Genomic DNA, 72,089 nt, shown 5'->3' with positions numbered 1-72,089 from the left:
CAAAATTTAACCTAATGAATTTCTAACACATGTCAATATTACAGTAACTGTTGAAGGTCTCAAAGAGCTTCACAACGAGCCAAAAGGAGGTTCAAAACTCTTAAACTAATTCTATACAAATTTAGTATTTCTTATATTCAATTGCCTTTTAAAGCGATTCAACATAGAGGTAGAATTAAGGGAAGGGAAGACTGAAAATATATGAAAGAAGGCCATTAAATTTACCTGTTGTTCGCTGATAGGCGAGGAAAGCCACAGCTACTATCAATGCGTAATTAAATCAAATCAATTTCTGCTTGATGACTGTAAGAGAAAAGTAAGAGGGAGCTTAATGATTGCAAAGACATCCTAGTCTATCAACCTCCCTTGTACTCTTCTTTTCTCTGAACATGGAAGAAACTGTCAAGTAACAACATGATGTGATTATCTGCCCACAATATTATTTTAATTTTGGCTTTTGCTGGGTTGTCCTAGGGATTGTCAAGGATCACAAAATCATTCTACCACAACTGTAAATAAAATTGAATCATACACATTCTGCTTGCAAGAATATTTCCCATCTGTAAATTTCAAAGCTGTGTGACTACTGTGTTCTTTTTCAATAAAAAAGTAACAAAAAGCAATGTCAAGAAAACAAAGTCAATGCAACAACTTTTAATTTTAAGCCTCTTCATCAGAAATTTCTCCAAATCAATATCTACAGAGTCTTATGTTTATTAGGAATTTATGCATGCAAAATAGATTAAAGTGGAGTGAGAAAGTATCTTTTAAGTGGTAACATCTAACATGAAAACTCTGAAGACAAGTAGAGAACATTTTTGTCGTCTTCTGCAGTCAAGAACTCAAGATCTGACGGAATTAGAAGAAAAAAAAAGTAAATAAATGGTGATTCCATATCAAACTCTAAATTTCACATCATTCCAAATTTAATCTATATAACACAACCCAAAACAAATTCAATTCTAAATTTCAAACACAATAACTGGATTACCTTTGTTACTTTAAAAATAAGGAAAAAGACAAGGAGGATTGTAAGGGAGAGATATTGTCTGTAAGAAAGCGGTAGAAAATGGAGGAAGAAGCAGCAGAATTAGGAAAGGGGGGGAGGAGACGCAGTGCTTAACTGATAATGTTCATAACCTGCAATAAATTTCATGATATTTTTTCAATCAATTCACTGTAGTAGTGAACAATATGAGTTAGGCACTTTGAAGGGTTAGAGATGTTTGCAAAAGCCATAGAATCCAAATACCTGTACCCTCATAATTTTCGTTTGGATGTCTGACTCTGAGGTTCTTAAGAGGGTGGAACCGTGGAAGTTTAAGTGTTCAGGTAATTATTTTATCTAAACATGCACTGATAATAAATTTGCAAGTCTGAAGGTCTACCATGCTCAGTGTGTTTCTTATACACTGTTGAAGTGGTATGACAGGGAAATTATCTTCCATTCTATTGTGAAATGGTCTTTTTCTTATTCCCACCTCCATATAAGAGCATTTCTAGATAAGATATGTTGGCTCTTAGGCAGCTTGATTTTCTTCTGATTTTGTGGTTTTCTTTCTGAGCATAATGGGAGAATTTTCTGTAACAAGTGATAAGATTGTGGCTTAATTTGGGTGTTTCACTTTGTTCTCTTGGTTCGAGCCTCCTAGAGTCCTAGGCCTTATCAGGACTATATATGATCATGTCTAGTGCAACGGTCATGCAATAGTGAATTGTGTACATTCCATTTTCTTTTTTTTTTTGGGTGGGTGGTTGTTTGGGGGGGGGGGGGGGGGGTATACTTATTTCATTTTTGGAAGTGTTAATATGTATTAAAAAAGTATGATTATGCACAACTCTCAGGAGATTACAAGCTTAATGTGTATTCATGCATTATATTGAAGGCATCCTAACATTAGCAGTCAGAGTGGGGCTATCTGCTTGGATATCTTGAAAGATCAATGGAGTCCTGCTCTTACTTTAAAGACAGCACTTGTCTCCATACAAGCATTACTTTCTGCACCAGAGCCAGATGACCCTCAGGATGCTGTCGTTGCTCAACAGGTTGCTTTGCTGCTAAGTTGCATGTTTTGTTTTTTTAATTTGATTTTCTCGAGTTTCATCTTTCGAGACCATCTCCTTACTTCCCCTTTTGTGCTTTGGGGAAGGGAATTTGGTGGTTTTACTATTAATCGCCAATAGCTAACCAGTTCATTTCATTAAATATGCATTTCATCATACTTGTTTAATTCATGTGGAGCACCATGCAGTACCTTCGGGATTACCAGACCTTCGTAGGCACTGCTCGTTATTGGACTGAAGCTTTTGCCAAGACATCTTCCCATGGGATTGAGGAGAAGGTAGATAAATCATCCTTCTTAGCAGTGCCTCTAATACCTTTCATTTATTTGATCTCTTGTCAGTATGTCATTGATTGAACCACATATTTGTTCAAATATATGATGTCATAGGGAAGTTGAATATCATGCAGGTACAGAGGCTAGCTGAAATGGGCTTTCCTGAAGCATTGGTGAGGAGTACTTTGGAAGTTGTTGGTGGGGATGAAACTCTTGCCCTTGAAAAGCTTTGCTCGAGCTAGATTCATTGCTGAATTCTCTTTTTTGCTGCAAAAGCACTGTTTGAAGGTCTTGATTAAGCTGTATATGAACTGCTTGTTGGTCATAGTGCTTATATATCTATGCCATCTTTAGTCAAGTCCTTGCTGAAATTTATGTTTTGCTATTTTGTTGCTATTGATGCTAAGCTCCATCTCATGTAAAAGGAGTTACAAAACCTAGTTGTTAAATAGAATTGCTTAATGAATGAATGAGAAAGTCCGTTGGATTCTCCTCATCTCTATTTCTGCCTCTCTTTTATTGTGTTTGTGCACTGTTTCCTTACCTTTATGTGTTTACTACATCTGAATATTAAAATAAGAACTATTGAAGGAGTAAACAAAAAGTAGAGGCAGAGTGAAGAGAATATTAGAGACGGCCTAGTTTACCTTTCACCTGTTCTGCATTTATGAATTATGATAGCTTAAGGAAGGCAAAAGGGGATCTGGTGGTTCTGTATTGTCTCAACCCAACCCCCCCACCCCCCCCCCCCCCCCCCCTCCCTCTCTTTTCTAGAATCTGTATGGTTACATCTCTGTGAAATTGGACTTAAAATACTACGTATATTATTTGAAGATCTATGTCTTTGATTTTGTAATTTTGTTTGGAGTATTGAACTGCTGGGCCAGTTTGGGACAAGATTAATTATATTGTTTGCTTGGACTACATAGTCTACATTTACGTATGGTATGTGGTTATATTTTTTAAGATAGTCTTCAATGGTTTGCGAATCAGTAATTCTTTTTGTTTGGAAAGGGGATTTGGGGTAGTTTGCTTGGGGGTAACGATTGCGTAGAAGACAATATGTTACATCAGCTCAATGGAGAACGCATGTTTGCTATATATTGATATAATATCAAGTTTTTCAAAGTTCTGGTTTGTCGTTGAAGGATAAGAGAGTCATAATATTGGCGGAAATTATACAAGTGCTGGTTATTGTAATACACATGCAAGGGAGATGGAAAGAGGCTTTGAGTGTAAATTGTCGACGTATGGGATGAAGGATAGAAGGTGAGCAGCAGAATTTATAAATTGTGATTGAATTTGTGTTTTGGGTTTTTTTTTTTTTTTTTTTGGGAGGTGAGGGGGGGGGGGGGGGGGGGGGGGTTTAAGTCTGGTAACACATTCAGTGAATAAAAGCAAAGGGAGGACAAGCACATTCTTTAGCATGAAAGACTTCTCTTTGAGGATAATGGCTGTCAGACAACTCAGCTTGGATAATATGTTGAGGATCCACCGTAATTGGAGTTGAGGATCTTTCCAAAGTAAGTATTCAGTTTTTTAATTTTGATTTTACACAGTTTGCTTATTTATTGAAAGTAGATATGGTATCCATTCTTGTTGAGTTCTGGTGTTTATAGTTGTGATGATCTTGGGTTATGTTTAAAGTCAGTGCCATACCTTCCAAGTTCTTGGCTACCATTTTTAATTACTCAAGTCTTTGATTGTGGTTTTCAATTTCTCTGAGTTTGAGGTGTTGTGATTTTTTCCAATCTGACCTGATGTTATGAGCATACTTTTTATTATTACTTTTTTGGTCACGCATATGAGTTTAAAGTAGTTTCTGGAAAAGGGTAATAAGTGTGGTCTGATATATTTTGTAGTCATCTTTAGGTTTGACATGAATTTTAAAGTTCATATTGTATCCTTTGAGATCTAATTTAGGCATCAGTGTCGTCCTTTATTATGCGGCATGTGAAATTGCTTTCCAAATTTTCATGGCACAGTGAAGATTGTTCTGCTGTTTGAGCGACAATGATGTAGTTATGCACTTTAAATAGTTGCTATATCTTGGTTCAGTGGCACGTCTCTTCAGTTAACAAGTGTTTTGTGAAAGTTTAATTCATTTGTGTGACTAATACACTTCCTATTTACAGATGCGTTGGTTCAACTTACAAGCTTTACAAAGTCTCCAGACACCTATCATGGACTTTATTACCAAGTTACCAAAAGATTGTTCAGAGGTAGTCACTAAAAGATTGAAAAATACATCATTTGGATATTGATAGTTCTGGTCCCTTCTTTCTTGCACATTGAGATGTACAACATTGAAGCTAGAGAGGTTTATCCACCTTCCATTTTCTTGTTTCCAATGTAGATTTAGTTGCTACTATCATCCGTATGAGCATTTCGACTAAATTTTTATGTCGTAGAATATTTTCTCTTTGAGTTTTTGTGGCTAAATATGCTTTCGTGGTGCTCGGAATTTCTCTTGATTCTTACCCTGCTTATATTAGCCTCTATGACGTCATTGCATAATATATGTCAATGTTCAGGTAGAGCAACTCTGTGATTGGAATATACTACTTAAATCGCTTGTGATTTTATTTTTCTTTGGCATGTAAGAATTTGTTAGATTGCTATCCAATACTTCTAAAGTATATGTCTTATATTTCTAATATTTTTTTAAAACATACTTCGTTAATGGTATAGGATGTGTATTGGCAAGTGTGAAACTCATATCGCCCATAGCGGAGTAAGAATCTGTTCTCATCGGATTATTTTTGGTTCAGTTCAGCTTAGCTCTTATAAGTTTGGTTCAGTTCAGCTCAGCTCTAATAAGTTAAGTTCAGTTTAGCTCATCTCTAATAAGTTAAGTTAAGTTCAGTTTAGCTCATCTCAGCTCAATATTCAATTTAGTTCAACTCTAATAAGCTCAGTTTAGTTCAGTTTAGCTCATTTCAGTCACTGAGAACAGGTCCTGATATGGTTTGATTAATGATAGAAATTTTGTTGATCTTCCGTGTCAGAATTTGCCATGAATGATGATGGGACTAAAACTTAAATTAGAATTACCTAACTAATTTGACAAGAATCCTATGTCTTTGAATGGTCATTAGATAGAATCTTGGATTTTCTCAGTATAGTCCATGCTGATTCCACCATCATTTGTCCAAGCATCAGAGAGGTCAAGCTGCTTCTTGATTTTCGTGTACACCCCTCTATTTATGGTTTATTAAATTAATTGTTAAATAAAGTACTTCTTAATCATATTTATTAAACAATTTAAGGTTGGTGATTGATTTTGTTGGTACACCTCAAACTAAAGTTGACTTATGGATCAAGCATATGACCAGTCCAAGTCTTAGGCCGGAACCTCTTACAGGTTATCCCAATTTGGGTCTTTAGAGGCTTTTGATCCCACAAGCCTTGCTTGGTTAGTTATGTACTAAATAAGATAATGTCGTGTAAGCATGATTAAATTAGTACACGAGCATTCTCGTGTAGATGTATCTCAAAGATGGAAATGGTATTCCTTTGTAGGATGTGGAAGAAAGCCCAAATGGTAAGAGATGTAAAGAAAGAAGACTGAAGTAGATTTGATTGTACATTAGTGAGTTTTTTTTATCGAAGAATGCTTATACTTTTTATGGTAAAAGGGAACTCTGGTGAAGTAGTGCAGAAAAAGTAGATACATATGGGTGAAATTATGTGGCCAACTAGCAGCAAGCAGTGGTACCATTAGACATTAGTAGTGTAAGTGCCTTTTGAGCTATATTATTAATTCAGAGGTTTGTGAGCTTGCCATTAATTAAAGAAGAGTCAGTACCTTGTGACTTGTGAGCTTCTCTTATGGGTGGTAAGAGGATGTGCTTTGTATTTTACTCAGTTGTGTTTGCTGACAATCTTTTGGGCAATCAAAGAACCCTATATGACCTTTTATTGGTTACGACCTTGGTCTGGTTGTCATATTATTTATATTACGGAGTAATTATTAAGGAGCATCCGTAACTAAGCATATTATCATTTGGACCTTGTTAGATCGATAGATTCATCTTTCCATATACTTTTTAAATCTGAATTTTAATAAATTCTTTAAGTAGAGATGTTACGAAGAAATGAACGGGAATTGTAAGTTTTGATCTAAACTAATCTGAAGTTTTGGTCTAATTTAATTTGATTTTGTCAAGTATAAGTAACAAGTGTGAAATAAGATAGAAAACAAGTCCTAAGTATATTTACAAAATTACAGAACACATAATTTAGTTTGAGAACTTGCTCTCGATTGCACAACTTGCACATGGAGATTAGATCATAACTTTAAACGAAAGAAAGTGAGGAGATTTTCTCTGATTTGTTTTCCGATTCTCGTACTAGTTTCGATTTAGACTTGGATAATTTTTTTTATTTATTTATTATTATTTTTTTTTATATATGTATTTTTAATTTTTGTATTTCAGATTTTCATCTTTCTGGATTTGTTTTACGAGATTGAAGAATGGACAGGATTAAAGGGGAGTTGCATGATCATTGGTAATTCACTATTTTGTTCACTACGTATGACTTGCTACTTGTCATAGAATTTTTTTTAATACTTCCTCCATTTTTTTTTACGGATTTTTCACTAAATACCACTGATTTTTAACATAATTCACCAAATACCACCAACATTTTTCAAATTCACCATATAACATTCAGTTTAATAAAAATGCCAAAACATGCCCTTTCCGTTAACTCAGTTAGTCATTAATATTAATTACGCCACGTGGCAGCTTGTAATTGGTTATTATTAATATTTTTTAATTTGAAACAATTAATAATTTTATTTAATTAATTAACTTTAGAGAAATTATTTTAAAATTTTTTTAAAAAAAAAAGCCACTAACTTAGCCATCGCCGCCACCACCCCAGCCCCGACCTCCACCCCCGGCAGGCCGGCGACCAATCCCCTTCCCGCGCCGGCTACATTTCCGACCCCAGTCACCTCTCCCTCCCGAATTCCCAGCCACCAACTACAAATTCCTAGGGCTGAGCAAAACTACCCGAAAAACCGAAAAATCGAAAAACCGATCCATAACCGTTCCGAAAATTAGGGTACCAGATCCGATAACCATAATGGTTCGGGTACCCGTTTCGATAATTTGTCATCGGATATGGTTATGGGTATCATTTTAAAATTAACGGTTACCCGATCTAATCCGATAAGCATTTTTTTTTTTTTTGCTTTTTTTTCCCTACTTAAATCTATTAGTATAAATCTAAACTTTTACTTTACTTCATAATCACTTTATAATATCAATGATTAGTAATATTATTAATAATTTGGTCAAGATCATATGGTATTGTTGTTAATTAATTGTAAATTATATCATAATAACTACATAATTAAGTTTAATTATCATTATTGGATATCTTATTGGGTACCCAATAACCGATCCGAAAATCCGGGTACCCGAACTTATCGGTTCCGGTTATGGGTATCAATTTTTTAGTGATTTTGTTTATCGGGTACCCGAACCGTTAGTACTGATGGTACGGGTACCTGTTCCCCTCTCCTTGTTGAATTCCCCATACCACCTGCGAACTCCCCTCTCCCTCCTGAAATATCCAGCCACCACCTTCGCCATTAGGCCAAACCCTCTTTCACACGTCGTCGCCGCCCAACTTGCCGAAAACAACCACCCCGAAACCCTAAAACACCAAAATTGAAACCCTAGATTTTGGTTTTAGGGTTTCGACGTACGTGGTGGTTTAGTTAGGATGGAGATGACACCAGGAGGGGCGAAATCAGTTCGCCAACGCGGAAGAGGTGGGTTTGGACGCCGACCAGTGGTTAGGGAGGGTTTTTCGAGGAGATAGGTTGTTTCGCGGCTGGTGGTTCAATTGATTAATTTCGTGGACACCGTGGTTCAAGGGAAAGGGAGTAACGCCAACGGGGGTTCTGGTCGAATTTCGGGCCGATACGAGGGTGCTGGTTGGATTTTGTGCCGGTGTAAGGGTTCTGGTCGGGTTTCGCCGGCCGGTGGTGGCTGGCTGGAGAGACATGGGTGGTTGGGTATTTTTTTTTTTAATTTTTGATAATTAATTAAATAATTGTTTTAAAATTAAATAATTTTAAAAAGGGAACCAATTATATGTTGCCACGTGGCATTATTAACCTTAATGACTAACGGTGTTAACGTATGTTAGTCATTAATGGCATATTGTGACATTTTTTATAAAACTGAAGAGTATATGGTAAATTTGAAAAATGTTGGTGGTATTTGGTGAATTATGTTAAAACTCAATGGTATTTGGTGAAAAATCCGATTTTTTTTTTTTATTATTATTGCACCATACAAGTTGGGCACAATAATTTTGGTAGTGGGAAAAAAGGAAGAGACAAAGGTAAAAATACAAAAGTGTTCATCTGATATAGACCCGAACTAAAGAATAAGTGTGAAAAAGGTAAGAGTATGTTGGGTATTTGAACTATAAACAGAGATAATTTTGTCCTAAAATAAAAATGGTGCAATATTTGTGAAATTTTCTTAGAAGACAAATTATATAATGTTAAAATAACGGAGAATATATACGGTTTTATTTTTTTATTTTTTTTTTTTTTTTTGAAGAACGGAGAATATATACGTAGTACAGTATATATTTTTAATTTCTGTATTATGGATTTTTTATTTATTTATTTGTGATGGTCGGGACTCATGGGAGATGGTGACTTGGTGAGGCTAATAAGTCCAATCCACTGACACCTTTTACATATAGTAGGGCAGCTGCGCGTGATGCGCGCGCGCTATAGTTGGCCATATCTGGAATCTCTTTCGTTTTGGACTTACATTAAAATATTAGTTATTAGCAGCATAGTGAGAGAAAATATATAAAGAAATATATTTAGGGGTATAAATGTCCACACATTATTTTTAATAGATAAATAAAGAGGTAATTATCATTAATGAGTGCAAATAAGTAAACAAACATTTTAGATGTTATAATTGTCAAACACTATTCATTTAAAAAACTTGTACATAATTAATGAGGTTATATATATATGTAAATACACATTTAAAGGACAGAATTAGCAAAACACTATTCATAAAAGTAGTTTTGTACTTTTTATAAGGTAGGGATATGTAAATTTTGGGGGAATTGAACAATATTCAGGCTTTTTATTTTGCCTTAAAATTTCATATGTTTAATTTTTTTATACTTATTAATTAAGGACTTTTTCATGTAATTCCAAACTCCAAGGTGCTTCCACTATGAATTTAAATTTGCATTACTTTGACCGTTTTTTTTTTATTTTTTATTTTATTTTTATTTTTTTTTAAGTTTTATTTCGAGACATAATTTTGACCATTAATATTTTTAATTATCTATTAATAAAATTGTAAATACAAAAAATTAAATTATGAAAATAGACATTATAACTAATCTAATGATCTGTTCAAAAAAAAATCTAATGATATATTTCATAGTAACATCCTTAACATGTATTTATTTTATAATATTTTTAAAAAATTATACTCGGCAATAAAAGTGTAAATAATGTATAAGTGAAAGTAATGCAAATTATTAAAAAATAGAGAGAGTAATAAGATTGTGTATTATATATGGTATCCAGAGCCTAGGTTTAGGTATCCAAAATTTTTTTTTTTCGATTATCAGTAATAGGTGATGACGAAGGATGATGTTCCGCCACCACCACCCCCAGTTGATCTAGAGTATCATCTGGGATCGAGTGATCATCCCGGAATTATTATTACCCCAATTAAGCTCTGTGGTGAGAATTATGACGAGTGGGCTAAGGAAATGTGCCGCGCGTTGATTGCAAAGTGGAAGTATGGGTTTGTGGATGGCTCGATGAAGGAGCCTACTGCCGATTCTCCACAAAGGAAGCACTGGATAGCAGTAAACTCGATGCTTGTCTCTTGGATCAGTAATACGCTAGACGACTCTTTGCGTTCTACCATCGGGGATTATGACTATGTTAGCGAGTTATGAGTACACTTACATCAGCGATATTGTGTTGTTAGTGGTACTAGAGTATGTCAATTGAAGAACTCTTTGGGTGAGTGCAAGCAAACGTCCACGGAGTCGGTGGCGGAATATTTTGGACGTTTATCCAAAATATGGACAGAATTGCTGCAATATTCTCGAGTTCCGAAGTGTTCTTGTGGGCAGTGTACGTGTAGTATTGCCAAGCAAGTAGGTGATATTCGAGATGAAGATTACTTACATTATTTTTTGATTGGCCTAGATGATCCGTATGAGGCAATCCGTGCTCAATTGTTGGCACAAAACCCTCTACCTCATGTGGATAATGCGTATCAAGCGGTGATCAACACCGAGAGACTACGGTCTAAGGATGGAAAGGTGAAGGAGAACGTAATGGTGTTTAAAGTAGACTCGCGTGCTAAGTCCAGTGATAGTGAAAGACCCTTTTGTACCCACTGCAATCGGGAAGGCCATGACAAAGAGGGATGTTACCAATTGATCGGGTTTCCCGAATGGTGGGACGAGAATCGCAAAAAAGGAAGGGGTCGTGGTCGAGGTGCTCGTGGGGGACGAGGTGGTGGTTGAGGTGGTGCTAGTGGGGGGCGTAATAATGCCTCAACGAACACTACACACCGCGCCAATGCTGTACAAGGGGGCGTGAACAATAATAGTGCAGCAGCAAGCAGCAATCAATCTTCCTCTACGCATGGACTAGTGGGTGTGACCTCTGACCAAGCTCAACAAATCATTGAATTATTGAGTAATAAATCTAAGTCTCGCTTAGAAGGTAAGACAAAAGTCCCGTGGATCGTAGATACCGGAGCCTCTAATCATGTAACGAATGACTTGTCAATTATAAGGAACATTAAAACAATTCAAAATTGTCCGGTAGGATTACCGGATGGTCAAACGGTGAACGCGAATCAATTGGGTTCGGTTACACTAGATGGTGGTCTTGTTATCGATAATGTTTTATTTGTACCAAATTTGAATTGTAACTTAATTTCTGTTACTCAATTAAGTGATGAGTCAAGATGTACAATACAATTTACTAACAAAATTTGTGTTATTCAGGACCAGTCGACGAGGATGGTGATTGGCGTGGGTGAACGAGAAAATGGACTTTATTTTTTCCGAGGTGTGCCGCAAGTAAAGGTGCTAGCAGTGGAGTGTGTGGTCGATCTTTGGCATCAACGCATGGGTCATCCGTCGGAAAAAGTTTTGAGGTTACTTCGATCCGCCTGTGAGTACTTCAATTAGAAAGAATAATAATGTGTGTGATGTATGCCCTCGAGCAAAACAATCTAGAGATAGTTTTCCTATTAGTGAAAATAAGGCTAGTAGTTTGTTTGATTTAGTTCATATAGACTTGTGGGGGCCTTAAAAAGTTCCCTCTTCGTGTGGTGCTAAGTATTTTTTGACAATAGTAGATGATTATTCTAGGGGAGTTTGGATTTATTTGATTAGCAATAAAATTGAAGTTGAATTTCATTTTCTAAATTTTGTTGCCTTGATTAAACGTCAATTTAATAAAGATATAAAAGTGGTTCGGAGTGGTAATGGAACCGAATTTAATCATCTAAAGGAATATTTTGTCAAAAATGGGATTATATTTGAGTCCTCTTGTGTGGGTACCCCTCAACAAAATGGGAGAGTGGAGAGAAAACACCAACATATTTTGAATGTGGCATGGGCATTGAGATTTCAAGGTGGATTGCCGATTAAATATTGGGGGGAATGTGCTTTGACAGCTTGTTATTTAATTAATCGTACTCCAAGTCCATGACTTGGAAATAAAACTCCATATGAAATGTTGTTTGGAAAAATTCCTTCTTATGAGTCGATTCGTGTGTTTGGATGTTTGTGTTATGCACATAATCAAAGAAGTCAAGGAGATAAATTTGCCTCTCGGAGTAGAAAATGTGTATTTTTGGGGTATCCGTTTGGAAAAAAAAGGGTGGCAATTGTTTGATTTAGAGACAAGGGAGTACTTTGTGTCAAGGGACGTAAAATTTCATGAGCATTTATTTCCTTTTGTTGAGCATTCGGGTGACAAGTCAGAGTTGAGATTGGGTGAGGAGATGAGTGGTGTAGAAAATGGAGTTGACTTTGATGAATTTGAGCAATGGCAAATGGGTGACATACAAGGAGTGGAAGCCGAAGGAGATGGAGCACCCATTGGGGGTCCATCGGGCGATGGTATAGAACAGCCCCAACAGCACGAACCCACTGCTTTGGGCGCTGGGTTCCCAGCGGGCGCTGGCCGAGAGCAGCCCCAGCAACCCGAGGCAGCAGGTGCTGGTCGTGAGCCACACTAGGCCAGCCCAGCCACAGCAGGCCGAGAGCACAGCCCACCGCAGCACCAGGCTAGCCCAGCACCTGCTGGCTTAGTGCACAGCCCGCAGAAACAGAAAAAGGGGAATGAAATGCGGGGGCAGCAGCAGCTAGAAACAGGGGAGGCAGAACACTTCGCGACTAGGTTGCAGGGCAGTGAGGTATTCAGTTAATTATCATGGTATCAAGAGCAGGTTAAATCTTGGGACCGTTCATAAAAAAATTTCCCCCCCTACCCGGTGGGTTAGAAATTAAACCCACCGGTGGGATGATCCTTTAGCAAAAATTACCAAATTTTTTTTTATTCCGCTGTGCAAGTTAGTGTTGGTGCAGAGTTTGAGTTGATGACTTGATGTATACATTACATCATGCGTGGCTTTTCTAAGCATTGAAATCAAAATAAAGTTGTTGGTGTGTCTTTGGCTCTCAAAGATGAAAAAAAAAAAGAAAAAAAAAATCGGCTCTCTTGTGTCGTGAGACAAGATATATTTGGTTCTCCTTGTGCCGTGAGACGAGGTTTGTGAGTTGATTCGAGCATAATTTTTCTTCTTTGGATTTGAGTGTGGTATACTCTAAAGACCAATAAGAAATTTGAGTGTGGTAAAGACCAATAAGAAATTTGAGTGTGGTTTACTCTGACAAACCAATATTTGATTGGAGCTCGGTTTTGCTCTGGAAAAACCAAAAATTGTTATATTTGCAGGTTCGAAAAGAATGACGTTCTTGTTTGATTGATGATTGATGAGTTCGAAAAGATGAACGTTCTCATCGTTGAAAATAAGAGACAAAAATTGAAGGCGACATCACAAGAGTGTGCATCTCGGCTTCAACAAAGTGAAGAATTTCCAATCGTAACGTTCGTGTTAATGCCGTTACGATTGCGGGAGGGTGTTAGAGATATCGGAAAATATATGTGTAATATATTTTTCGTATATATCATTTAAGAGAATAATATATTTAGGATATTTATGTTAAGATATTATTTTGAGAATATATCATTAGGATATATGATATATCTTTTAGGAAGATTGTTTCCTATCTTATAAGCTTAGGTTTTGTATAAATACTCAACCTATTGATGAATAATAATCAAGTCATTCTATTCTATTTCTCTTCTCTAATTTATCAGAATTATATCCCTAAACAAAATGAGAAAAAGAAAAACACACACTAGTTAATTTGGATTTGGTAGATATTATTCCAAATTACTGTGGGTACAATTTGAACTAATATTAGGAAAATTTGGATGAGTATTGTCAGTTCAAGGCATATATAGGTGATAGGTCTAAAATTTGACTGCGGAAAGGAATAAACGAAGCGTAGACTTCTTCTAATTGCGGAGTAATCGTATTTGATTGTTGATTTTATTGGTGGGAAAAGTTGATATTCTTTGTGCATAGACTTTTTTTGACAACACAAACACAATTATAAAAGAAAACGAACCAACTTTGACTTCAAAATCATCACAAGGTCAAAACTCGTGCTACAATAATTGTTACATCAATGCCTAACATTAGCGTGCTTCTTACTTCAATAATCAAAATTGTTCATCATTTTTGTTAATTGATTGAGGAGTACAATGGTTACTATTCTTATTAGTTTATAATTCTTAGTAATCTTGCACAAATCTATTTGGGGAAATTGACATGACATAGATAGGTAGGGGGTGAAACTACTTTAGTTTAAAACCAAATCGAACCGAACCGAAAACTAAACCGAATTAGAAATATGGTTCGGTTTTTTCCCTTAAGTGGTTTGGTGCGGTTTGCAAAATCAAGAAATCAAAATATCAGGGTTCGTTTGGCATTGCCGTGGTTTTCTGTTTTTTGGTTTTTTGTTTTTTAAAAGTATATGATATATATCACATAATAAATCAAAAATTATTTAAACTTATTAAAATCATGATAGTTTTGAAAACTAACAACAGAAAAGTGAAAACACTTTTTTTTTTTTTTAGTTTTCTAAAAAACAGGAACTGAAAACCAAAAATGATGCCAAACAAGCCCTTATGATTTGGTTTCAGTTTCAAAAATTGAAAAATCGAAAAACCGAAACCAAACCGAATTGTTGGCCCCAACCCCAAATAAACCCTAAACCCAACTCTAATTGTAGCCATAGGAGAAAAAAAAAAAAAAAAAAAAAAAAAAACCCTTAATCTAACTTCCTCACCTTACCTCTCCTTTCCTCTTCTCTTTTGATCTTCTTTGCCCTTTCTCTCCCTGGCTCCTCTTCTCAAGTTCTCGGTTCTCACTCTCTCCTTTCCTCTTCTCTACTCTGTCCTTTCTCTCTCCTCTTCGATCTCTGCTCCGCTTTCGCTCTCCTCTCCTTTTTGACTAGTAGTACTTAGGCAAACGACCAAAGACGACCGCCAATGTTCGCATTCAAAAGGTTTTTCATGTCAAATTCGACCATAAAGACATTAGATCTAGAGTTTATGGTCGAATTTGACCTTTAAAACCCAAATTCGAGGTTTTCGGTGGAATGTGAGGTATGTCCTCTTTTTCTTTCTTTTAATTTGGTTTGAGTTTTTTTTTTCCTACTTTATTTTTATGGTGGTGTGTGATTGAATTGCGGTGGTGGTAGGTAGTTTTGGGTCGATCTAGGGTTAGGGTTTGGGTGGAAGGGATGAAGGGTGGTGAAACAAGGTGGGTTGTGGTGGGTGCGGATCTGGGTTAGGGGTGGTGAAATAAGGTTAAAAGTCGTTTAATTATGTTTGTATGGATTGGTTTGGTTTGGTTTGGTTTGGTTTGGTTTGGATTGGTGTGGTTTAGTTTGGTTTTTTTGCAAAATTTGATGTTTATGATGCTTGATAGGAAAATTCGTTGTGATTTGGGGTTTTTTTTTTTTAGAAACCGAAATTTAGGTGGTTTGGTTTGGTTCGATTTCAAAGCTAAAGTGGTGCGGCGCGATGCGGTTTGTAAATTCCAAAAATCAAAATAAGGTGCAGTGGTTTGGTTCGATTTGGGCAACAAACCAAACCGAAAACCAAACTTTCACCTTGTAGATAGGAGTTATAAACAATTGTAGACTCCCTATAAAATTTAATATGTACTCGTATTTCATTTGTTTAATTATTTTAATTAATAAATCGGAGGTTGTTAAACTCCCTCTCTCACGCACACGCACAAAAACAACCAATATCACTTGATGAGTAATCAAACCTTATTACTCTACCTTCACTATACCAATTAGTACTACTAGTTATAGTTGATATGGAGTAGGAGTTTTACCTCATAATTCAATCTCTATCAACTGTGATTTATGGGTTGGGGATTTCCTTATCCTTATCCTTCACCTTCTCCCCCTCCCCCTATTTCCTAGGTTAAGTATCGACGCATAACGCCTATATGGTTCAGAAACAAATAGGATGACATTATTGTGGATAATTGGGACATGAGAAAAAGCGGTGGAAAATGCGTCCAAGTAACGTAGGAGGAATAGGTGACAGGTATTGTAGGCGTCGCTCGAAGTGCGCCTACGTTAAAGCATGTGGTGAATATGCTTGGCACTCATAGGAAGTGGGAATCGACATATACGATTAGGGACAAAGAAAGTAAGGAGCCGCCAACAAGTTTTTAAGGAACTTGTAAACCGTTCACGGATCATAAAAGGCAACCACGATAAAGGGACAACGATAGGGAACAACGATTGACTCGTGAAGGTTACACCCCATTCATAATCCATGAGATTACTAACTCCATATGGTTCGGAACCACGAAAGGAGGATCGGGGATGATGGTACGAAGTGAGTCATGGAGTCACATTCGCCCGTATTGGCCTCTACTCGATTCTTATAGTGAAAAGCGATTCCTGCAATCTCAAAGGCATACAAAGAGATATTCAATTTGCTCCAAACTATTATTAAGCTAAATTGGTTTAATATTAATGCAACACATAATTCTAAAATATTGTGATCACTTGATTTAATAACAAGATTAAAAAGGAACCTAAACCGGTTGTCATATTCCCTTTAAACATGCAATATGGTGATCATTAAAAAAATAGAATAAACGTTAATATTGGAAGCAATTTAACAATAATTCTAACAATACAAAATCGTTAGAAAAATAATAGAAATAAAAGGAACATAATTCTTACTTTGATTCTGTTTGCTTGCAACTACAAAATAATAAACGAGTTAGTAACTTCAAGGAAATAATAATAAAACAATAATTTAATTAAATTAAATTAAGTAGGATTGATTTGGGGCCAAACCCTCAAACAGTTCTACCTTTCACGCCTTGGCTTAAGGACAGAACCACGAGTAAAGTATGGACTCCTTGGAGTACTTGAAGAGGGAATTTTGAAATAAGAAGGGTAGGCTAGTGTTTAGGCTAGAGCATAGAAGAGAGAAAAAACTAATGAATTAATTGATGCCCCGTACATCAAAAATAAGGGGGTATTTATAGAGAAAATGTGCTGAGGGAACACACGGAACCCTAAAATGATAAAAACCCTAAAAAAGTATCCCGTGACACGGCAAACTGTACCGTGACACGGAAAGCCCCACCGTCAGACGGGAAACATTCCCGTGACACGGTGCAATTTTTGAGTGAGGCGGGAAATATTTAGTAAACGAGAAAGAAAACGCGTTAAGGGTTTACGCGGAAAGGACATGGAAATTCCCGTGTCACGGCAGGTTTCCCGTGTCACGGGAAATCCCACCGTAAGATGGGAAAGATTCCCGCGACACAGTGGACTCCTGCCGTGGCGCGGGAATTTTCAGTCCGCTTTTCCGTCTAAATACATTTTTAACCCTAATTTCGTTCAGCATTTTAAGTGCTGATTGATAATTTCGGCCTTTTTCTTATTTATTATTATTTGGGCTAAAATAAGAAAATAAGCAAATAAAATAAATAAAAGGTTTGGGCCAAAAATAAATAACAAAACAATAAAATAAAAAAGGTTTGGGCTAAAATTAAATAATAAGTTTGGGCTGAAATTAAAACTATGATTTTACCAAACATCAAGACTAATCCATGGACTATTCAAAAATACGAATTTAATCAAATACAATTTTTTAAACACTCTCGGGATTAAATACTGAACCCGACCAATAGTGACGGTGAAAGGTTGTTCATCATCGAGTTTGGTTTTGGGGAGACATTTTTAGGTGTCTACAGGTATTTGGGGGAAAAACATTCAACGACATAGTAATATAAAGAATTGCAAAAAGTATTACTACATGCATAATAATACACAAAAAATACTATTAAGACAACTTATTCTTTAATGGTACATTATACACACATAATTGTACACAAAATGTACCGTTGTATCATTAAGATAGAGAAATATCAAATGAAAAAAATAAATAAAAATCCCATATTGCATTTCAATATGCATACGAAATAAATAGGCGCTATTCCATTTCCTGTGTGTTTGACATGCGTAACTAAGCTAATTTCACTCATGTTATGTCCACCAATTGATTTTTATTTTATGACAGTTCCTTTGCTTTTGAAAAATCAAATAATTTTGTGAATTGTTAAGATACTTTATGGTTGATCTAGGTTGCACGAGAGTAGATAAAGATATGGGAAAACATTAATCCGAAACTAGGAGACACGCACATGGGTACTACAATTCATATACTACCTCCGTTAAGTTTTATTTGCAACTTTGAAGTGCAACACGGATCCCAAGTCAAAATTTCATAATGGTGATTATGGAATGAAAGGGTTTGTGATTAAGGAGGAGAGAGATAAATTAAACATGATTAGTAAACTATCCAAGCCACTCACCATGTGACCAGGCCTCCACCACCAAATTAAAACCACCAAAACCAGCCACCACAACCGTCACCGCCTAAACCAGACTAGCCACCACCACCAACACCCCCCTAAACCCAGACCACCGAAACCACCAAAACTACCAAACCCATACCACCACAACCACAGACACTACCGAAACTCCCAAATCCAGACCACCACAACCACCGACACACCCTAAACCCGACCTACACCATCGATCTACACTAGAAAAACCCCCACTGAAACCCCTGACACCACCTAAATCTAGACCAACCACCAACACCGACACCATCGACACCACCCACAAAACCAACGAAAATCACTTAAACCATCCACAAGACCCACGAAAATCACTAAAACCACCCATAAACCCACCGAAAATCATCCAAACCACCCACAAACCCACCAAAAATCACCGAAACTACCCACAAATCCACTAAAACCCTTAAACCCAGAATACCCACAAACCCACGAAAATCATCCAATACACGAACACATGTGTGTTGCTTCCCTTCTTGCCGCAAAACCACTATAGCCACGATGACGTTGCTACTAGTGCTTGCCGGAGTCGAAATCAATGGAGGTTGTGATTGAGAGGAGAGAGAAAGAGCCAAGTTGGGAGTTGTTAGATCCAAATTAATTTGTTAGTGTAATGTAATTAATCATTTAAGTGAATGTTTAATTTTTAAAATAAGGGCAATATTGACATTTCCAGCAAAAAAAAAAAACTTACTTAAAAGGGAAAGATTTGGGAAAGTTGCAAATAATACTAAGCATCCAAATATAGTAAAAGTTGCAAATAAAACTTAACGGAGGTAGTATTCCCTTTGCCCCTTTTTATAATTCCTATTTGAAATTTTGACACTATTCATAATGTCAGAGAATCTTCTAAATTGTTCTTCATACTCCGTATATAAGACATAACATAGTCATGTTGGGTTATGTTGGGTTTTATTTGATTCGTCTCGATTAATAGATTATTAACATTCAATTGTTATAGGATTTTTTTAACTAATAAACAACTAACGATATTAATTAATGGTCAAAGTGTTGCATTGACAAACGTGAAAGTCAAAATGAGAACTGTAAAAAAGGGCGGAGGAAGTAATATTTTTTCAAAATATTGACAATTTATTCAATAAATACATCACTAAAAACTAAAAAGGATTAGTTATAAACTATCATAAATCCAACTTTGTTTTTTTTTGGAAAATTTAATATCAATAATCCAACCTTTTGCTGGTTCTACCAAAATAATCCAACCTTTGGATTAACCTTGAATAATCTCATCTTTGATACATATTCTCCCATATCGACCCTAAGTGACCGGTTACCTGAAGATTAGGTAATTTATTTATTTTTTTCCCTTTTTTTTTTCCTCCATGACCACTTCTTTCTCTTTGTTCCTCCATGACCACCTCTCTTGCCCCTCCATGAACACCTTTCTTCCTCCTTCCTCCATGAACACAACCTTCATTACCACCTCATTCATCCTTTCTCCGTCACCACGAACCACAATCACCACCATGAAATCGATCGAAATCCCCACCCACCTCTATTTTCGTCCTGGCAACACCTCTTTCAATTCATCTATCCTTCCTCCATCCTCCATGCTCCATCATTACAAACCACAATCACCACCATGAAGGGAGAGAGAAGGAAAACGGGAAAAAGGAGGTTTTGGAAGTATAGGCAAGAGGGGGTGGTTTCTATGGGTTTTGGTGTGGCGGTGGGGGTTTGTGAGTTGGTTGATGGTGGTGCAGAGGTGGGATGGTGGGAAGTGGAGGTTTGTGGGCTGGTTGATTTTCGTCACGGGAAGACAGAAGGTAGCACGGTGGGGGGTTTTGGGTTGATTGATGGTGGTACGGAGGTGGGTTGGTGGTTTGATCGACGAGGTGGGTTGGTGGTTTGATCGGCGGTGGGTTGTGGTGGTGTTGTGGGGCTGTGGCGGTGCGGATGATGGTGGATTGACGGTGGGGTTGATGGTGGGACCGTGGGAAGTTCAGGGTGGGGTTTCTGATTGCTTTTTTCATTTTTTTGGGATTTTTAAATTTTTTTTTTCATTTTTTAGGACTTTTGTTAAAAAAAAATAAGTTTTTAATTAAAAAAAAAAATTCAAACCAATAAGAAGCTACGACGTGGCTTGGCAACCGGTCATAGAGGGTAAAGTGGCCTGCAGGGGGCGATGTAGGAGAATAATAGGTAAAGGTAGGATTATTCAGGTTTAATCCAAAGGTTGGAACATTAATAAGACCTAACTTTGAATAAGAAAAAAAAGATAAACTAGCAAAACAAATTCGATAAATAGGACCCATACTTAGAGCCATAAATCCAAATATTTTAAATTTTACAAACTAAATTATCATAAACTACTTACACAATTTTTTATTTTTTTTAAAAAAATAATAATAAAATTATTACACAATTTATCTCTTGTCATATCGTTTTCTTATCAGATTATCACACATTATCACATTAAATACTTAGTGAAAGTGAGAGATAGCTCATGTGGTTAGAGCTTCCTTCCCAGTTTCAGGAAGGGTGTGTTCAATTCACCTAAATTTATCTGAACTAATCTGAACTTATTAGCCCATATTAGAACTTATTTTAGTTGTAAATTAAACTTGGTAGCCTTGATTAACCCTTATCACAACTTGTCTGAACTTATATTTCCTGAACTTATCTTATTAGCCCTTATCTGAACTTATTAACCCTGAAATAAATAGAAATAAGGCGAACTGAACAGGGCCGAAATCCTGAGATCGATTCTCACTCCCGCTGTAATACCTCGTATTTTTATACGTATTTTAAGCAAAATAAGTATTTTAAGAAGTATTTAATTAAATTGAATTACTTTTTTAAAGTATTTTAATGATTTATTTTTAAATAAGTTTGGAAATATTTTTTAAAAAAGGAAAGTTTATTTAATTAGTTAATTTAATTAAGTTGGGGTTTAATTTAAGGAAAGTTTTAATTTAGTAAAGTTTTATTAGGGATGGGATTAGAAAAATTAAAAGAGGAAAGTTAGGGAAAAAGGGTTTGTAGAGAAGGGGTATAAATATCCCACATATGAGGCAAATCAAACTTTGCCCAGAGTAGAGAAAACCCAAGGTAAACTTCGATCTCTTTTCTCCTTATTTTTCTTTCTCCTTTTTTTCCCTCTTCCCCTTTCTTTTTTTCGGCTGCTCTTCCCCCCCCCCCCCACTGTCGACCACCGACAACAGGTGTCCGCCGTCGCCAGCAGCGTCAGTCGCCTGCAGCAGGCATCCACCGACGCTGGCAGCCGGCGTGGTGGCTGCCGCTGCACCCTCTCCCCCTTTTTTGATTATTTTAAAAAAAAAACTTTATTACTTAAAACTAATTTACTAAATCTAATAGTTAACTATGAATCTTGGGATTTGATTTTGATGTTTGATTATAAGTATTATGTTAATTAATTTTCAGATTATGTATTTAATTAAAAAGCTCCAATTTTTGAAACCCTTGGTTCTTGATTTGTAAATTATTGAAGGGTTATGATGTATAATGCTTTTGATCTTTGATTAAAGTGTTTTAAGGCTTATTTACAGCAAGTTTTAATTAAAATATAGTGCTGGAATTTTTAGTAGAACACTTAAAATCAAGTTTCTTTAAGGAATTTTAATTACCCACTAATTGAGACTAAATTATGATGTTTTAAATATAATTTCAGCATGATATGTTTTAATTAAATTATGAGGGGTTTTATAATAGTATATATTGTTGGAAATTTGTGTAAAGTGGATTTTAATACTCTTCTATAATTTTAAATTGTAGGAGACTTCGAAGTGAGTGATTTTTAATAGTCGTGGCGATTCTAAGATTGTATACAAGGTACGTTCGCGTACTTAGCATAATTATGTGGATAAAATATCATGCTAAATGTGTTTGGTTGATTACAAGTAGTATCATGCTAGGTTTGGATTGGAAATCATGATTTGGATATTATTGGTGATTGGATTGTGAAGCATGATTTAGTTGTGATGAATTATTGAATGGAAAATAATAGTTTGGAATATTAACTATGAACCACATATTTATTTATGGCATGTTAGAGAGCATGTTTAATTAAACTAAATGTTTAATTTGGTTTGGAATATTGAAAAGGAATTTATTTATGGTTCATATAATTTTTATTGATGCTATAAGCATGAGGAAAGAGCTATATAAGTGTCTATGTACATGAAAATAAATTGTATGTTGGTGCCTTAGTGCACTTAAGGTGTTCTTAACACCGAGTGATAGGTTTTGTGGCGCTTTACGCGTTTAAGGTGTCATTGGCACCGAAGTAGAAATAAAAAGGGTTCAACATTAAATATTATGTGGTCACTAATTATTCAAGAATAAAATTGGTATATTTGATTGTTTGAAAAATTATTGTTGGTTGTATACTTGTATGATTATGGTTTGAGAGTCATCATCAAGTTTAATAATCTGTAAATAACGTAAAGTGAAAGAGATTACGCACCAAAACTCTTGGAACATATACACCTTGAGTATGAACATACGGGGGGAGTTATGTGACTTTATATTTGATCATATTGCGCTGTACATTCCTTTTATTATTATAATGCGCAGGAATTCCGCCACTTACGAGTGGTTATTGATGCTGGCACGGTTAGCTCCCGTGTCAGTAACCTCAAATTTATTTGGGGGAGGTTGAGGGGGAAACTCGTTCGATGTGTAGTCAATACTAAATACATTATGTAGTGTCTAGTGAGAACTTTTATTGAATGTTGTATGCTTGAAATACAGGTACAACAAGGTAAGTTGTGTGTTGATAGGAAATTATATGTTAGTGTGTTAATTACGCTTATTTACTCAGCTTTGCTGATTGTGTGTTTGTTGGCCTTGTCTTTACCCTGGCCCTATGATAACCCATTTTTAATGGAGAGTAGTGGAAGCAAGTAGAGGTAAGCTTTTCAGGTGATGAAGCATTCTTATGAATGGGCATGAGTGAGAGCGAATCATGCTAGCTAGTTTCCATAAGTATATGAATGTGTTGCTGCTTTAATCATTTATGACTTTATTTATTTCATGTGACTAACGAAAAGGGTTTTGGATTTCGGTTTTGATTAATAAGGGTCTACAATGGTTCCAAGTTGTAGGTTGATTTTATTTTATTTCATTTGACTTTGGTTTGACTTTACTTTCGCTGTTTGATTTTCAATGTTGACTTGGTTTGAAATGTTTTGAAATTAGTCTTCCGCTGTGTGTCTTTGATAGTTGCCTTAACCGTTATCAAGGTGACGGTAATATCTTCGATATTCCTATTTAAAGTTTTTAAACAGGGCAAAACATGTATTTTAAAAGGAAGAAATTTCTAGGGTGTTATACCCACCCTTGTAGCTCTATAGCTAAACACCAAAATAAATAAATAAATAAATACTTAGTACTTATTTAGTTCACACTTAATAACACTATAACCTTCTTTCTCTTACTTCACTTTATTATTTTTAAAGGTGAAGAAAAGAAGACCTAACTTTATTTCTTTTAATTTAGTTTAATTAATTGGGCACATGTAATTTGTTTATAAGATGACCTAACCTGAATATAATCAACAATAAAAATATTCCTCGAAACTGTTTGTAAGTGCCGTTTGGATATCGTTCAATAATGAAATGTTTTTCTTCTTATCAAAAAATACATTGTCGGATTCGTCATAATGTATACTATCATAATATCAATCTTTGTTATACTTTAATAGGATTTAAATCCATACTTTTGGGCGTTTTGGGTGAACTAAACAACTTTAAAAAAACGGGTAATGCTATATGTAGCCCCAAGGGTCTATATATAAGCATTAAATATACTCTTAAAATATTGTATTATAAAATTAAGAATTCATGACAAAAACACGCGTAAATAAGTGTACTAAATGTATATATTTTTATGATTTCCTAACTTTGCACGAGTTTTTAGTGTGTATTATTTAATGTTTATATGTAGCCCTAAGCTAAGGCTATGTATATCATTTTTCTAAAAAAATATAATGAATTTTCAATCCATGCTTTTGAAGTTCTTATTTTTATACTCCCCTCGTCCCTTTATTACATTCCTGCTTTTCTTTTTGGGTATTTCAAAATTACATTCTTACTTTTCTTTTTTAGTAAGTAAATTTTTGCCAATTATCCCAAATTATCCTTATTTTTCTGTTTTGTAATTATTGTTTTCTCTATTTTTTCACTCTTATCTTCATCATAATCCATGTACATCAATTTAGATGAATATGATTGGTCTTTTTTTTTCCATCAAAAAATATTAGCGGTCCTTTTTCTTTTCAAAGGATTGACGACATGTACAACATTAAATATTATTCTATCTTTGTTTTACTCAAAGACATTAATTAATGTCTTGTAATTCCCATTGTACTTTGTTTTATTGTTCTTTGTTTTATTCGTTCCAAGTTCCGGAGGGAGTACCATTTTATTTCATTTGTTTGAACTAAACGCCCCCTAAATAAATACTCTGTACTTATTATTGACATTTTATACCATAAATAGCGTTTTTTTTGAGGAAATAGTGTTGAGTTTTATTACCTTTGATTTATATATTAGGTATGGTATTTTAAACTATTTATTGAGATTAACCCTATAACAATTAAAAATAACGAAATATTTAAATATTTAGAAATAAAAAAGGTCAAATCTAGTACTACTTCCGTTCTTGAAAGTTCGACTCACTTACTATCTATGTGGTCAAAATAAAATAATTTTAACCATATTTTATGATTTATACAATCAAAATAAATTAACAAGTTTGATCTTATTAGAATCCCCTAATGTATGATTAATTTTTCAAATATCAACTTTTCAAAATTTTTACTTATACTTAGCCGAAGTTATTAATGGTCAAAGATGTTTATTGAAGGCCGTGTAAATGCAAAATGAGTCAAACTTTCAAGAACGAGGGGAGTACTTTGTATTACGTGTGTGTGTGTTTACTTTTATATATATATATATATATATATAATTTTTACTTATACTTAGCCGAAGTTATTAATGGTCAAAGATGTTTATTGAAGGCCGTGTAAATGCAAAATGAGTCAAACTTTCAAGAACGAGGGGAGTACTTTGTATTACGTGTGTGTGTGTTTACTTTTATATATATATATATATATATATATATATATATATATATATATATATATATATATATATATATATATATATATATATATATATATATATATATATATATATATAGGGGACTAATTCAAAGAGCTGTAGGAAGTGTCTACCATCACCTTCAAACATGGAAATATTCTCCAATCTTTTTTTAGGAAGAAATATTCTACAAATATTGGGTTTACTAATCTCCCATGACTTATCAATTCGCTAAAATAAACATAGATTGTTCCAAAAACTTACCAAAACATTATAATATAAATTTTGATTAATTTTTAAAATGAAACATTGGAAAGTTATATATACGTACTCCATAATTCCATATTCTTTTGGAATATATCTTTTTTCTCCAAAGATAGTTATTTTTTTTTTCTCATTCAAACAAATTTGACATCAAAACTGGATAAGGGTTACATGAACTTCAATAATTGGATACCAAGATTGTATTCAAAATTTGTGCATTCAGGAGTGAGGGTAAGGGCATGTTCTGATTTAATGAAAACAATTAAACTGAACTGAACTGATTGAGGCTAAAGTGAACAGAACTTAATAGCGCTGAAATGAATTGTTTATGAGAGAAGGAAATTAGGAATTGAACTGAAGCTGAACAAAACAAACTTTAAATCTATTCTATTAACAACTAATAAAATAGAAGATGCTGATGTTACCACTAAAAATTTTCCTTCCTGGTTGTCATCTCTTGCTCTCTCTCTCTCTCTCTCTCTCTTTTTTTTTTTTTTTTTTTTTTTTTAATTTTTTATTTATTTTATAAAGCTATCCTATTTAACATTTTTAAAATTTAAATATTAGAAGTTTCTACCTTATAACTAAAACCTATCATTTTACTGTAGGAAATTGAAACAATTTTAAATAGCACACTAATAAATGACCTCCTACGTTGAACTATGGATATTTCATAATTTTGATGAAAATAAATGATTTTAAATTACAAAGTGTACGTAATTCTTATTTATATTCATGTATAATAACATTTATTATTAAAATATATAAATTAAAAATATGTTTTATATAAATCGTGCATCGCACGGGTTCTAACCTCGTGGTAAATAAAATGACAAAAACAATTCGTATAGACTAGGGTCATCTTCAATTCACTTGATCTCTTATGCCTTCAAATTTTCCAACCAAATGTGAATAATGCGATCTAATATTATTTATTGGTTGAATTAAATTTCCTAAAAACAATTGTCAATTGAAACTGTCATTGGATTCGTATTGATATACACTTTCCCAATATGATTTTTATTTTTTTTTATTACGATTATAACTTCTTAAACTTATATTTAGAGCTTTTTAGTGATAAATAATTTTTTTTTAAAAAAAAATCTAATCTTATTATTTCTGAAATTAACAAATACATATCAACTTAAATAACTTGAATTGAACCTATCCTAAGCTACATTTTACTGAATCATTATTTAAACTTTAATTTTTTTTCACCTGATTGATCAACAAATTTATGGAGTACTATATTAATTTCAAATTTGATTCTAAATCATTTGAGTGGAGTCAAATTTATCATCATACGGAGTAATTCACAAACCTTTGATCTCAACCAAAAAAGAGGGAAAATTATGACTCCGTGTGAGAACCCGAGGGCCCCAAATTGAAATGTATAAACAAAACTTAAAAATAAACCCCTTTTTCTTCAACTTCAGTCCCTTTCCTCTCGTCAAACTCCCTTTTCTACTCTTCTCAACTACACAATTCCACCCTCCCAAACAAAAAAAAAAAAAAAAAAAAAATCAATAAAAAGTACCCTTTTCTCATATTTCAATTTTCATTTTCTCTCTCCTAAAAAAATAAGTTCTGCCATTGCAAAGCTGCAAAACTTTAGCTCAAACCCTCATAAATTTTCTCTCTCCTCCTTTCCATTGAAATGAAATCCAACCAATCACACAAATTTGCAGTAAATGTATTTGTCCCCTTTTAGATACCCCTCATTTACTCCTACCACCTCACTCCCTCACTCCTACTTCTACTTACACCTCTAACAACAACAATACCAACAACCCACCTCCTCTTTTTTCTCTCTCCTCTCCGACCCGATTCGGCCCGACCCGACCCGTTTACCCGATGCGACGGCGGCGCCGCCTTTAAATGGGTTGTATCATTAGCCGGCGGCGACCCGCCGGACCTCCACCGCCGGCGCCGGAAAACCCAACTCATCGCCGCCGTGCTTCTTCCCTTTCCTTAGGAAGGGACTCTCTTTCTCCTAATACTAGTACTAGTAGTAAACTTCCTCGTTATTCGTCTAACTTCTCTACGACTGAGCTCCGGCGCCACGTCATCGACCCTTATGGAGGTGGGCCCACTACCCATCATGGGTGGCCCACTTGGCTTGCTGACGCTGTTGGTGATGTCATTAATCGGTTCTCCCCTCGCCGTGCTAGTACTTTCCAGAAGCTCGATAAGGTTCGTCTCTGAAAGTCCTTCCTGTTTCGCCTTTTAAAGGAAATACGGAATACCCATTTGATTGATTGTTTGTTTTGTTTTTGTGGATTTTAGATTGGGCAAGGAACGTATAGCAATGTATATAAAGCACGAGATTTGGTAACAGGGAATATAGTGGCATTGAAGAAGGTTAGGTTCGATAATTTAGAGCCTGAAAGTGTAAAGTTTATGGCAAGAGAGATTATAGTATTGAGCAAACTTGATCATCCTAATGTTATTAAGCTTCAAGGTTTAGTTACTTCTCGAATGTCTTCGAGTTTATATTTGGTTTTTGATTACATGGAGCATGATCTTTCTGGCCTTTCTGCTTCACTTGGTGCTGGTAATAAGTTCACTGAGCCACAGGTACTTTAATTTTTCGATATTTTTTTTACTCGTTTCCGAGATTAATTGTCACCTTGATAGTGTAATTTGAACGGAAAAACTAAATCTGGGTGGTGGGTAGTATTTGATTTGTTTGGTTGTTTATTGTTTAATCTGAAGTTTTGTAATTTACTTGATTTGGGGTATTTTTAATTATTATTTGTGCTGCTTGTCATTTAGTTTCTTGGGTTCTTTCTTGATAGTAGTTTTGACAGTAGTAATTTAATGGAGAATCTTGAGCAATGGGGGGCCTCAAGTTCTGCAAAAGTTTTGTATCTAATTACAAATTGTGTGGTTATAAAACTAAATTGAGTTTGTCTTCTTATTACTTGGGAAAGTCTGAGTTATCCTGTCCCCTTTTATGCTGATAGAAAAAGCCAAGCAGCTGAGAGTGCAGGATGTGACTGTTTTACTAAGATTAGATGCCTGAGTTTTTGCAATAGCATTTGGACTGGGAGTTATTGTGGTTCATTGGACATTTATCGGTTTTTATCCGAATTTTTAAGTCCAGAGTACAATACTTGTTTGTCGCCCTTATGTTTGTTTTCCCTTACAAGCTTTGCTTATGTTTGTCTTCTTATTTGGATCTGTGATGCAAAACATTATTTTATCAGCTATAACAACATAGCATGTGCCCTGCTTTAGGTGGGGTTTAGAGAGGTTTAAATTTATGCGGCCTTACTGCTATCCATGTTTAAACTGATAGTGAGACTATGTTTGGTTGCAACACATTTCTGGCCATATAATTTTAAATTGTTGTGTCGGACTTCATCTGGCAATTGATACCCAGGAGCATATCAACCACATTAAATATCATGTTTTAGTGGTCTAGCCCTTGAATCAGAATATAATATTTGGTTGTTGTACTCTTAAATGTTTCTATAGATAAAAAAAATCTCTGGATTTGGCAGTTTTCTTACTAAGTATCTTGAGAAGATTGTCTAAGCTCTTCCAGTCTTCCCCTCTTTTTTGCATGGAGTTGCATCAGAGAGATCTGTGGATGGATTAAGTTCCTAATAGGTCCATCGATTTAGTGTATATTGTATATGCTCTCAGAACTCTGACAAGAAGCTTAAGATTTGTCTAATATCAGACATTCCTGGGAAAAAAAGAAACCTTTAGTTTTTGTAGATGTTTTCAATGAAAGCAAACATTGTTTCTTCCCTGCAAATCTCATCATTGTCTTTGAGCTGAAATTTAAGTAAAGCCAGCATTTTTGGAAATTATATTAGGCTTCAGCTAGATTTAGGGAAAAATACATGTTGATGGTCTGAGGTAGACATATCAGGATTACTTTGGGAGATTCACAGCAGCCCGTGGTTATTCATGAACAATGACATTCTGTCTAAAAAAGTTTAAATGGGTGGTGCTAATATGTGAGAAAGGGTGTGAAAGCCATTTTGGGACTTTGGAGATCCAGAACTAACCATCTTTCTTCATTCTCATGTAAATTATAAAGATACGAGTTCCATCTTTCTTCATCCTGAATGGGTCAATGTGATTTGATGAAGCTTGGAGTATGAAATAAAGAAATTGAAACTTTGGGGCTGTTTGGTTGGCCTCATTGGAAAGAAGGAATTGAGAAAGAGATAAGAAAGCTGGAAAGGAAGTTTACAAAATCCCCCAATGCCCTATGCTGTTTGGTTGAATGAAGAAAGTGACCTGAAACCCTTTGTGACTGTATGTTACACAGATGCATATTCAAGCAGAATCAAACTCTCTTTCTTAACTTCCAGCCATTTCTTCTGACTGCCGGCATTTTACAAATAGTACAATCACCACTGCTCTTCACCAATAACCAAGCCACTGCTGGCAAGTTTGATAATGGGTTACAGTTGGCATGTGGCATCTTCCATTGCAACTGAAGGCACTGCCTTCCACCATTATAGAAGGATATGGATAATATGGTCAATTTGAACATCAAATCTCTAGATCCAGAGCATTCATGGTCAAAATACACCATTTAAATCTTTAATTAGAATGTTGATGTCTGTCTCTCCTTTTCTTTTTCTCTCTAATTTGTTGGTGATCAGGGTGGTTACGACTGTGAGTATGTGGCACATTGTTGGTGAATGTGAATCTTGTGATGGCCATGGGGTTTAGGATGTTAATTATCATGGTCATGCGGTATTAACTTGGTCTTTGAGGTGACTAGTGATGATAAAGTTATGGCGGTGCAAATGGTGGTGGTTGATACTTTGGTAGTGGTCAAGTTATGGAAGTGGCTGGTGGCCTTGGGTCAAACTGGTGGTTGGGTGATGGAGTTAATTGGTCAAAGATGGTCAAGGGGAGTCATGGTGTGGACTGTGGAGGAAGTTGGGGAAATTCTCAACTCCCAAGTTGGGTTGGAGAATCTGTGTAGAGCAATATTTGGAAACGCTGCAAGCAGAAGGGGAGAAAGAAATAAAAAAAATGTCAACTAAACAATCACCAAGGAAAAACAGGGTTAAATTTCCTTTCCCTTACCTTTCTGCCCCACCTTCCCAAGAATCCCTACCATATAGCCACTTAGTGTTTTAGTTATGTACAAATAGATATAGTTTGATGTAGTTCAATCTATATTATACTAACTTTTTTGAGTGTTATAAGTATGAAAATACTCCTAAAACACTTGTAATATTTTTGGGATCTAGGATTTCATCTGAAATTCTAGAATTGGAGCAAATGAAGTGTTTGGCAAACAAATGAATTTGTAATTAGAATTTATCCAGATCCACAACACTTTAACATTCTGTAGATTAGTAATTTTAAATTACTTTAGTAAAGTTGTCATTTCAAATTCTGAGCTACATCATATCGCTAACCTTTCCCCTTTTATTTTTCTATCTTCTATTTGTTGTCTGAATAACAGCCACAGTAGCTATATGAGATGAACCTTTGAATTGTTTATGACAATGGTTACGGATTAATAAACTGATGGGTGTAAATATGGAGCTTGTGGTTTATGAGGAGATAATAATTTCTATGCTTAATCAATAAGGTTCGATCAATATTCCTCTTTCTCTCTTCTCTCTAATATTCATTTTCTCTCTCCTCCATCTGCCTCCTAAATGAAACTTCAAGTACAATATGATTTCAGAATTTCTGGAATTCAAACTTTATGATCCAAACACACAATTTGGATGTAAAATTCATCAATTACAATTCCACAATTGAATTCCAGTATTTGAAATGAATGCTGAGTTCCCAAATGCACTCTTATAGGGATTGCTGAATTCACCCTTTTTTTTTTTTTTTTTTTTTTTTGACAATCAATAAGTAAGAAATAAATTCAACTTATATTTGATACTTTCTCCTTAGGTAACCCAAATAATTTAGGGGTTTAACACTGAATAGGATTTCTGAATGATTAAGTTTTTTATTGTATTCAAGAATTCGAGATGAATGTAAAAACCTTATGATTGGTGCCGGCTTAATATATTACGTTCTGTCGTTTGTTAACTGGTGCAGTATGACACCCCTTTGTGAGGCAGTGAGGCAGTAGATTTGCTGTTGAAATGGTACCTGCAGTTTACGACTTGTGAGAGAATCATTAATAAATGACTGAAGATTTGGTATAATCTGTGACTGGCTGCCTGCACATGCCACTGCAAGCTTATGATAGATAACGAAGTAAAGAATGAAATTAAGGCTGTCACCCTGACCAATGAGGCAAAAGCTTGCTTAAATCTTTCTTTAATAGATTTTTCCTCGGATATTATGTATAGCTGGATGTGTTAATAAAAAGATACTATTTCTTTTTCTTCTACACACTGATCCATTCCGATTCTGTTGTATCTCAATTTAATAACTTCATGCGCTAAATATGTTTTTGCTGCTCTGAGTTTCATTTATTAGCTGCCTGATTCAAATGATTAAGGCTGACTGATTAGTGATCACTGAATGATTTTTTAGGTTAAGTGTTTCATGAAGCAGCTAATATCTGGGCTTGAGCATTGCCACAACAATGGAATTCTGCACCGTGACATTAAGGGCTCCAATCTCTTAATTGACAATGAAGGAGTTCTTAAGATAGCTGATTTTGGATTAGCTACAATTTACAATCCTAGTCAAAAGCAACCTATGACCAGTCGAGTTGTCACCCTGTGGTATCGTCCTCCAGAACTGCTTCTTGGAGCCACAAATTATAGTGTTGGTGTTGACCTTTGGAGTGCTGGCTGCATTCTGGCAGAATTACTAGCTGGAAAGCCAATTATGCCAGGGCGGACCGAGGTGTTGCATTTCTCCAAGATCTCATGATTTGATTGACAATTTTTAAGCTTCATTCTTGCTATATGTCCTTTATCCTTGTCTGGGATATATTTCTCACCGTTGACCATGTTTTTTTCTAGGCTAAATGTTTTGAAGTTTTGTTCTAGACTTGTAATTCACATTTATATCTATTGTGTGGCCAGGTAGAGCAGCTTCACAAGATATTCAAGTTGTGCGGCTCTCCTTCCGAAGAGTACTGGAAAAAATATAAGCTACCAAATGCTACTCTTTTCAAGCCACAGCAGCCCTACAAGCGTTGTATTTCAGAGACCTTTAAAGAATTCCCCCCTTCTTCCCTCCCACTGGTTGATTCACTTCTTTCAATAGATCCTGAAGGACGAGGCACTGCTACTGACGCTTTAAATGGTGAAGTGAGTATTTTATTGGACACTGCATGTTTTGAACTGAAAAATTAAAGGCTCATCTTTGAACTCCTTGTGTCATGTATGATAATTTATATTATTCACTCGTCAACATGTGTCCACCTTCCACAAATAGAACAATCTCAGGCGTAAAAAGAGAAATGGAGATTTGAATAGCAGTTAGACTGCTCAGCTTGATCTTATTGGCTGTTATTGCTTTTTAGTTTGATGATCTGATTCACATACATACATTGGTTGTGCTATTTAGCTATTGCAAGTAAAGATGGTGTCTTCTTTTTACCCCCTCCCCCCTCCCTAAATGAGATGAAAGAAAAGGTTGGTTTGATATGTAAGCTTACATAAATTAATTGGTTGCCTTCATGTATAGTTCTTCTCCTCTGAACCTCATGCTTGTGAGCCGTCTACTTTGCCAAAGTATCCTCCCAGCAAAGAGTTAGATGTAAAGCTACGGGATGAAGCTGCAAGAAGGTTTACACTACCTCCACTTTTATTGCACTTGTTTTATATTATTTCCCAAAAAAAAAAAAAAAAAAAAAAAATTGCACTTGTTTTATATTGTTATACTTTCACTAAATTTGCCAGTTATCTTCATAGTGCTTACTGTCAAATTGCCACCTTCATAATAGGCAAAGGGGCTTAAGTGGAAAATCTAGCATTGCTGATGGTGCCAAGAGAGTTAGAATACGTGACCGGGCTGGCCGTGCAATTCCTGCTCCAGAGGCAAATGCTGAGCTACAAACAAATTTGGATGTATGTTGAACAATCTTTATTTGATGTGTCTGTTTTTTCCCTTTTGCTTTTTCCACTGTTTTTGGTAGCCTTTTTTGGGTTTCTTCACTGCTGCCTTCTACATTGCATGTCTCATCAGTAGTTTCAGGAATGTGCTGCAAATGATATCCAGTTTAAATCAGCTACTTTATATAAGGAAAACACTAAACAGAATTCGTATAATTCAACTTTAATCACTAAAACTTAATTTTGGACTTTTGGTTTGTCAAAATCTTTTCACTGAAATCCAGTTTTAATCAGTTTTAAATTCCATTAAATCAGTGAAATTCAGGTTAAGATAACAATGCCTTTGAAGTTAAACTACTTGCATTGTTTATTATTGTTTAGTTTCAATGCAAAATTTTGATTGATTAATATCTTAAAAATGCTACAAGTTAAAAAGTATGAGAAGTTGATATTCCTGTGCTAGTATTTATAGAGATGAATTTGTTTTCCTTGCGAGAAAAAATACTACAGATATCTGTCTTGTTATGGGATGCAGCAACTAATTATATACCTTTGAGTTTTCCAGAGGATGAGATTTGTGACACAAGCAAATGCAAAGAGCAAAAGTGAAAAGTTCCCTCCGCCCCATCAAGATGGAGCTGTTGGAGTTCCTCTGGATACTGCCAGTAACGGTCCTCTGTCCTTTGGCCCAACTGAGCATTCCTTTGATACATCACATTTGAAGCCTGCATTGTCAAAGTCAAGAAGTGTAACGCCTGCTCAGGGGACTTCAAGGAAGAAGAGAACCAGTAAAGATCAGGACTTGGCTTCGTCGTGGAAATTCTTCCATGCATGGAAACCATCAACCATTGGGCTGTCTATGGATCTAATGTTCAAGGGTAAAGGGTCAATGACACGGGTATCTAGCAGTAGAAAGTAAGCGCGCATCTTCAACTTCTCCCTTACACAAACTGAAGGGACATTCTTCAATCGTAACTGTGGTCATAAAATTTTTAGTTTTTTAAGTTATGGAGGTGTAGAATGGAACGCAACCGTGCTGGAAGTTTTTGTATACTAATACACAAGGTTAGTTGTACAGTTGGTCATAGCTAATGCTACCTATTTTGATGTGTCTGATATTGTCTATATGCTACGAAGTTTCTATTAATGACTCATTCAAAATTAAAATTATTTACCCTTTCGTTTTAAAGCTACTTCAACCATCCAGTTTGCCACTACTAGCTCTTTTGCCTCAACAGATTGAACTTTCTAATCTTACTTACAAATAACATTTTAAGGGAGTTTATGACGATGTATATATTTGATTCAATTCTAGCTAGGTTACGGCCTCATGGGTTCTACCCCCTATTCTTCAAACATTTTTGCTCACATTATTCTCATAGCTAGGTCGCAATACAATTTCAATAACACATTAAAAGATTGAATTAGTGTTCACTTCACCTAAATTTCACTAATGTTTTATATTGTATACACTTGGACCTTAGTCCTTCCCATGAAATTTTTTCCATATTGATAGGATAATCTGTCATTTAAAAAAAAAAAAAAAAACATAATTTTTTACTAATTAATGATTAAAAATATCAATGATCAAACTTATGGATTTTTGAATACGCCCAAAAATGCGATTTTTTTTATTTATTTTTTGTTTATTTTTTTATGAAAGAGGGAGTACAAGTATCATAATCCGTATATGTATGGCCTCATGGCCCTCTGGCCTCATCTAGCCACGCTTACTAATTAAAGAGGGTAGCTGTGTAATTAATTAGACCTTGATTGGATGTATATGTCTACCCAGTACCCACCATTTTGCATGATTATATATTTTTTTCTATCATTTTACTATCTTGGACTTGGATAATACATGCAAACACAAACTTTGAAAGTACTAGAAAATGGATACTGATTTATCCGTAAATGGATACTAAGCTATCCGTAAACATCTCTAATATTATTAAAACTGAAGACCTATTAAAAATTAATGCATGATTGATTTAGGTTTTGAACCATTAAATTTAAAACATTTACCATCAAACTATCAATGTCTAAAATAGATTAAAACTAAACATTGTAGCTTTCTAATTTGACCATAATCTTCTTATTTTACAACTACTCAATATATTATTTCAATTAATAAGCAAATATTTTTTTTTTTTAAAATTTCAACTTTGGTTCTCATTGAAATTTTGTAACTGTTGATCGCCATCAAATATTCCCACTATAATTTCTTAGTTTCCTCCTCTAATGTCTAATCAAATCGACAATTTTTTCAAAAAAAAAAATAAAAATTACTACTTGTATAATCAAAATACAAGCACTGTTTGAGTGAAATTTTTATATACACTCGAATGCTTGATCATCAATACAGAAGATTTGTGGTTTCATTCTAGTAAAAAGATATAAAATAAAAAATACTCGTATACAATAGTATTTTAAAATTATACTGTATGATGATCAATTGAGATTTTACATAATCATAAAAGATAGCTAAAAGAGTTTGTGAATTGCAAATTGACGTCACTGATGACCATTTGAATGAAGATCTTAGTGAATTATTCTTATAATCTGGATTATATGGATAATAACTTTATTTTACTGGATAGCATAAGGATGATAATACAGGCATACAGCTACAAAAAAATAAATTGATAAATAAAAAAAATCAAATTTGATATGATACATTGACAGATTAAGATATTAATCTTTGAGATAAACCCACAATCTCACATGATAGCTATCAAATGACAAAGATATCAAATTAACAAAAAATAATCTTTTATAATTTTCCCTATATAAACCCTTCATCCATTAATCAAAATTCACAAGAATAAAAATAATTTATTATTGTGTGATTAAACCTAAAAAGAGAGAAATTCAGGATATAATGGGGAAAGGAGCAAGTGCTAGTGATGTTGACTCTCTTTCAGAGAACAAGGCTGCTTGGTTATATGGAGTTAATGATCTTCGCATTCTTCCTTTTAACCTCCCTGCTCTCGGTAATTAACTTATACTCGTCTAGATTTAATTGTCACGTTAATAGTGTAATTTAAACTAGTAAAGTATTTGAGCACGTGACAATTTTATATTATTTTATTTTGTTTGTGACAGGACCTCAAGATGTGAGAGTAAGAATGAAGGCTGTTGGGATTTGTGGTAGTGATGTGCACTACTTGAAGGTGTTTTCATATGTTACATATACATTATGCAAATTATTAAATTAAATAATATTTTCATAATTAATTGTAATGCTAATTTGATTGTGTTATGGTTAATTTGATTAGACAATGAGCTGTGGTGACTACCATGTGAAAGAGCCTATGGTGATCGGTCATGAATGTGCCGGGATCATTGAAGAAGTCGGTAGCGAGGTTACCTCACTCGTTCCGGGGGATCGAGTAGCTCTTGAGCCCGGGATTGGTTGCTGGAGGTGTGACCGGTGCAAAGAAGGGTCTTACAATCTCTGCCCTGATATGCGCTTCTTTGCTACCCCTCCCATTCATGGATCTCTTGCTGATCAGGTTTATATCTAATTAATACATATGTTAATTATTGATTATTTATTATTATAAGGTCCACTAATATGGTATATGAAATTTATGAATGTTATGTGTATGTAGATTGTGCATCCTGCAGACTTATGTTTCAAGCTGCCTGAAAATGTCTCATTGGAGGAAGGTGCAATGTGTGAGCCATTGAGTGTTGGTGTGTATGGTTGTCGCCGTGCTAATGTTAGTGCTGAGACTACTGTCTTGATCATTGGTGCTGGACCTATTGGCCTTGTTGCCTTGCTATCAGCTCGTGCTTTTGGCGCGCCTAGGATTGTGGTGGCAGATGTGGATGATCATCGTCTCTCTGTTGCAATGAGCCTTGGTGCTGATGGAATTGTGAAAGTTTCATCAACTAAGGAGGTTTGATAATGCTTTACAAATTACCTTTAAACTACTTGACAACTATTATTTTTGAAACGAATATCTAAAAAAATGTTTTTGTTTTTTTTCTTGCAGTTTGTTTCAGCTGAGGTTGATGAGATTAAGAAAGTGATGGGAAAAGATATTGATGTTACTTTGGATTGTGCTGGTTTTGAGAAAACTGTCTCAACTGCTTTTGGTGCTACTCGTAATGGTGGTAAGGTTTGTTTGATTGGAATGGGTCATTGCAACATGACCGTTCCTCTTACCCCTGCTGCATCAAGGTAAACATAGATTATAAATTTTGATCAATTATGAAACATTGTGATATTAAAGTTATTTTTCAAGAAAGTATATGTATCAATTTTGTTATGTTGTCTATATGACAGGGAGGTGGATGTGTTGGGAGTGTTTCGTTACAAGAATACTTGGCCACAATGCATTGAGTTCATAAGCAGTGGGAAGATTGATGTGAAGCCTCTCATTACTCACCGATTTGGATTCACTCAAGAAGATGTCATGAAGGCTTTCGAAACAAGTGCTAAGGGTGGCAAAGCCATTAAGGTCATGTTCAACCTTTGAAGGGTTGACTATATATACTATATATATACCATAGCATACAATAAGTGTAAAGATCCCTAAGATTGCACATCTATATATAAATGCTATTATGCAATGAATTTCAAATTATAAATCTCTATTTCAAGTATTATAATTTTCGTCCAATCAACAAATTATTAAAGGCTTGAGTATAGATTTTAATCATTGGCTAGCTACTTGCAAGATAATTAACAATTTCATCATCTTAAAACGGTGTTTTCCAATAGGCATTGATCGTTTTGCACTTGTGCAAAGCGAATTTTCCCCTGTAACCTGAAGGTAGGTTTGGGGAGTGGGAATTTTTACTCTAAAATGCATTGGTGCACTATTATTTTATTTAATTTTCTTTGTACAAACTTATCAAAACTTAATTTTTTAGTTTGTGAGTATTATTTTTACTCAATTTTCTTTATCAGAACATAATTTTTGAGTTTGTACAATACAAAAATAAGAAAGGGCCTTCCCAATACCCAGATCTCGAAAAAGAAGAATTAGATGATGTGAGTTGATTTAACATAACTGCTGGCTGCAGCATGAGAACTGAGAAACATATGTACTTGTTCAGTACAAATTGAAGATATGTGGGGTGGGGCTGGTGGTATAGAGTTTAGCCTGGTGATCCGAAAACTTGATAAAATGATGTCGTAGCTATCGTACTGTAGTCATTGCTCTTGAAGGAGGCGCTACAATAGAGAATATCGTACTGTAGTCATTGCTGTTGGAGGCGCTACAACAGAGAATCTGTAAAAAAAAGCGGTTGCATATACAGAAATAAGTAGACTACTTGATATGATATAAGGAATTAGCTACATTAAGTAAACGAAAGTTCCAAATACTTCCAATCTTACCTGAAAGGATTTTAATTTACATCAAATCAGCTTTGCACAAATACAGTTGGTTCTGGCGGGGCAAAAGACTTCTGATAGATTTTAGGATATTCTATATCACATTTGATCAATAAACAAAAGGCTCGCAGGTCATTCAAAATTATGTCATCCACAACTTTACTAGTGTCACAGGACCTAGTCAAGAAGTCACTGCAAATAAAAGGGCAAGGAGTTAATATATTGAGAACAAAAGTTTAGAACCTGAGCATGAGGCAAACTGAAAGAACAGAACGCAGCTTATCGATATGTATGGGAGTAAATAAAGAATCACCGCATCCTGAGACTGATCAACTAGTACCTGAGGGAATAAATATTAAATAGGTGGCAATTTTAGGTAAACTAACCAAAATAAGAAGTATACAAATCACTTTATGCTGTATATCAGATTTAGGCATCTATAAATGCTAGAAGTGGTAGGAAGTACAAGAACAACTCTGGAGTTATACCCTCAAAATCAATCAACTTTGGGGCACACACGATTTATACGAAATGAAAATGTCCAAGCCAGCTGAAAATAACCAAGACAGCAGATGACCATGACAACTAGCTGAGCAATCATGACTCCAAGAAGTTAGATCAAAGATTATTGTATAAGACGAAATTCTGTAAACAAGTCTGCTGTGACTGCTAAAATAATGGCATGTGGTTGATTCAAAAAGAGGATAGATTAGATAGAATTTTGCATTATGTTAAGTTCTAAAATAATTGAAAGGCAAGTTAGTGGATTACAAAACTGAAAACAGAAAGGCAGTAGATTACAATTTTCTTCAAGGTCTGGACAGCAATCGATCACAAGTTTCTGAAGGGAGGTGAGGTTGCGCATTGATTCAGGAAATGACTTGATGGCACTGCATCTTTTAATGGACAGGGATTGAAGGAAGATAAGCTACTTATCTATTCAGGCAGGGCAATGAAATTCTCATAATCATCAAAGGCGAGGCTTCGAAGGGAGGTCAAATACTGCATTCCCTTTGGTAGACTTTTCAGTTTTGAGGTGATCAAAATTCAGACAACGGAGATTCTGATGAAGGTTCCAAGGCATGCCATCATCATTGATGACCTCGTCTTCAGAGAAGCTCAATTGATCATTGGAGTAAAAGTGTAATGACTCCAAGTCAGTGACATACTCCAACCCGCCTCCTCCAACTCTCCAAGTCTCCTCAAATTTGAGCATAAAGAAACTCCTCCAAATTTTTTTTATTCCTTGCTTTTAATATAATACAAGTACATGCTTACTTCGACATGAATGAAGGTTAATTATCATTGTATTAACTTTTATATTAATCTGTCATCTAATACAAATTTTTATACCAATTTGTTACATTTTGCTAATTTTAATAATAATATGTCATCGGTTATAATTTTTATATCAATATGTCGCAAGGGTGTTAATTTTTATACAAATTTACTCCGTAGCTTGTTGTACTTTTGATTTGGGTAATAAACCAAACTTTGGGTCAATTAGTAACTTATAGTCTTACAAACTCATATAGTCCATTAGTAACTTATAGACTCAAGTAGTCAAATGAATAGAAGATACTTTTAATTGTAATCCCCAACAAAAAACGTAACTTATAGACTCAAATAGTCAAGTGAATAGAAGATGCTTTTAAGTTTTAATTGTAATCCCCACAAAAAGGTACTCCATTCGTCCCATAATTATATACTTCCTCCGTTTTCATTTAGTTGACGCGTTGATTTAGGCACACATATTAAAGAGAGGAGAAAGAGTGAGGGAGAATGAAAAAGAAAGTGGGATAGCTTGTAAATATAAAGTAAATTTACCTAAAATAAAATAGGAAAATTTAACAACAACAAACCAATCTTTGCTCCATTCTCCCAAAATGGACCAACCTTTAAATCTTCCCAAAATAGACACAAGTTTGCATTTTTTTCTCCCATATTAGACCAAGTTGACTTATGACCTAAATAACCGGTCACTTCTTTTTTTCATTTATTTATCTTTTTAATTTAAAATATTAACAAAACAAAATAAATAAATAAATAAATAAATAATAAAAAAAAAAACAAACAAACAAACCAAAAACTCTGACCACCGCGAGCCCTCCACCCCCACCACTGCTAGCCCTCCTCCCCCCACCTACTGCGAGCTGAGCATGACGTCTTTCGTGGAACTTTCTTTTTCTAGCCACCCATGACTCATCCTTGTCATCAAGATCAGAATTATAAAACTCAGGTTTGATGGAGTAATCTATTTCATCGTCATCGGAAACTTAGATTCCGGCAGCAATTAATCATAGTTAAATAATTTCCACACCCATTTTATCATCAACATCAATTGCTAAATATCCCTACCACAATCAATTAAGCATAGTTGTGTTTCTTGTGAAAGTTCCACACGATATCACCCTCATAAATTTCTCATAAATAAATTGAGCAAAAAAAAATTCAATTTTTAAAGTATAGTTTGAGTTTGTCGATGGGTATTATGGGTCGATTGTTCCACATGATAATTGATAAGAAGAAGAAGAAGGCGAGGCGGTGATGCGGTGGCGCGCCATTGATGATTTTCTGGGTAGAATGAGATCCGATTAGAGGAGATCGGATCAGAGAAATTAAAGGGGATCGATTTTTATCTTGGTGTCGGATTTGATCTTGGTTGATTGGTTTTTGTGTGTTGAGGTGCTGCTTGCAGTTAAGCGTCGGCCGCCGGTTGGCCGGGGAGAGGTGGCTAGTGGGGAGTGGGGCTGGCAGTGGTGGGGAAAGGGACTAAGGGAGGATGTTTTTTTTTTAATTATTTGATTTTAAAAATTAAAATAAATATTTTTTTATCAATTATCAAAATATTTTTTTAAAAAAATTACTCCGTAACTAATAAGGACTTGACACGTGGATTGCAACCTGGTATAACAAGTCAAGTGACCTGCTTGATCTAATTTGGGAGAAAAAAATACAAACTTGTGTCTATTTTTGAAAGATTTAAAGGTTGGTCCATTTTGGGAGAATGGAGCAAAGGTTGGTTTATTGTTGTTAAATTTTCCAATAAAATACATGTTAAGTAAAAAACAGAAATAATATAAATATTAAAGGACGGAGAGTAGAAAAATTTGGCTCTTTCATACCCAAGATTACCGACTCTTTTGCTTAATTATGAGTTCAATTGCCGATATGAGAATTATGGAGAGGTCGACAGATTGCCGGAGGACATTCATTTGCCGCTGGAATTATTGTTAGAGATGGCTACCTTCAAAAACCCTTTTAAAAATCAGGTCTGTTTGTAGAACTTTCATTGATTCTTCCAATTTCATTCCTTTACATTTTAATCGGTACAACTACAATTCCCAAAAATTTACTCATCATCTGATAGCAATTGAAAGATTTGTGGGCATTGGATGTTTTTTCACAATTCGTAGTAGTGACACATTGTAAGGTTGCACATCTTGTTGAATTGCCTGAACCATATTCAATTACGACCTGAGTTGATTTTGTTGAAATACGGTACAAATGCCGTTCGATTTTGTTGAACCCTTCTATAAGAAAATCATTGTTTCTTCCCCGTTGTCCTATTACGACTCGTTGGACTGTTGGAGTAGAATTCGTCGTTGTTGTGTAACTTATGCTTTAATTTTCCCCTTCTAGTAATGATCATAAGGTGCTTCGTAGGTTTAGTGATGATAAGGTCTATATAGCTGTTTACTCGTGGAAAATTCCATGTGAAACAAAATTTGTTTTTCATGGGGCATTTTCGTGAATAAATCAACAAATTTTATTTTATTATTGTGGGCTTCAAATAAAGTTGTTGGTTTATTTACGAAAATGCCAGAGAAACTGGGCATCCTCTTTACACACTCACTGATCACCTTTGGAGGGTTAAACCCAATCCGGTGAGTGAGTCGGGTTGGGCTATATCGGGGTTTAGGCGTTGTGGAAGGTTAGTTTGTTGTGGAGGGTTGTATATTGGATTGATAATGATTTATACAGAAAACCTAGAGCTATTAGGAAGCTCTACTTGTATGACTTTGATGTCGAAGAATTTAGTGTCATGCAACTGCCCGATTCTGTGTAAGAAAGGACTGATAGGCTTATTTTTGCCCATGGCGAGTTTTTAGCAGTTTTATCGATGTCCTCTGAAAGTATCTGCATATGGGTTTTGAAAAAGGATGGCAGAGAGAATCCATGGAGGCTTTGGTTTTCAGGAGAGCCGAATTTAGGTGCTGTATATGGTAAAAATAGCTATATGTTTTTGTTGAACAACACTCTTGCTACAATGTCTTATGACTTTGCAAGCAACCAAATGCGAACTTTGGAAAAAAAAAAAATCATGTATCATGAGTAGCTGGATTTCTTTCCAGACTTATGTCGATAGCTTGGTTTTGCACAATGGTTTTGATGAGACTATCTCATCATTCCTATGAAATTGATGAAGTGTTGATGATGGCTGATTCTGGAAGATCACAGGTAATACTTGCTCTTAATTATGTGATTTATTTTTCCCACTTACATCTTCTAAAATATGTGAAATACACATTATGATATATTAATTGTCTTTTGTCATGCTTTAAAATGCATTGTTCAAGAAGAATTGTTTTTTGTTGTTCTATATAGATATTTCTTGAACTTGTCCTTATATAGGATCATATAACCTTTTATCACATTTACCTAACCATCAGTGAATGAAGTTGCATTCCCTTTACCTTTAAACACCAAACAATTTCTAATCCATCACCAGAGTTGAACAATGAATAATTACTCCCCTCAATAATGTGGTCTTTCCTATATGCCCTTCCAAAATCTACTCATCGTCACAAAGTAAGTATTTAAGGTAATTTTGTTATATGAAAAAAAAAAAATCGGAATCACTTAAATAAGAAATTATTTGGAATAGGATTATTTTGTAAGAAACTACCTTATAAAGTTGAGATTTTGTGAAATTACCTAATAAAAACATGTTGTAGTTAACTACCTTATTAAACCCAAAATATTGTAAGTTGCTACGTTTGCTTGATATCCCTTGTTGACCTTCTTTTTTGGCATTGAGCTACCTAAGTGACCTAAAATTACTTTTTTTTTTTTTTTTGGGTTTATTTTTAGTGTTAACAGGTGTAATGATGTGACATAGGGTAAAATGGTAATTAGTTTTGTCATCATTTGTGTCTATCCATGTCTTGAAAATAAGGTTGGTGACTTGGTGTTAGCATTCTCAATGTAAATATGATCCGAATTAGTAGAATTGAACGTGGGAGGTTTATGGTGGAAAATCAATGCCAAGTCTGAGTCAGTAAGAATGCTAGTGAGACGTTAAGTATGATACAAGTAAGAAGTTTGCTTTAGCACATTCTTGAGGCAGTCTTGGATCTTCACCTAAAAGTGAAGCATCAGTCTTCACTGTGGAGTCTTGATCATCCATCTAACAAATAGTGCTTTAAAGTATTATGAGTAAATGAAAACCTCTGATGTCTTAAGATAAACTTTATATAAGATCTTAATTATTTGCAGATTTAGTCTTAAGCTTTGACTCTCTGTTGAAGGCTTTCAAGTTCTAAATATGATTATCTCCATACCAAAATGAGTAACGTGAAAATAGCAACACTTTACTACAATAAGCAGATCATAAACATTTACAAAATAGTCTAGTAGTCACAACAAGGAACTGGAAGAGGAAGCATTTGATGAATACTTTTTGGGAGATATGTAAATCCATGAAGTTTTGGATGGAGGTTTGGCAGGTTGCCAGTGTAAGATTCTAGCTAAGTGTTTTTGTGTAAAACATGAAGTTCTCTAGACTGTAATTGATTTCTTAGTTACATTCCTGTGCATTATAAACGTAACGAAAACAATTGCAATACGCATCTGCTAGCCATTGAATGTTTAAGCTGTGCATATGAAAGCTGCTCATATTCTGAATAATCTATAATTCATATTTTCATACTTTTTTGTTGGCATTGTTTTGGACTGATGCCTATATAGAAGCCCACCCGAGACTCTGAAGAGGATGAGACAAGAGTGTAGATCCCCTGCATGAGAAAGTCCTTGCTACTCCTCATTGTCTTTTCAATTCACTGGTATTCAGATAATTATACAATTGTTCCTTTGGGGTTTCAGTTGTGTAAATGTAATTTATCTACTCAATAGTGATCTGTGGACCATCGAATTCTGATAGGATAAATCTTCTTGATTAGCATCTAAAAAATGGAGGTGGGTACGTATTCTTACAAAGCTGTGATGATACCTAATGTAATTTGAAACAAGGGACATATCTTTTTCTCCATTGACTTTGATGTCAAAGAATTAAGCTTTGTGAAACTGCCAGTTGGTGCAAAAGATATTAGAGTCAGGTCTAAAACTTCATTTATTAGTAGTTTTCACCGTGTCTTCTTGAGGAAGCTTCATACAGGTTGATAAAAGGAGGATGGAGAGGATCAATGGGGCTATGTCTATGTAGAGATTCTAGGTGATTGCTAGCTAGTTTCTTCCATACACCTTTTTTTTTTTTTTTTTTTTTTTTTTTTTGGTTGTTGTTGTTAATGCTTACAATATAGTGGAGTCATTTGAGGAAGACTTTGACATTTCTATGGTTAAACTTATAAGAATTGCAGATGCACTTAACTAGGTACCTCTTGCATTTCTCATTTTATAAAATTTTCCTAGCTTAACATGCTATAATTATACTTGCTTTTATGTTTAGCTATTCATGACATACATTACTCAAGGATACTTAATGTTGTTATTCCTTCAGATTACATTACATTTTTGTCCCATACAATAAATTCTGACTCAAGTTATGTTCCCTGTGTTGTTTTTGCACATCCTCTTAATCGGGATTCAGCACTTTTTCATTTTCTAATCTGTTGGGTTTACACTTTTATGACTTATCCACTGAATGAAAATTTCTTTGGAATGTGTGATTTCTTCCCTATTTATTATGAGATACAATTAAGGGGAATGTGATTTGTAAGGCACAAATACACTATATATATGTATATATTCTTCGTTATTCGACTTGCTTTGTTGGTTTTCTCTAGTAAAATTTTTAGGTATAATGAATGCTACTCTTATACTAGATATGATTGCAAATCTGTATTTTCCTTGTGAGAAGGGTTTCCGAATGTTTTCTTTTTCTTTCCTATATAAAAAAGTATTGCAAATCTGCATGAGTATTAGCCTTGTATAGTTATTTGTTCAAGTGCTAATGTTATTGGTATAAGGATGAAGCTTTCTAATAGTTATGGACCTTATGGTTTGCTATCAGATTTTCTTTGTTACATTTGTCCTTTATATCTGCATTTTATCCAATTTAATTATCATAGACTTTTTTTTTTGAACAAATTGTCATAGCCTTATAGTGGGGAGGGAATGAGGGATACTATAAAATTTGATACTGAATGGATTATTTGCCCTTTACAGAGATGCATACTAGTAGCACCCGCTGCCTGAAGTTGCTAAATGCTCAGTGTAATTTTTTCTGTTGCTACTGCCTCTCTACCATGGTGAAATATACTGGTGCGTGTCTAAGCTCACATGTGAAATCTTGGATGTATGCATAAAACTCATATGTAAGAATGTCATATTTTGGCTGATGAATGTATGGCCTGTATCAGTTCAGTCCAAGTACATGCAACTATGCTAGACTGTTAATTAGTAAGTGCAAAATGTATGTCCTTAATGTACTTGTGTTAATGTAATTTATAAGTACACTTCAAATTATATTGGTCCAATGTGTTTTATATGTATCAGACTATCAGGTTCTGTTATTCAGGGACTATTCCCCTTAGCTTTTGTTCAACTTATATGTTTTTAATGGCTTTTATGGTTTATAATTAAGAGGATTATGACATACGAGCTCTTGTTAGATTTGCATCCAATAAGTCATTTCCAAATACAAAATATTCTCCATAAGATTATGCCATTGTGGCCTTGTGGGTTAGAAACCTAAGCTTAATCAGATTGATATTTCTCTCAATGGATTGCATGATTTCCATTATTTTTTGTTTTTTTTTTTTTTTTTTTTAAATTCTTTCTCTTAGATCATTTACATTAATAGTCCAACAAAATTAAAACTCCTTTGGACTTTGGATTACATAATTTAAGGAGCAGCCTTGCAGCATATGGTTGTTCGGTTTGCAGATGAAAACCTGCTGCAGTCAGCACGTAATCAAGATATAGGGAATTGGTTGTCAGAAGAGTAACTGAAGGGTACTATCAAGTATGATATTAACTTGCAAACTTTGGCATTAACAAAAACTGCTATAGTAGTACAATCTGATCGAAGTTTCAAACCAAGGTAGATGAATGCTTGTGTTAGGTACTTTGGTTTTCCCTGACAAGACAATGACTTGATCTAGTGTATGTTCAAGTATATAGGTTGCATTAGGATATTTATGTACTCGATAATTAGGGTTATTTTGAGGTCATTAACCCGAAAGAAAGTGAACTGATGTGGGAGCATTAGACTTGGTTAATGTGGAAAAAATGTCATAAAGAGTCAGTTTCATGGATGATTCTAAAGCTTTTGTAAAAGGATTCTTGGATGGTCAACTCTCGGATTTAACTATCATGTCTTGAGTAATTTCCCCTTTAAAGCTTTAGCAAGGCCAGGGTCTGATTGCTTGGAGAGTTGGGAGGTCTTTGGTCAAGTAATTTCCCCTTTAAAGCTGTCAAATGTGCGACCACTTGAGAAGAAAGTTGTATTTCAGAGTTTTCAATGCATAGCTAACATAACTTATACGGAGTAATAAGCTAGAATTGTAGATCACTAAATTTACCTTAGCACAGCCGTCACCCGTGCACATCTAGTACGTCGTGCAAGAGGGTTTGTGTGTCTTTGTATACTAGATTTATTTAGGGGTTTTAAAAGAGTAGTCACCATAAGGTGAGTTTTCTTTCATATTTAGGGGTGTTAAAAACAGTATGATATATATATGAAATATAAAGGTTTCCTAAAATATTTGGCCAGACTTGTAATTTTTTTTTTTATTTATATACTCCGTATGTATTTTATTAAAGATATATTCATTTTATTTTCTGGTAAGGAAGAAGAGTTAGGTTTTTATTGACATTGGTGCAATTATTTGATTGATTTTGAAAATTATGGTGGTTGGTGGTTCAATTGATTGTTGGTGGCCGGTGAACACTCGATAGAATTTTTAAAATTTTTTTGTAGGGTAAAAGTGTTAAGTTTAGGTAAAAATAATAATTGTATAATATTTTTATGACAAGGCTACGTACGTCATTTTAGGTTATTTTTCGGGCGTTAGTTAGAGATTTGAGGGCGACGTTTATCTTTCCACTTTTTAAACGAGGCTATAAGATTGCCAAGGTTTTAATTTAACCGATCCACAAAGAAGGAGAATCGTGTGAATTGGTTAACATGTCCAAACATAGATTCATATGGTTTATCTAGCTATTTTATTGGTAAGTGTAGTTTAACAGAGCTACTTTCATTTTAGTTTAATTTTTTTTGCACAGGATGATAATATGCACTCCGTATGTATTTATTGAGTTAAATTTAAACTATTGATGCTCCTATTTATCAATAGTTTATGCCGATATAGGAACTGTGAAGTTGCTCGACCTTGTTAGTTCTTATTACAAATTATCTATCTTTGCAGTATTGTACATTGTAGTGGTTGCTATTTATCAATGTTTCTTCAGCTTGGCTACGAACATGCTATGCTAATTGAGGTAAGTTAGTGCATAGATCACTGCCTTTTCAATTAATATCGATAAAGAGATGCATTATATAGAGTACCATTTTTAAGTGAAGTTTGAAGAGGTAGTAAAAGACTTAGAATCTTTGCTTTCTCATCAGTATATATACAATATACAATAGCATAAATAGCCTAGATATAAATAAAATAGCTAGTTAAAAATATGCACAAGATAGTCTACTTTGCTAACAATTGTTTTTCTTTTGGGGTACGGTTATCTGTGTGACTGTGTTATTTGATTGAGAAATAAGAAAATAAACCATTCGTTCAAATGTATTCTCAAAACCATTCTAATTACCAACATAGCTTGCAATGGTCCTACTTGGACCGTTTGGTTATTAAAATCCTGATTTTTGGGTCACACCCGTAGCAAGTCATCATATACTCCTAGAATTTAAAAAGAGAGGAGATGTATTACATGTATACTTAGATGTAGTTATATGATCCAATTCGATTGAATTAAGAAGGGATGGTAAGTGCTAGATTCTTGTTTTCAACAATTAAATATGTTAATTTCTAGCATTAACTTACTACGGCAAACAGAAGTTGAAATTAAAGTTTTTCATTTCTTAACAATAGCAGAAATAATATTACTACAATTTTATAAAGTTTTGTACAACTTAAAAGTTGATTAATTAACACAAGCTTAAGACGAAATTGGATTTTCAAATTCAATCTAATCTACCATAAGTTTAGTAATTGTACCAAGGATATATAATTGATGTTAAATCAAATTAGCTGTTGCCTAACAAGATCTCTGTAGGTCTTCTTGTTGTAAACGTTACCCTCGCCATCTTCATATTCCTCAACATCAGGCTGCCATAAGAAAGACTCTTGCCATTGTTGAATCTGCCGCCACAGCTCCTTGGCATCATCGATTCGAGTGATCTCATGAAAGCTCTTGGTGTTAGGGATACCCAAGCAATGCATACCATGTTGGTGACGCGCTTCATGGAAGTGCTTTTCAAAGGCCCTTCAGCCCTTGTAGGTGTAGTTCCCACATATTTCGCACTTGAATTCTTGGTGAAGACCGTGAAGCCTGTAGAGCCAATACGGTATAGGCTTCCCATCCGAACCTATTGGCAATTTGAGCGGATAATTATTGTTTCTTTTGTCGTCCTCTTCTCCATCGCTTTCTATGTCGAGTGCAACTATCTCTTTATCAGCTTCACGATCACAAACGAGTTCATCAAAACTCATTCCCTGCCTGGTCTTTATGCGTTCCCTAGTCCGCTCAAGATTCTCTTTTAGAATTTCACACAGCTTGTTAACTTTCGCTTCAATGAGCGCATTTTCTTTACAACAATCAAGTTCATCATCGCCTTTTTCCTTCTTTAAGTGCTTTCGATCCATCCTTTCGAGGGGGGTATTCTTCACAAGGAGAAGCCTCTCTGCCCTTTGATGCATAGTACCCCCAGACTTAAGCCCCAAGGCGTTTAACGCCTCGTTAAGTTTCATCGATCCTAACTCAATTAAACTCTCGACAGTGCTATGTTCATCGAGCCACTCGTTCACATCATCGATACTCCTTGTCCTAGGCCTTTTTTTCCCTCTATCAACCGTCCAACTCTCCTCAAATTCAGACTCAAGATTCTTGAAAATCCTGTCCAAGAACATCAAAGGCTTTGCTCGTTCCAAGAACGAAATCAAGTACTTAAGAACACTTTCGATGTACTCCTTGTACTGTCGAGAAGCCTTGTATTTTGCAGGAATCAAATCAATCGCAGGAAAGTTATCAATATAATCAGCATATGAAGTAAAGTACAAACCAAATTTAGAATTGATAAACATGTTATAAATTTCATTTAAATCTAAATACCTCCCGAATCCCTCTTCGCCACTGAAGGAAATATTTGGGACTTGTAACTCAGCTAGCATCTTCTTGCAATGCTCTCCATCACGGACAACCTTGGAAGGCAGCTCGGTGTTTCGCCGGCTAGACTCTCGTACCGTGTTTAGCATCTCGTTGAACACCTCAAACACCATGTTTTTGCTCTCCATGTTAAACGTACTCTCTACAAATTAAAGAAGGAATAAAGTGGTTAGCGTTTGTAAATTGCAATTAGATTATTCTATTTATAATACACTATACAGATGACTATATGTGACCAGGAATACTCCTAAACCTACCATATATTCACACGTCTAACAAGCGTGTATAACAAGTATAAAACAGGAAGGTTAAGATTCTTTACATAAATACTATAAATATTCCTTTTAATTTAAGGAAAAATTGCTCCCATTAATCTGAACTTTACCTCATCCGCCAAAATTAATCCCAACTTTCGTTTATTATCTATCACTCCCAACTTTAGGGGGTATTAATTTTTGTTGCACCCAAATGACTTGCAACCAGTTAATCAGGTAAACATTTGTGAATTAATTTTTTTTGCACACGTGTCAATATGTAATTGGATGAAAAATAAATAAAGAAATTAAAACAAAATTAAAAAAAAAAAACAAAATTAAAAAAAAAAACAAAAAAAAAAAAAAACCCCAACAACCATCCCCTTCCACCAGACCACCACCACCACCACCACCTCCCCTTACATTCTCTCAGCCACAACCACTAGTGAACCCAACCACCTTACCAACACCACAAGAAGCGCAGCGCATCCCTGGCCCACCTAGACGCCGGACGCACCCCCACCCTAGCCCACATCGACGTCGGACGCCACTTTCTCAGCAACAACACACCACAAAAATCAACCACCACCGTCACCTCTCATCTCCGATCTTCATCAACCTCAATTAACACCTTCACACCCACAACCCACCTTCTGCACTCGCCCAGCACCCCGACCACTACCGAACCGCGCACACAATCACACACCACCTCTGCCAATTCGCTCAGTACCACCACCAAACCACACACACTCACACACCAACGACGGGGGATAGGGAAGATAAGGTGGGTTATCAGGGCGGGGGAGTGGTGGGCGCCGTTTTCCGGCAGCGGCGGAGGGGATTTCAGGGGTGGGGGCGAATTTCCGGCGGGGTGGGGGTGGTGATGGAGTGTTTTACGGGATAGGGGTGGGGGGCTGGGCTGGGTTGGGTTTGTTTTTTTTTAAAAAAATTTTGGACCTATCACGTGTTGACACGTGTCTAGGTAACCTATTATATCAGGTTGGATGACCTGTAGGGTGCAATAGAAATTAATACCCCCTAAAATTGGGAGTGATAGATAATAAACGAAAGTAGGGATTAATTTCGGCGGATGAGACAAAGTTCAGATTAATGGGGGCAATTTTTCCTTAATTTAATGGTATTTTAATCCTTATTTTATTTTATTTTTATCTCTTAACCTTTTATAATTTTGGAAATTTTTGTCCATGGATGACCGTATTAAACTTGAGGAAAAATTCCAACTATTATATTTATATACAAGTGCAAAAACGCCACCTTCGACGGTAAGTAGAAAAATGTAGGAAAACCTTAGAATATTTAATTAGTGATTAGTTTGATTGTATTTTAATACGAGTATGTAATTTCTAATAGATACATATTACAAGTAAATTATAAGTGTTTTTTAAGGATTAATAAAATTTATGTTAGAAAAAGGATAACTTTTTTACGGAGTAGTAGATAAGGTAACCTTAAATACTTTATGTCTTTACCCAATATTTACCCAATAAGGGTAGTAAACTAGTAACTGTCACCATATTTACCCAAGTTTTTTTTTTTTTTTTTTTTTTTTTTTTTTACAAAAACTATACTCGTATTTACCTAAGTTGAGAATATGGAGATCGATTAAATTTAAAAATTAGGCCTTTAAAGGTAAAAGTATAGTTGATGAAGATGACGATAGTATTTAACCAAAAAAAAAAAAAAAAAAAAAAAAGATGACGACAGTTTATATGTACAGATGTACTGTTTCACAAGAACAAGCTAGATGTGTGATACCACCAATTACATTAATACTAGGAAGGAACTTGATATACGAGATCTTCCAAATGATAATTTAACAATCGAATTGTGCTAATATTAACGCTTCCTATCAGTATTATTGATATGAACAACAAGCTTGATAGAGTATAAAACATATTTTTGGGCCTCAACTATCAGCTTAAGTTTTTAGTTGAGTTGGTCATTTAACATGGTATTGAAACTAGCGTGACATAAAGGTCACGGGTTCGAATCTCATACTCCCTTCCTTCAAAGTGTCAACCATCAGCTTCAGCTAGCATACTAAGCATCTAGAGTTAGGGCCTGTAATATTTTATGAGTAGAAAATGTGTATGAAAACACTTTCTTGGTGCCCATCAGTGTCCTGTTTATTATAGAAAATCCTTGAATGTTCCAAATTCCTAATTTCATCTAATAAATCCTCAATAATAGTTGAGTCTCTTGAAAGCCATGGCCTCCACGACGGCTTCTTTTTGCTATCCTTATCCGAAACCCATACACAAAAGCAATTAGAAGACACTCAAAACAACTAATGACTCACAATGAAGGAAAATAAACCTAGTGATTTTTCCTTGCATGATCTTCCACATAGGTAAAATCCTCGGAATCAGAATCAAAGGACACTAGATGAGTCTTTGTAATCCGGTAACAAGCTCCTTGATAGAATACACGGCCGGTTGGCTCTGGTGGGCAAAGACGGACATTATTCCTATTTATTACAGAGCTCCAGCTATAACTTCGAGACGAGTAAACTGCAATTGAAACATAACTTCCACCATAAAAAATTAAAAAGGTTTCCATTGATGACATTTAAAAGGCAACCACCTTAAAATTAGTGTCTCCATCAGATGAAGGATATCTATTGAGATAGGAATATATTGTCATATGATATTATTAATATCATATGAGATATTATTGTGAAAAGATATATGTCATATATTATTATGATAGATTTAAGAAGTTAAGATAATTAGGAATATTAGGGCTAGATATTCCTAGCTATTATCTATATATATTGTAATGTGATCGAATATGAAAGATAGGAAAATACAATGGAAAAATACAGAGAACTATTTTCCCCAATATTTTAACAATATCCCATCATAAATTGAAACCGATGATCAATTTTAAAAGGACACGGGGGAAGTAACAAGAACTTTTTTTTTTTGAAAGATAACAAGGACTTTTGAATAGAAGGGTTCCATACTCTCAAAATATTTATGCCAGGATGATACATTAACATGGCCGACCCTTAGCCGGTGCAGCCTAAGCGGCTGCGCAAGGCCCAAAATCTGAAGAGGCCCAGATTACCTTTAAATGGTAATATACTTTTCTAGTGTATCATAAATTTATATGAGGTTGTTTAGGTCAGCAATAGGGGTGAGCATGGGACGGGTACCCGTACCGTTAGTACTAACGGTTCGGGTACCCGATAACCAAAATCACTAAAAGTGATACCCATAACCGGAACCGATAAGTTCGGGTACCTGGATTTTCGGATCGGTTATCAGGTACCCAATAAGATATCCAATAATGATAATTAAACTTAATTATGTAGTTATAAAGTGATTATGAAGTAAAGTAAAAGTTTAGATTTATATTAATAGATTTAAGTAGGGAAAAAAAGCAAAAAAAAAAAAAAAATGCTTATTGGATCGGATCGGGTAACCGTTAATTTTAAAATGATACCCATAACCATACCCGATAACAAATTATCGGAACAGGTACCCAAACCGTTATGGTTATCGGATCGGGTACCCTAATTTTCGGAACGGTTACGGATCGATTTTTCGGGTTTTCGGTTTTTCGGGTAGTTTTGCTTAGCCCTAATCAGCAGTTATGCGCTTGTTATTTGTTGTTGGAGGCTTAAGGTTCGATTCCTAATAGAGCTAGGCATGGGTCGTGCCAGCCGGCGGGCAGTACGGGCACAACACAAGATTGGCACGACATGACACGAGTCGGCCATTGGCACGACACAATACAAGGACCGAGGAGTGGGCTGTGCCGTGAACACGATTTCGAAATTTCGGCACAAGCTAGCACGACACGAACCCGCCGGTCCCCACGATACTTTGGCCCGCCAGCACGACACGCAACATGCCAGACACGACCTGTAATAAATTATCAATTATTGTATTATCAATTTATCGTATCGGCATATAATAATATAAGTTATTCAACAAATCTTGTGTTATCACACTCGTAATTTTTTTTAATTATATGCATTTAATGATGTTTGCTAAATAATAAGATTGTCTTTATAAATTTTATCTCTCACACACACACACATATATAAATAATAAGATTATCTTTGCTATTTTATATGAATCATACATCGTCTGCTCTGTTAAAATTTGCTATGTCGTGTCGAAATCTGATCTTTCTGCTGATTATTGCCTCTGCCTAGAAGCTCAAAAGAATAGGGCTTGGGCAGAGCAGAGCAAGACTCAGTAGAGGGGATTTCAGCACATCATCTCAAAATAACAGGGTCTAAAGTAATCAACATATTCTATCTATACCTACGTGTTATAGGATTTATTAATCACAAATTTTTACATGTAGGTACGTATTGTAGTTGGTTACATCGTGTGGCCGGGATTATTTATGGGGTTTACTCAGGGGTTATTTGAGTGGTTCGGTTAGGGGTTACTTGAGGGGTTACTCGGTCAGGGTCACTTCATCAGGGATTACTTGGTCAGGGTTTACTCGAGGGGTTACTCAGTTAGCTTAGGATTACTTGGTCAGGGATTAGTTGAGAGGATACTCGGTCAGAAGTTATTCTTGTGTGTTATGTTAGATGGCCACACAAGAAAGGCTCCCTTAATTAATAACATATGGAGTTTGGCCTAGGAATGTTGCATGCTTTACTATAATTCATTTTATTAGTTATCCATTTTATAGCAATACAGGAAAGGCTCCCATAGCTCAAACAATAGTATGTATGGAGTAGCATTTTGCAACCCCAACATGTACACTAATAATTGATGAACCACGAAAACAATGAAGATTAAAAATATGGAGCGAGCTTTTAACAACACCAACAAGATTTCTCACGAACACGAACACGAACACGACCACAAAAACGAAAACGTGGACCAAAACAAAGGAATCGTAGTTTTAAATCGATAGTTTTTTCTCCATGGATTGATTAACCCTTCCGTGACAAGGACACCGTCACATTGATGAACACATTCTTCTCTTTGGTCATCGCGACTTGGACAATTTCCATGTATCTCTTGAACAACTCTTCAATTATGGCTTCTCCAAAATGATTTACGAGTAAGGGCTCGGCCACGGATCTCATGCATTTAACAAAGTCATAGTGAGTAAACGCCGTCGTAGGTAAATCATTCTTATAGTAATGTTCGTTTGCTTCCCAACTTATTTCGGAAACATCAACTTGATTAAGTATAAAAGATCCTTCTTTCTCCATTATAAATCCTATTTCTTCTGCTGATGGAGTGTATTGAGGTATATTGAATGTATGTAGCTTTTCTTCCTCTATGAAACCCTGCGCAAATTTAATTTATAATCAAAATATACAAAGTACAATATTAGTCCATCAATCGATCAAGACCTTTTTTTTATCAACCTAAGAATAAAAAATAATAAAAAAAAAGAGGGTTTTCTAAGCTATATCCCCAAGTTCTTTGGTTTATAAGATGTACCCATGTTTTTTCAAAGTTATAAGTTGTGTCCTTCACCTCACGATATTTTATCAATAATACCCTTTGACATACAGCCATGTCCGGAAAGTTAAGTTATTTTATCAACAATGGTGTCGTGACGTTATTAATTTGACACGTGTTCCGTGTTTAACACTTAATTTTTTTTAAAAAAATTAGAAAATAAAATAATAAAAAAGATTATTGTTAACGTCAAAGGTTATTGTTAATAAAAATTAGTGAGGTTGAGGGCACAACTTAGACGTTTGAAAAAGCATGGACACAACTTAGAAACCAAAGAAGTTTGGGGCATAACTTAGAAAAACCAAAAAAAAAAAAAAAAAAAAAAAAAAAAAAAATGTTTAAATTTAGTTGTGACATTTTCGGGATATCACCTCAAGAACCATATCGTTGAGGACAGTAGCAAGAAGCTCCCATTCGTAACTGGATTCCTTGCTATATTTCTCAATTGTCGCCCTTCCTAATATCGTAAGGACCATAATTCCTCCGGGTACTACTTCTTTGGACCGACACCGTAGGAACATCAAAAAGTCCTTTTCAAATTGGTCATAGTAAGCTTCTGTCACATTTGGAGGGCTTGTACTTGCTATGTAGATATTTTCCTTATTGTCTTCTATTCCTGTTGGTACCTGTTGCACCAATTCAAAAGCCATTATTCTCATCAATTCAAGCACATGCTATATTATTTTGACCATTCAAACCATCGAGGTCATTTACTTTTGTGGATACGTCAATTACATAATTCATCAGAATCGTTAAAATTGCAATAGTTTGATTGACACGTACATCTCCACATATCTTAAATGATGCCACCCTTTCAAGTAGAGATATCTTTAAGAAAGATTCCATAAGAGGGAGATTTCTATATATTTAAATGATTTATATTTCATAATATAGAAAGGGATTTTCTAATTTGTGTCCATGAACATATGAACATACGACAAGATAAAATAATAATTTATATATGTATGTCAACAAATACTCCGCATAATGAGAACATTTTCATAGTTACATTAACTAAATGATTTTAATATCTGGGTTCACCATTTTCTTATTTAAATTACATTTTTTTCATTTGACTTTTTTTCTTTAAATTTTGTAATTTATTATATATGTCGTCCATGGGACACATTAGACAAGCCTTTATGGATTATAGATGTACTGTGACCGGTATTTCATTTTATATAATTAAAAGGTGTTTGGTAGCTACAGAATTTATTAGGCCAAATTAGCTAATTTAAAGTGGATTGATGACTACAATAAGCTAATTGGATTGTTCCATGACCTAGCAAACTAATTAAAAGAGTTGATTCCACCAAATAAGCTCATTGTCAATAATGGGTTGTAGCAGCTTTTTCATGAGCTTTTTCAAGTTTTTTTATTTAAGATGAAATGACAATTATATCTTTACTTTGTACGTGTACAAATAAAGACAAACTCGAATATTAAAATCTTTTTGAAGATATGTAAAGATTGAAAAATCACCTGAGAAAGCCACATGAGGCTATAAGAAGAATGAACAAAATGCAAGTGATTGGAAGGAAATAGTCTTCCATAGAAAGAGCCAGGAACACCATTAACAAAACAATGCCCAAAATTATTACTCCCAATTTGCTTCTTCAGGCTACCCTCAAAGCTTGCTATTGACCTAAAGATTGTGTTGAAATCATTGCCTGGAAGATCATTCAAGTAAACTTGATACTCTAGGCTCCCATGTCCGAGCTCTTGACGAGCATTTTCGATTGTTTCTATGAGCTCAGCGACCACTCCCAAGGTGTTGAGCGCGGCGGAGGAACAGCCCAAGTCAGCTATGCATAAGGTTGTTGGTCGCTCCTTGAAATAGAACTCCTTTATGGCCTTTTCTTTTATGGATTTTGTCAATAATAGCACCTGTTTCTGTTGCATGTAAATTGGAATAATATGTTGGTTGATTACTAAATCCTTATTTGCTTGTAGAATCTAGATAGAAAAAAATAATGCCACAATAATTTTAATGTGAGCTACTATATGTCTATACTAATCAAGCATTATTCGTGTTTAATGGTGTAACATAAATCCTAAATTTGTAGCTTTTATCATCTTTAAATCGATTTTTCTAAGGAGTGTACTTATATAAAGGATATCATATTCCAAAAATATTACTAATAAACACTATTAATGGATCGGATCGGATGATATGTTCTTGATTAAACTTGATCTAATTGTGCATGCATGTACGTTGACATTCAATTGAAATCACTAAGTTGAGCGCTTCTATTTTATGTGCTATGTAGTAATTTGCATTGTCATGCAACAATGTGTCACCTCTCTTAATTGTCACCTCTCTTAATTATTAAGTCTAAATTTAAATTCATAATTCATATAATTATTAATACGTACAATAGATAAATTAATAATGAAAGTCGTCTTTATACATATATAGTACATGTCATATACGGAGAACATAATTCTTGTATTCTCTTTTGTTCAATTCACATATTATAGAATTGTACATACATAAAGTAAAATGAACAAAAGGGTGAAACAAAAACAAAAGAAAACCAACCGTTATAAATTAAACCTATTGTAAGTCATTTTTATTGAGATCGTCTATAAAATCTACCTGAATGTAGGACGTTTTTACGTAACTGGTTTCATCAGACCCCTCCTTCATTCGAAGAACTTGCTTTACCTCAATTGCCATCACCAAAATTTGATCACACTATATCTCTCACTCCTCCCTTGCTTGGTTTGATTTCTAATATTTCTTTATAATTAAGTAAAAAAACCTTTGATGCAATAAGCTAGGCTTGTAATTCCCTATTTATAGAAAAATAAAAAGTAGTTAATACTTGCATTGAGTTCATCGCACCACTCAGCTCCACATAAGCACCATAATAAAGTAAGACTAAAAGCCGAAGTCTAGTTAAATAATCTTATTGTGTTCTCATTTACTTATAGACGCTATAATTACTTATGTTTGTTTTCATCGATCTTGCAACAAAAGCAAGGTACAGTATCTTTCAATGTGCTAGAACGTAGTTTATGGAACACTTCATATACGTAGTTATATAGTATTTGTATAAGAGGCGGGGCTATAAATCTTAACATTGAAAATGCATGGTTAAGTGCAATTTTGTTAAATTGGGCCTTAACATCATTTCCTTAAGGAAAAATATTTACTAAATTATAAATTTTATGATAAAATTGAGGAATAGATTAGATTATGAATTAACAAGTTTTCTCCTTACTTATAAATAAACTAGTTTAAGTCCCGTGCCATATTTACTAATTCGGCCTCGACTGGTGCCTTCTTCGAGGAACTAGGATTGCGGGGAGCTGTTTTATTTTGTTTTTTGCTTTCGTTTTCGTTGTCTCTGTTTGTTTTTTTATTTCGTGTGCTGCCTTTTGTTTTCTGTAGTTTACTTTCTGGTTGCTTTGTAGTTCTCTTTGGGGATTGCCCCTCTTCTTCACCACAAAAAAGAAAAAAAAAACACTAATTTTCATAACAAATTATATTAGTTCAACAATGATTTAACCTAAAATAATATATTTTAGTCGTTGTTAATGGTAACATTGGATTAATTTTCTTTAATGAATAAGATTTTGTTGGTTGTTAAAATAGTAGGACAAAATTACTTGATTTACATTAAATAAAAGGAGGGGAAAAAAAAAAGTTGGACGGAAAATTTTCCATCACAACATGACAAGTATTGTGCCAATATTTGCTTTTAGTATATGTTTATAGATAGATTTCAAAAATTATTAAAATCCTTTTATATCAGTTTCACTTTGGGTCCTATACGATCGACCGCCAAGCACATACTCAAAACCACCCCTAATTTGTACAATTTTAGTACTATGATGATTATTATGTAATAAATTATAACTATTCAAAAAAACAAAATGTGATAAATTATAAAGAAAAACATTTAAAGAGAATCTCAAAGACATCTAGACAGCTTAGTCACTAAATAGAGTTAGAATGCTTTTTTTGAATCAAATTAAAACGTGTTAATTTGACAGGCAGGTAGGGACGTAAGGTTGTGTCACAGCCTCACAGGTCTATTGAGTTATGTTAATATAGTCCCAGTTGTGAATGAATTAAAGTTGATTATTTGAATTTTTTTTGGTGATTTGGCATAAAGCAATCTTACTATGCAAACTCCCTCCAATTTTTTTAAATGCATCATTTTGATTTATGCGCTATTTACATACTATGGTTGACTAAATTTTTTCACCTCTGTAAAATAAAAAAATGCTACTCCGTATTATATAATAATAATATATCATTAGATTTGTCATAATGTCTAGTTTCATAATATAATTCAGTTATAATATTTACTAATTAACAATTAAAAATATTAATGGTTATATATATATATATATATATATATATATATATATATATATATATATAAAAGCAGAGGAAGTACTTTTTAAAGTCTAACCATTCTAATAGTATTTCCTCAATATTAAAAATAAAAATAAAAATATTTTTTTTTTTTTTTTTTTGAAAGCTACCTTTTTTTTTTAATAGTTTTGAAACCTACCTTAATCATTGTATATCCTACAAGAGTAATCAATTTGTATATCAACTATGACACGGATAACAATTCAATGAATTCATCATCAAATGCTACAACACGCTCTTGATACACTCATGGTTAATGTCACGCTCTTAACACGGAAAGTTTTAAGGTCATACTTTCGAAATCAACATCACATTGGTTAACTCTGGCCTTAACGCATAGTTGCTATTTGTTAGCAAACATGTAGGATGAGAAATGTACCACTACATGTATAATAGGTGACAGGTGGTAAGTATTTTGGAGCGAGAAAAATATTCAATCTATAGGATAGTAAAAAGTACCACTACATGCATAATAATACACAAAAGTACTATTAAAACAATTTCATACTTTAATGCTACATTATACATGCATAATGGTATATTATAATGTACCACTGTAGAGTCAACTTTTTTCCAAAAAAAAAAAAAAAAACTTATCAAATTTACATTTTTGCCCTCCTATATGCTTTGTAAATACAAAGCAGCTATGCGCTGTATTACTAAGTAACTTATCATTGAGATATTATATTAAAAGTAATACCATGGTGTGCACCTAGTTGATCTGTGTAGTTTATGAAGTTCGGATTATGTGTAGATCAATCCTGTGTATGGACAAGTTTCCATTTTAGAAGTTTATCGATTAGAAAATTTTGCCAATAACTATTATTTAAATGACCACTTTTGAGAAAACTAACATTTTAAATTTTCTTTTAAAAAAAACTACCATAAAGTGACAAAAACTTTGAGTAACACTACCACGTTTAATTTTCTAGCAAAAATTTTTGGTTGAGAGAGCCTTGTTTATAAAATTTCAATCAATTGTGGTGTAGAAAACAAGAGATTTCGGTAGCCAAACATAATTATAGGTCAATTATCTTTAATTTTGCATTATAGATGATTTAATTTCTCAATTAAATCTTAAAATTAGGGGTGTTTGGTTCAAGAAATGGAAATAGAGTGGAAAGGAAACACATAAAACAGGGGAAAGGAATCATTTAAGTATTACCTTTTCATTTAATTTGTTTGGTTTAACCATAAAAAGGGTATTTGTTAATAGGAGGGTAAGGGTATTTGTTACCTCAAGTTTTTGAGAAGTAACAAATGAGGGGTAACCATTACCCTTAGGTAATGCTAATTGTTAAGGCAAATTGGATGGTTTCACCCACCCAATTGGAATCCTGGAGGGTATTAGAGATCATGGTAAACATTTCGACAATTTTTATTTCCGGGCAAAAAAAAGTAAAAAAAAAAATCATAAATTGAAGGCTAATATCTATGCTTTTTGAGAAATTTTGGAGTCTTCGGGGCCCAGTGTCGAAAAGTCTTGAAATTCTAGGTAATACATCTCGGGGTTATATAATATCGTTTGGAACCATAGATTATCATTATTTGTTGTCATAAATGTTTGTGTTAGGCTTGAATTAATGACATTAGTGCAAGTTGTAAATCGGTAAACATTTCGATAACAGTATCGGTTTAATCGAATCTGTTTCCAATCAGAAAAATACACTAACCAAACGCCCCCTTAAGGTTTATGGTCAAAAAATTGAATGAAGGGCTTTACGAAATTGGAGGATTTGGGGAAATTAAAGTGTACTATCCAATTTAGGGTTAATGTAGAGCAATATTGCCATTTAATAATATGCCCTCAAAACGGAGATTCTTGCCGAAAACAATAAATGTGGTAGTGCTATTAAAACTTTTTGTGTTTTTGTGGTAGTTTTTTCAAAAATAAATAAATAAATAAAAATTAAATGATAGTTCTTAAAAGTGGTCATTTAAATGCTAGTTTTTGATAAAATTTTCAAATAATTAACATGTGGCAACATTTGAATTTGTACCGAGGTTAGTTGTACTAAGGAGAGCGACGTGTCCAGGAATTTTTAAGAGTGGCTTCGAAATCGTGAAAAAAATGAAAATATTTTAATTAATGATTTAATATATAAGTTCAAATTTCAGATTGCACTTACATAAAAAAAAATTAAAAAAAGAAAGGGGAAAAAAAAACCTACATATAAAAGCATTTTTCATATATTGGAATTGTGTCAAATTGTCAATACATCACTACTAAGAGCTTGTTCACATTTACTTAATTTCACTTCAGTTCAGTACAGTTCAACTCCTAATTTTCCTTTCTCATAAAATATTCATTTCAGCTCAGTTCAGTTCAGTTCAGTTTTGTTCAGCTCCAATCAATTTAGTTCAGTTCAGCTCCAATCAATTCAGCTCAGTAAATGTGAACAGACCTTAAGGGTGCGTTTTATTCACCTGATTTTTACTTATCTGAACTTATTTGAACTTATAAGCCTCTATTATATCTTATTTTAGTTATAAATTAAACTTGGGTAGCCTTGATTAACCCTTATCACAACTTATTTGAACTTATCTTAACTTATTTTTCTTGAACTTATTAACCCTTAATTATCATAACTTATTAACCCTTATCTGAACTTATCTAAACTTAAGTATTAACCCTGAAATAAGTGGAAATAAGGTGAATGACAGGGTAAAGTCGTATCCCCTAATCAAAAATAATTCCTAAGTCCTCTAACTAAAGCAGATAGGGAAGTAGGGTCGATCTCCACAGGGAAACAAGTCTTTCTATTCCTAATTAACTAAAATAATCTAGATTATGAAGTAACCAATATTTATATTTGAATAAGAAACTAAACTACTAAGATTGAGAATAGGGAGAAAACAATATATAAAAGGATCTAGGGCATAGGTTCACCAATAAATAATACTCCAGGGTAAAACATAGTAATCAATCATTGACATTGCATAAATAACATGATTAACAGGCTCTCGCAATTTATTAATCAACATAGATCTAACAGACTCTCGCAATTTACTAGATCTAAGTTATTATTGATAATAGCCTTTCATATCAAATTAACATCTGCTCGATTCATCAATTCAATATTGCTATACTTTTACAAGCCGTAATTGTAAAACGTTAAAACAATTCAATAAGAAATTATCATGCAATACCAATAATCAATAATAGTCAATCATTAATGCATCAATTAACCAGATTGTAAAGGGCTTTCGCTACGTATTACAATCACACAATTAATCTACCGGTATTAAATCTCATCTCTCGAATCTCGACTTAACCATTTATAAATTAACCTGTCTATTGAAACTAGACCTAAACATTAATTCTCATCTATCGAATCTCGAATCAATGTTGTCAAACTCATGCATAAAAGATCTACGCAAATCTAGTCACAGAGCATTAAATCAATCAACAGGAAATTAATCTAGCATTGATAATCAACAACACTAAATTACCCCTTCGTATTATTTATGGATCCCCATAAACCCTAGAAATAAAACTACTCACACATAATTAAAAACTAAACTAATCAAAGTAATAAAGTAAGTCATGATGAAAGGAAATAAGATTAAGAGAAGAGAAATAGTTACCAAACTAATCTGTATTAATGGAAATAATCAAGAACAAGAGTTGAGAGAAGAGTTAAGAGAGAGAAAAGATCCTAAATAGAGAGAGAAAGTCTAAGGAAGAAGATAAGTCAAATTAATCGTCCTCCAGCGTACTTAAACAAAACTAAAACAACTTCCTAATTAGAAACTAATTGCTCGACAAAAGAGTTCTTCCAGAAACACGCGCCCGATCAAGCTAGAGGCCGCCCGATCGGGCGCGCCTTTTTCTCGCACTGCTCTTCTCAACAGCCGCGCCCGATCGAGCTAGCAGCTCACCCGATCGGGCGCGCCTTTGGCCACGCACCAGCGTATTCTTGCGCGCCTTGCCCGATCGAGCTAAGCTTGCCCGATCGGGCCCTTGCTTCACCTTGAGGCTTGGAACTTCGATTGGGCTTATTTCTTCGGCCCAATCCGGATATCCACTTAGGGTCTCGATCACTCGGTCCAAATGCCTCGGGATCCCGATTACCGAGCCCTTAATCACCGACTCTCACCGATCCTGGGCTCCTAAAGTGGTCGTGTTCTTCTAGCTTCCGTAGTTGGTCCATAAAGCCCGGGAAAATGCTCCAAGAGTGCAATTTCCTGTAAAAGACAACTAAAACTACGAAAACACTAGAAAACACAAATTAGTAATAAAAGTGACCCGAAAGAGCCAAAAACACTACTAATAACGATCAAGGGACTGGGGTAAAACACTATATAAAATGGACATATCAAACTCCCCCAAGCCAAACCTTTAATTTGCTTGTCCCTAAGCAAAGAGCTCATCAATGAATCAATAAATATGCTTCACCCCAAAAAGTAAAAATCAAGCACAAACGATCCAGGGTAAATCAAATAAACATGCTTCAAAGTCAACCAATCAAATCCATCTAATTACCAATCTCCCTAACAATTGTCAAATAGAGCAAACCACAAGAGCATATAGAATTCAAGACTAGTGCTCACGTACTCAACTCTCATTTTTGTGGCGAGTAAAAGATGTACTCGATCGCTCTCCATCCAACCCCTTTATGTGAACAATGCCCTCCCAACTCACACTCTCTTGTGTATAAAACAATGAACGCTCAATCCTATTAGTCGACTCGAAATATGCCAAATCATAACTTGCATTGATAAACAACACTTTCACATTCATACAATTCTATGCACAAAGGTCGGAAGGTCTTTAAAGCTTGTAATGTAAGGCTAGGGTAAGGGGTAGGAAATATTTGGGAATATGTGAGAGAAAAGCTATGCTTAAAGGAGCCATATCCTAATAAAACCCATGATCAAAATAAATAATGATCATACATCTCCTACATAACCAACTCTAACATCAACCAAATATACTCCAATCATAATAAATAAACCCAACTCTTACAATTTCACTCATAAGATATAATACTGAAGAAGTAGAGTGAATAAACAAACTTTATTTTCCAAACTTGAATTTTTCATTGAAACTCAAAATTTTTTTTTCTTTGATCAACCTCCAACTAGAACATTTAAATATTTTTTTTCTTTTGAAGTTCACTTATTTTTTTCACATTCTTTTTTTTTTTCTTTGAACTTCTCTTATTTTTCATAATATCATGCTTTATTTTTTTCAAGAAAATATAACTCTCAAACTCATCAAAAATAAACACGAATAACAACAAAACAACTTCTCAAAGTCCCACCCAAGTTGTGCAAATAATAAGCACACTACAAACTCCCTCACCTCACTCACTAATAGCTCCCCCAAGCCAAGCTTGGTACTAGTAACCAATGGGGCAAAATAGGCTTGTAATGTGGCTAATAAACAACAAAAAGTCAAGGCAACAACATGGGTAGCAAGAAGGGAACAAATGTATCTACAATATCTAGAGGCTACCTAAAAGAACAAATGCCTTCGTTTTCCACAATGTGCATAATAATGAATCATATAAATATTACTAATAGTTGCAAACCAATACTCAAATTCATTGACATACCAGGAATTATGGAACTATCACACATTCCTTACCAAATCAACTATTCAAGCACTATATTCACAAGTAGTTGGACAAAATTGACGCATGTTAAGGTTTCAAGGCAATCAAACACCAAATCATGATCAACTAATCTACAATGCCTATCATCAAATACCAAGAATCAAAACAAATTTTCTCAAGTAAGGGGCACAGGGAAGCATAATTTATAATTCATTGGAACGTATTTTTGAATTTTTTTTTTATTTTTGAATTTTTTTTTGTATTTTTCATATATAAGAAAGCAATAAAGACCACACTAGGAAAGCAAATAAAAACTATACTAAAAAGCAAATAAAGAGAGAAAAGGAAGAGAATTACCAAGCGAAATAACACCCCTAAGCCAAATCAAGCAATGCCCTCATTGACTTGGGAGAGTAGCCTACTCCTCATCCTCATCCATCCTTGAATAGCCCCCTCCGTGGCTAGAGACGGATTCTCCATGGCTAGAGCCACCACCTCCATAACCCGAACCACCTGCAAAGTAGTTAGGGTCTACATTCCCCCAAGCCCACCAAAAGGTACATCGGTCCCATAACCATGGACCGATGAGTAGTCGACATAGGTACCAAAGGCACTTGGGTTCGTATATCCACCTTGTGGATATTGGAACCAATCAGGGACAAGTGAATCGGGGGGAATAGCCCCCCGACGGGCGTAGTCATCATACATGGGGTATAAACCCCTCCCTAGGTTCCTCTCCACGTACCCTACCCTTCGATCTAGAGACCCTACTCTAGTATCCAAATCTCTAACCAAACCCTCAATTCTCCCTTGCCCCGTCTCAATCCGATCTAATTGGCTCCTAAAAGCCGAGAAGTCATAAGGGGCGTTGGGGTCTATGTTGTAGTTGGTAGAGGAAGTGGGAATATCGTATGTAAAGGGTTGAGGTGGTGGATAATGTGGTGAATGGTGAGGAGGTGAGTGGTCAATGGGAGAGTGATGGGGTTGAGGTTAAGGGTGAGGTGGTTGCACCTCACCTTGACCGTTAAGCTCAAAAGTGTAAGAAGGCTTCCCCTTCTCAAATTTGGTCAAGGTGGGGTGGGGTAAAGTGAAAGCATTATCCCTCCTACCCGATTCTCGTTGGATCACCCACCAAGTCTCCCCTCCCATGACATTAACCCAATTAAGGCCACCTAGATAGGGTAGGTCCATAATAGTTGGGCCGGCTACCTTACCGTCATCGTTAGGGACAAAGCTAAGGTGTTTGACCGCTATATGTGTAACTAAGCCACCAAAGTAAATGGGTACCCTAGACCTACCCGCCTCGGCCGCATTGGCCACCCGTTGGAAGTGGTTGGCCATTTTATGGACTATATTGAGCTTTTCACTCCTAGGGATCATGTATGACCCTAGTAATTCAAGCTCATCCCGCCTAACATTGGCGGGTTCATGCCTTCCAAAAATGGTAAGACCAACAAACCTTTTCCAAATCTTTGGCACGGGATGTTGTATCCAAGTGCCTTTAGCATGTTGAAGGTTCAAATTAGGATCCCCCGTAAGGGATTGATAGACAACGGCAATGTTGTCTTGGGGTGGTTCAAGGGGCCTATCCGATTTCAACTCAAAAATTTTACCAAATTCTTTCAATGTCAATCTAATATCATTATTGAATAATCGAAATTGAACATGAGAAATTAAAGCATTTGATTTTATGACATTAAAACTAGAAACGAATTCTAAGGTTAAATAATCATAAGTATCGTAATGCATGTTAAAGAAACCGCTCATGCCAACTCCTTTGAATAATTTTTCTACATGCTTATCAATTCCTAGTCTAATAAGGGTAGGGTGATGAATGAAACGAGTGGGAATTACCTGCCTCGTGATGAGGTTAAGCATTCTCTGTTTTTGCTCTTGGGTGGTGATGACCACTCTCTCCCATCCCGGAATTTGCAAATCCGGGTCGATTCTCGCCTCTTGTTGCCTTGATCCTCCCCCCCTTACCGTTCTTGATCTCTTGAAAGCCATTGAGATTAGAAAGTGTAGGAATTGAATGGTTTCTCTCTCTTAGGGTTTAGAGAAAATTGAGAGAAAATGGTAGAAATTGGGTGTAGATTGTAGAGAAAGATGAAAGGATTAGAAATATGTAAACAATTTTGAGTTTTGATGGAAGGATTGGAGAAAATCTTGAAAAATAAGTGAGTTTGAAGGTATAAAAATGGAGGTTTTAGAGAGAGAAAGTGTAGACACCAATTTGTGTCTCCCCAAAACCAAACCCAGTGATGAGTACCTTTCACGTTGAATCATAATAGAATGAAACGAAAGTGTGGAAAGGTCTAGTGTTGCGGAAAGTTTTTATTTCTTTTCTCTTCTTTTTGTTTTTGAAAACTTTATTTTAAGAAAACAGCAAATCTAGTTTGGTTGGTCCATGATATGGGTCCAATAGTGGTGTAATTGGATAGGGCTTGCAAAGACCTTTCCAACGATATATTATAAGCCCAATTCCGATGAATATTGAGGAAGTTATGGCCAATTTACTAAATTGGGCCCGGTTTGAGCTTTATGTACGGCCCAATGATCTAGGGGAGGGCCTAATATGATTTATCATTCCTAATGCAATTAGGAATGGTTTTAGTCTTCTAGAATCTTCTAGAAGGTTCTTTTCATTCCTAATTCGATTAGCATTGATAAGTTGACTTTGTTGACTTTTCAGAGTTTTAATCAAAATCAAATAGCATTTTCGAAGAAATTATATTATTTTATCCTCCAGTACGGTAAACTTATCGGATTTTTGAAAACGCGTTAAAATCAAGACTGGCATCCAGTACTACAAAAATAACCAAAGAAACCTACTAAAAGAGACCTGTTATGTGGGACAACGGGTTTCTTACATTAATAAGACCTGATATTACAAGTAGCAGGTCTCTTATGTCATAATTGATGGCAGGAAAAAAATAAAGAGACCTGCTGTTATCGTCAACAGGTCTCTTTTATATTATATATTTTTTAATTTAAATATACTAGAATCCGGCCACCTTATTAAGGATTGAAAAATCGACCCACATCTGTAAAAAAAAAAAATGAACTTATTCTCACCAGAGCACCTTTCACCCTCGACTCACTGTCCCCTCCGTCGCCGCCCACACCGCCGCCCACAGACACTTAACACTACCCTCTGGTTCTCCTCTCTACTGCCGGTACGGTTCTCCCGTCACTTGAAGTTGCTTTCTGGCGTAACCTCGAAGATTAAACTCCGGCGAGTTCCACATCCACGCGACTTTAATCTCCGGAAACTTCCCCATTCATCGCGACCCTAACCTCCGGCGACTGCTGACTCCACCCTTCCCTTCCTACACTCGGAGCTCCCCTCACCCTAAGGTACCATCAATATCCTTTTTCTCCATATTAATTTTTTTTCTAGGGTTTATCGGCTTGACATTTGCACTCCTCTTACAATGTCTGGGCTTCGTTAATTTACAATTAAGGATAAGAAGCAAAATTTTATGTTAAACATAGCAATCATACACTCAGATTTTGGTATTAGTAATTTTTCAATTTTTATAATCAATTGTTTGTTATTAAATTTTTATTTCTATACAAGTATGTCATTTTAATTTATCTACTACTAAATTTTTTGAATGATCATATTTTTGTGATTTTGTATATGATTTGAAGTTGGGTGCGTGAAATTATAATGGAATGAAGTCTAATTTATGTTGTATTTATGAAAAATTGCCAAATTGAGTGAAAAAGTGAGTAGTTTTATGAATTAGATCTTCAAAGATTAAGACACTTGAACATTGGCAATCTGACTTGCATTTTTCTAGCTGCAGTTGCAGTTACATTAGTCTTATAATCATATTCTTAGGTCAAAGGAACATTGTGTAATGGAATTTGATGAATGACTTCAAATAACAATATCATGTTTTTGAAATTTGGACCTTGTATTTGCATATTATGTGTAGAGAGATTAAAGAGGTTGTGATGAAATCCGAACGAGGTACAAGCAATGAAGACAATTTAATATTTTATCATTGCAAATCCCTATCTCTAATGAGAAGGATGAAGTTAAACTAACCTCCCCTGCTACACCTGTTTGATTGTTGGTCTTTTCGTCTTTTTGAATATCTAACTTGACTAATACATGGAGTAATATGTCCATTTAATGTGTAAGTTTTGCTAACCTTCTTTGCTTATTATAATCACATCAGTATTTTTCTGTCATGGTTTTGTTATGCTCACTGCCTATATTTCCTTATTTAGGCTGTATACACTCAATTTTATAAACAAAAATGCATATGTGCCATGCTTTTGGGATTAAAAAACAAATCTCATTGATTTTTATAAGTTATAAGTTGACCTTTGTCTTGTTTAAATCTTTATGTTATATTGTTGTGTGTCCAAGTCATCTCTATATTTCTATTTTTTATTTGTTTATCTTTGTCTTATGCCTTCCTTCGTTGTGTTTATATATATCTGATCAACTCATATTTTGTCTACAAGTTAGGTAAGCTTGCTAAGTTATAAGTGGAATTAGATTTTTAGTAATTTACTCATCTAGATAATCATCAATTTAAAGAGGTTTGTAAGAAAAGATTAGAATTTTCTCATTACTCTCTCGTATTGAAATTTAGGCATCTAGAACATTAGAATGAGTCATAATAATACTCCGTATAATATAAGAGCTTATTTATTTGGTAAAATTAAAGTCCTAAAAACCTTAATAGTATAGCATGTCTAAAGCATTAATTTTTTCATCTCTAATTGAAAATCCAACGTCCATGTTGAATCAAACCTCCCACTACTAAGCATTTATTTTTCAAGGTTAGCATAGAGGATAGAAATATGATATAGCTTAGTGAAAGAGCTTGTTTCTACTCTATGTATATCCATTTTTGTCAAATTAAAATGATTAAGATAAATATAATTAATATAACAAAGTTAGTTAAAGAGCATGTTCTCATTCTACTATGCATTAAGTTATTAAATTGTTTGCCTACGATTCAACAAGTATGATAATTGCTAAATTTGTCAACAATAGTTTCATATTTGCTAACTGAATTTTAAACTAATAATGAAAGCTCATTTGATGTCCCAATTTAAAGTATTTATAGGGAACTGAGTCTCTTGTGTCTCCTTGTTCTTACTAACCAAAGATTGCTTTGATGTTGAACATACATTGCATAATAACTGGGTTATGCAGTTTCTTCCTTCCTTTGTGTTGCTGCTTCAACTACTCTTACATTAGGCCACATGTCACACTGCATTGAATTAAGCATAGTTTAGATGCAATTGTGGAGCTGCAAAGCTGGTGGAAATACGTTTTGGAGTACGAAAGGAGAAAGAAGCAGCAATTATTCATCATCATATCCATGGATTTATCTGTCGCCAAACAGCAAATAGCAATTAAAGAGAGATAGGATGCCATTACTGTTCAAGTAAGATTAAATCCTTCACGGGTCATCTGTTGCTCTACGAAGAAGCTTTTAACTACTTATAATAGTTTAACGAGTTTAGTTTATATATTTTGGGGGAAATTAGAGTATTTTTAGATATTTTTGTATAGTATTTCTGAAGGTTACATTTGAATTATTATTAATGAATGTTTGTAAAAGTTTTTATCAACTTTTGTTTAATAATATAATTTCATGAACATTATATGATTATGGAGTAAATATTTAGAGTATATAGCATTGCAAATACAAGTACAGAAAACAATACTGTATAGGTACCCTACATAAACAAATATCGTAGGGTA

General features: G+C 34.7%; 5 protein-coding genes and 1 pseudogene across 5 annotated transcripts in view; 4 read left to right on the top strand and 2 right to left on the bottom strand.

Annotated features, from left to right (window-relative positions):
- The window catches only part of LOC145587186 (ubiquitin-conjugating enzyme E2 27-like), a 5,567-nt gene extending 2,738 nt beyond the window's left edge, over positions 1 to 2,829 (top strand). The window contains exons 3-5 of the mRNA XM_081643998.1: positions 1,887 to 2,046; positions 2,253 to 2,342; positions 2,474 to 2,829. Of these exons, the coding sequence (XP_081500124.1) occupies positions 1,887 to 2,046; positions 2,253 to 2,342; positions 2,474 to 2,581 (358 nt within the window). The 3' untranslated portion in view covers positions 2,582 to 2,829. The remainder of the gene's footprint in view (positions 1 to 1,886; positions 2,047 to 2,252; positions 2,343 to 2,473) is intronic.
- Positions 2,830 to 9,986: 7,157 nt separating this feature from the next.
- Positions 9,987 to 10,892, top strand: LOC145575320 (uncharacterized). Its single transcript, XM_081633206.1, has 2 exons — positions 9,987 to 10,220; positions 10,329 to 10,892. The coding sequence occupies exons 1-2, from the start codon at positions 9,987 to 9,989 to the stop codon at positions 10,890 to 10,892; spliced, it is 798 nt and encodes a 265-aa protein (XP_081489332.1).
- Positions 10,893 to 27,253: 16,361 nt separating this feature from the next.
- On the top strand, positions 27,254 to 34,853 carry LOC145600398 (putative serine/threonine-protein kinase At1g54610). Its single transcript, XM_081656298.1, has 7 exons — positions 27,254 to 27,975; positions 28,069 to 28,359; positions 32,272 to 32,589; positions 32,772 to 32,999; positions 33,379 to 33,479; positions 33,638 to 33,761; positions 34,312 to 34,853. The coding sequence occupies exons 1-7, from the start codon at positions 27,661 to 27,663 to the stop codon at positions 34,663 to 34,665; spliced, it is 1,731 nt and encodes a 576-aa protein (XP_081512424.1). The 5' UTR covers positions 27,254 to 27,660; the 3' UTR covers positions 34,666 to 34,853.
- A 1,658-nt stretch (positions 34,854 to 36,511) lies between these two features.
- Positions 36,512 to 38,352, top strand: LOC145587170 (sorbitol dehydrogenase-like). The gene is made up of 6 exons (XM_081643997.1): positions 36,512 to 36,739; positions 36,852 to 36,919; positions 37,025 to 37,261; positions 37,361 to 37,651; positions 37,748 to 37,935; positions 38,041 to 38,352. Exons 1-6 carry the CDS (start codon positions 36,628 to 36,630, stop codon positions 38,231 to 38,233), a joined length of 1,089 nt encoding a protein of 362 aa, XP_081500123.1. The 5' UTR covers positions 36,512 to 36,627; the 3' UTR covers positions 38,234 to 38,352.
- Positions 38,353 to 49,461: 11,109 nt separating this feature from the next.
- On the bottom strand, positions 49,462 to 51,642 carry LOC145587154 (splicing factor SF3a60 homolog pseudogene; annotated as a pseudogene).
- Positions 51,643 to 55,860: 4,218 nt separating this feature from the next.
- On the bottom strand, positions 55,861 to 59,081 carry LOC145587138 (salicylate carboxymethyltransferase-like). The gene is made up of 4 exons (XM_081643995.1): positions 59,001 to 59,081; positions 57,884 to 58,294; positions 56,773 to 57,027; positions 55,861 to 56,223 (listed from the first exon to the last, which is right to left on the bottom strand). The coding sequence occupies exons 1-4, from the start codon at positions 59,079 to 59,081 to the stop codon at positions 55,861 to 55,863; spliced, it is 1,110 nt and encodes a 369-aa protein (XP_081500121.1).
- Positions 59,082 to 72,089: the final 13,008 nt, after the last annotated feature.

This window comes from Chenopodium album, chromosome 2 (assembly GCF_948465745.1).
Source record: "Chenopodium album chromosome 2, dcCheAlbu1.1, whole genome shotgun sequence".
In the NCBI taxonomy this organism is placed as follows: Eukaryota; Viridiplantae; Streptophyta; class Magnoliopsida; order Caryophyllales; family Amaranthaceae; genus Chenopodium; species Chenopodium album.
Note: the sequence above shows the minus strand (reverse complement) of the source record. Positions and strands in the feature narration are given on the sequence as shown.

Coding starts and splice junctions, on each gene's coding strand:
- LOC145575320 (XM_081633206.1), top strand. CDS start 9,987: ATGACGAAGGATGATGTTCCGCCACCACCACCCCCAGTTGATCTAGAG. Junction 10,221..10,328: donor AAAGGAAGCACTGGATAGCA/GTAAACTCGATG, acceptor CACTTACATCAG/CGATATTGTGTTGTTAGTGG.
- LOC145600398 (XM_081656298.1), top strand. CDS start 27,661: ATGGGTTGTATCATTAGCCGGCGGCGACCCGCCGGACCTCCACCGCCG. Junction 33,000..33,378: donor CTGACGCTTTAAATGGTGAA/GTGAGTATTTTA, acceptor CTTCATGTATAG/TTCTTCTCCTCTGAACCTCA. Junction 33,480..33,637: donor CGGGATGAAGCTGCAAGAAG/GTTTACACTACC, acceptor CCTTCATAATAG/GCAAAGGGGCTTAAGTGGAA.
- LOC145587170 (XM_081643997.1), top strand. CDS start 36,628: ATGGGGAAAGGAGCAAGTGCTAGTGATGTTGACTCTCTTTCAGAGAAC. Junction 36,740..36,851: donor TTTTAACCTCCCTGCTCTCG/GTAATTAACTTA, acceptor TGTTTGTGACAG/GACCTCAAGATGTGAGAGTA. Junction 36,920..37,024: donor GTGATGTGCACTACTTGAAG/GTGTTTTCATAT, acceptor TAATTTGATTAG/ACAATGAGCTGTGGTGACTA.
- LOC145587138 (XM_081643995.1), bottom strand. CDS start 59,081: ATGGCAATTGAGGTAAAGCAAGTTCTTCGAATGAAGGAGGGGTCTGAT. Junction 57,028..57,883: donor GCCTCATGTGGCTTTCTCAG/GTGATTTTTCAA, acceptor TTGGTGCAACAG/GTACCAACAGGAATAGAAGA. Junction 56,224..56,772: donor TCAACGATATGGTTCTTGAG/GTGATATCCCGA, acceptor AAATTTGCGCAG/GGTTTCATAGAGGAAGAAAA.